Source organism: Musca vetustissima, unplaced genomic scaffold (assembly GCF_032173495.1).
Source record: "Musca vetustissima isolate MV318-11 ecotype Yass unplaced genomic scaffold, APGP_CSIRO_Mvet_v1 utg14365, whole genome shotgun sequence".
NCBI classification, from domain to species: domain Eukaryota; kingdom Metazoa; phylum Arthropoda; class Insecta; order Diptera; family Muscidae; genus Musca; species Musca vetustissima.
Window position 1 is genome coordinate 96,402 of NW_026880519.1, and position 72,089 is coordinate 168,490.

Here is a 72,089-nt window from a genome sequence, read left to right on the forward strand (position 1 = left end):
TCCATGCATCTCTAGCTCGGTTTGTTATCCACAAATCGGGGTTTTTCCTGTTGAGTGAATATTGCGATAGCAAATGATTTAGTCCTGGAAAAAAATATTTTCAAAAAATCTACATTATAGTCGTTGTAGCGTTTGTTATCCTTGAAAATTATTATATTTTCAAATACAAGTAAAAAAGTGTCAGTCCTCTTTGCAGACAAATATATACCCTCAGCTTTTGGTTTTCGGAGGTCTTTCGAATTACACAAAGGTTTTATTACCCGCTTTTTATAAGGTATATGTTTTTGTCAAAGGAATTTGGATTGAATGTTGGTCAATTCGTTGTTTCAATTAGCTTCAAATTAAATTTACCTCCCTCTTGGAAGGTATCAGAAGAAGAGGACCGGCGAATCCCACTTTCGGACATGATCTAGGCTTGGTAAAGATAATAGGTTGTACAATATATGGTTAAAATCGCACAATACTTTCGACTATTATTGGATTTGTAAGAATTGAAAATGTTAAACGGGACCCCTTCGGACTTGATGTAGGCATGGCAAAGGTAATAGGTTGTGCAAAGTTTGGTTCAAATCGGACATTCCATTCGCCTGATATTGGAGTGGACCGATATTCTGTATCATCGAACTTGAACTAAGTTTGGAAGAAATATTGTGTTGTGCAAAGTTTGGATGAAATCGGTTAATTCCATTCGAGAGTTATCGTGCGCACCAATCGGCCAGACAAACGAATGGACATTTGAAAATTGACTCCAAATTGTCTGAAACGGATTTGGTCCAAAGATCCAAAGGAGTCGAAAAAAACGATATTACGATGCGGCACAATTTGTAGTCATAAGGCTGGGAGTATAATAAGGTAAAAAATTATACCCTATAGTCCTTATAAAAATTATTTTTAAATACTTCACGTTCAATGTCCTAAAAAAATAAACTAGAATATCCTGAAAATTTAATTTTTTGAAAAATTTTATTTATAAAAATTCCTTAAAAATAAATTCATACTCCTTGAGAAAAAATATTACTACATAATTCACACTTAATAGTCCTTTACACATATTTATAAAAAATACTAACTGGATGATCACAACAATTTTTTTAAAAAAATCCGCCCTTAATAGTTCGTGAAAATAAATGACTGATGGTCCTTAAAAAATATTTTAAATCCGCGCTTGTTATATGTGAAAAAATATTTTCTAAAAAATCGAATCCTGTTTTGAACATTTTTTTTTTTTGTAGAAAATGTAAGGATATGCTGTTCTTTAATTCTCAATTCATCTATGACAAAATCGTATATTTCCATGCCTACATCTAACAAATAGATACCCAGCCCAGTAAATATGTAAATGTTTGTATTTCAAAAAATCGACATACTACAAAATTTAAAAGGAAACAAATGTAAAACATAAAAAAGTTTCCAAAAGATTCTTGGAATGTTTTTCTTTGCTTTCTCTCGTTTTGTGTGCATGTGGTGGAAACTTTTATAATGTGAAAGTGGAAACTTTTATAATGGATATTCAATAACTTTGGACTATGGCAAGCCATTACGAGTTTAGCAAATCGTATTAAGGATCAAAAAGTATTGCTGACTTGGGGTTATGTTACAAAATGCACACACACATACATACACTCCTACATACGTAAAGACGTATAAAAGGATAGAGTAAACCATACGTGTAACACAATTACATGCCAATTAATCGATTATATTTGGTTTACAAAAATAGAGGAAATTTAGTATAACAAGAGAGGAGGGAAGGTAAAAGAAAATTGCATAAAGGAAAAAATATTTGGGTGTAAAGGAAATAAAAAAACTTAAGTGAAGCGGTCGACATAATTATTTGACCATAGTAGTAACAAAACTTCAATAGAGATCTGTGAATAAGGATTATTAAAACTTCGTAATCAAATACAACTAAGCTTCAGATCTTATACATATATAAATAATACTCTTCAAGAATAATATATCTCAAATAATAAGTTCTTCCTTCAAAGGACCAATAACCCTGCCAACGCTGCTATCAGTAATAAGACAAATAACCGACAAAATTTCCAACATATGTTACATAAATTTGTCAGTTGAAATGTGTATACATATGTACACACACACAAATGTTCCTAGAAGTGTTTGTATATTAAAGGGTAATTTCATAAGTATTTTTGCTGATGATGATCAACAACAACAACAACAAAAAGTCAGTAACATATCGTATATAAATAGCATTGACATGATAATACATACGCACACATACACACACATATTATTAATAGAAAAATCTTTTTGCAAACATAGCTACAATTGTCATACAGATGACTGAATAGCATGTGGATATGTGACCATAACCATATATCTATGTTTGCAACAGCTTGTAAGGACATTTTACTTTATGTTAGCAATACGTGAAACTTAGCACAGCACACATACATACCCATTTACAAATAGCTCTGATAGACAGCGTGGTAAGACAATTGTATGTATGTACAGACATTTGTGAATAGAGTACCAAAGCTTAGGCAAACACCAAACAAACATACACACAGTCATATCAACAATATTTCCCAATCGACAAAAACAAGTCACAGGAAACATTAATAACTATGTACTATGTTTGTCAGTGTGTTCAATTGTGAAATTAAGGAAAAATTTGTGGTCATTAAATCGATAACTAAGTGAATGTAAGAAAAAAATCCAGACTGAACAGAGAATAAAAACAAACTTGCTGCGGTAATAGCGGAAACGGAAAACGGAAGTGGCTTTCAAATTTATTGACATTTATTCAACTCCATACAATTTCTCAATCTAACACATAACATAACCGAAGACCCCTCCTATCACTCCTCGCTCACACAGTAAAAAAACCGAAAACAATGTGCCAGCATGTACTCCTAGACTGGCCGTCGTCTCCTCCTCACATGACCCCACACAACAACAACTAAAACAGAGGACTTTACATTGTGACAAACAAAAAACAACAAAAACTAATAAATATGAATGGCAACAACAACAACATCACCCTTGCGGAATAAATGTGAGTGAGACATTGTGCATTGCATATTTGTGTCAGTAGGTCAGAAACCTGACAACCACAAAGGTTAACCACTCTCATTGTAGGAGCGAACAACTCAGAATCAGGTGCAAGTTTACAAAAACAGTTGTGGTTGCATTTTTAGCCTTGTCGGGTGAAACATTTCTTTTTTTGGTAGATATTTTCAAGGGCAACAAAGTTCATAAAATAAGATCTTTATTTTTTAAAACAGAGGTGAATTTTTGAAAATTTTCGAGGACTATCAATAACGTAAGGTGACCATACGTCCTCATTTTAGGGGGCAATCATCTACTTTGAATTACGGTCATCTATAAATTGTATGTCCTTTATACGAAAAGTACTAAACAGTACTAAATTTTGTACAATTTCAATTTGGAAAAACAGATGGAGCAGGAATCCTGAAATTTAAAATTAACATTACCGTCGATGTTTAGGATTGGGATATGTAGGTAGTTTTGGAATTTTCTTACATATGTGTACAAAAGGTACTAAATCGTACTATAATTGGTACAATTTTGATTTGGGTAAACCGAAAGATCAGGAACACTGAATTTTGGAAATAAGGTATGTAGTTTTGGAATATAAAAATCCGCGGATTTTTTCATATTTTTTAATGGCAAAAGGGTTTTCAAAAAAAAAAATATATATATATATATATATCAAGCACGGAATTTTTAATTTTTTTTTAGAATTTGGAAATATTTTTTATTTCAATAACATCAATCACGAATCCACAAAAAACTGCATTTGGAAGACTTTCATGGTATTTCCAATAGTGTTCAAATCAGCCTAATTTAATTTATTGATTTACAATGCTATACTTTTGACAACAATAATAAAATTGTCCCGAGAATAATCCAAATTGAATAAAACGATATTCAACGATATTTACACAATTCTATGCACACACACATGCATATAGACTAGAAGAAAAATATGGATATTATCACAAGACGATTGCAATACCATGTAATAGTACTCCCACATTATTTCCTTTTTATTTTATTTTTTCTTCTTCTTCTTTTAGTACACTCTTTCATGGTTGTTAGTTCTGGGTGGGCTAGACAATATCCAAAGCATACTCAGCAAGAAAACCCCTTACCAGTCGACAACAAACAGTTAGCGTTTTTTTCTTCGATGACTTGTTTTTGCTGGCATAGCATAACGTTTCATTGTCATTTACATGCAAGAGCACACAACAAAATACTGTAGGGTTTTGGTATCCGTTTTCTTTCACTACGGATAGGATATTTTTTTCGCAGTTTTATTATTCTTCCCTGTCTCGACTTGGTTTGCTTCTTAAAAGTGCACTGAATGCAGTGGAACAAAAGCTGCAGATAAATTTGAAATGGCTGGCTTGATGTTTTCTTTCCAATATATATATATATATATATATATATATTATTTAATAGTTTAAATATTATAGTCTATACTAACTATTTTAATGCAAGAATAATTATTTATATTAATTATGATTGCAAAAAATCCAACCAAATTGTTTATTGATCTATAAAATGTATCAAATTTCCAATCAATCCTATCCACAAACATCATTGTAGTTACTGTCATCGTAAAACACCCGCTAACTACTCTCCCCAGACCATTTTTCAAATCTACATTCAGTTGTATTAAGTTTTTCTTTTTTCCATTCACAGTCATGGAAGAAAAATGCAACAGACCAAAAACCGGATGTTGGCAAATGACCAAAATGTTCATATTATACTCATATATTATCGGGCACCCTCTACACACTGGCCGATAAATGGCAGCGACAATCCTTATTCGCATTATCATCGTCATCATCACCATTGCTGACGGCTTTCTATGCAATGTCCACAACAACAACTACGGCAAAAAAATGAAAAACTACAACAAATAAAGAATGGTATATGTATATCTAACTATATTAACTTGATTTTCTATACTAAATAAAATTGTCTATATGTATATACAAATATACTCACATACATACTACAATCTTAAGGGCATTTCTAGTTTTATGTTTATATAAAAAGAGGAATGGTAAAAACAAATGTGGGTGAGAGTCCGATATGAAATGAAACGATGGTTGTGGGTGTGCATTTCTTATAATGCATTTGGTTTGAGTATTTTTTTCTTGTTAATATTGAATTTAAATTTTTTACTGTGTAATAATGGGTGAATATAATATATTGCGCAAAAACTAGAAGTACTTTCAGAATATATACACTTTATGCTGTGTAGAAACCGCCATTTTGCGTAGAAACTAAAATGGATGCAGTCTGGAGGTCCACATCTGTTGAAAGATCTCGAGAAGTAATTTCAGAATAACGGATTTTCTCGATTTCCCTTGCAAGTCTCAATGACAGTGGGTTCCCTGCGTAGAAAACAGACATATCATTTGAAAGGTCTCGAGAAGTACTTTCAGAATATATACACCTTATGCCGAAAAAGAGACTTTCGCCTAACGGATTTTCTCGATTTCCCTTGCAAGCCTTAGTAACAGTGGGGACTCTGTGTATAAAACGCCATATTATATATGGGAGCTGTACCAAATTTCATCCAATACGAATCAAAATTGCGACCTGTACTTTGTTTACAATGTAACACGGACAGACAGACGGACGGACATGCATAAATCGACTTAAAAAGTGATTCTATGCATATTCTTCTTTTGCCTTATTATTTTTTTCACATATATATTTCTGTAAAATATGTAAACATTTTAGTCCAAATTGTTTAATTTTTTTGATGTCATATATTTTCGTTTCCAAAATCTGGTCGCCTTATATATACGATACTGAATTGGATCAAGTATTATTCATATTAGTATAATATTGGAAAAATTACATTTTTGTATATTATAATTTTAAATTTGTTTCTGTTCTCCAGTACGTACCTTACTATTGTCAAAAAAATCCGGATGTGAAATATAAATTTTAAATGTAATGTAAAAATAAATTAGCGCTTGTGTTGAAAATACTTCTTGACAAAAATTTATATAGGGTAAGTACCCAAATAGTCGGAACCTTAAGGATTTTCGCTTTTTAAACGTTTCACAATTCCAAGTGCATATTTTCCACTATATTGTATATAGGTGCATCTGTTTGGAATTTTTTTTACTCCCCGATGGAATAAAAATTAGTTTAATTTATTTGTAATAAAATTGAGTAAATTGATATTTATGTAAAATAGTGCTGTTTTGCCAATAGTCGGCTGTTTTTTCAATTGTCGACATGTCATGATCCAATAGTCGGCATGTCGCAATTTAGTTAAACAGTTAGTTATAAGTTATCGATTTTTCTGGTATTAGCATTAATAAATTATTATTATCTGACGTTTTTTATAAAATAATTGTATTTATTAAAATACAACAATTGTAAAACATGGTGATGACTTTGAGAACCTGATATCCAATTCTCGGCGTGTCTAAAATACACATTTCAGAGGTTAAAGGAATTTAAGATTAAAATCATGTTTTTTATTATGTAAAACCACTATTTAGAACAATTATTTGACATTTTTTCAAATTTGAGCCTAAACCTCAAAAATTTTTGCTCCTATGGACGGCATCGATAAATATATCATAATTACATATAGTTGTAATAGTACGTTTACATTTAACCGGATTTCGTTAACCCAGTGGGTTTCAATTGTCAATTCCTTTGCATATTCGTCAAATAAATCGTCAAAAAGTAGGTTAACCCGGTAAAAAGTTCTAATGTACAAGGAGTTTAAGTCATTTTAAATTCTAAAATGTTTTCCTGTATGTTCTTTACAACTACGGAAAAGATCATTATGAAAAATATATAATTTTAGTATAGTAACAAATCTTTTTTAAATCGACATGACCATGAATGTCTGTTGGGCAGAGATAGTTTAAAATATTGTTGAAAACCAGTTAATCAATTTTAATGAAAATATTTCCAAGTTAAAAACTCTTGGCTCATTTAAATTTCCTAAATTGAAGTCTCTACGAGAAAGCCCAATTTGTTACAAAAATAAACAAAGCTTAATTAATATCCCACAATGATATGCTAATAAGGTTATTCGTGTAAGTTCCTGGTGGTTCCTGAACTAATCCTATAACATCCACATTGAAAACTTATTCGGAAAAGACTATGTACCTATTTTTATGTAAATAATGAAGTCTATAATTTGAAGAGGAGGTTATACATAGCTTCAACAAAGTTAATTGCTCCTATTCATAAATTTCTTGTCCATATCCAGGAATGTCGTCGTTTCAGTTTGGAAATATTTTCAAATATATCCCTTGAGCAATAACAAGACGTTTTACTTTTAGATATATAGCGCTTGAGACGTTTAAAAAATATATGGTTAGTTGTGACTTCCATTTACCTTATTTTTAGCGGTATTGAATCCGCCGTTCTTTATCCGGTTTCACTACCTACTATAAAATGAGACATTTTAGAAATACAATTCCAATAAATATTTTATAAACATACCCTTCAGCAATTTCCATGTCTCGGAGGCTCAAACAAAAATTTGATTTTCGTTGCCGAACGTTGCCTTTATCGATTCTTAGCAAATGAATCAGAAACATAAATGGAACTGCCTTCCATATTTCTTATTGGATTGATAACACAAACTACGAAAGCAATGGTGCCCATTTGTAACGCCCCAGTTTGCTGGAGCCATGTATGTACCACATTATTTACCGCACTTCAATTTGTCTTATTTCTAGCAACAAAATAACACACGCGATTTACATCACGACTTTTCAATTTTAATTTAGAACACAAATCTATATTTTCTATGGAATTTTACTTTGTAATATGATTTTCTTTCTGTAAACAATTTTTTTCATGTCAACAATTACTTTTAGCGCCTAAAATGCAACACACAATGACAGAGTTGTATTTTGTAGAGCAGGTTTACATTCAATTAAGGTAGCTTTAGAATATTTGATTTAATTATTGATATTGGAATTACATGCAAAAGTAATAAATTTGTAAACTGAATTTAACTTTTCTTATTTAATATAAAACTTCGTATCATTTTTTATATAAAATATATCCTTTTTTGTTTGTTTCTTCTTGTTTTATCGACTTTTTAATACTTGTTCTCATTGTTGTTTAGTCTAAAGTACCTTTTCATCTATGGATGGTTGTCGTAACAGCTTTTATTGTACGTTACCCCAAACACTTGCCAAAAGTGCAATACTAAATCAAAAACGTTCCATTTAACCAAGAAAAAAGCAACAAAAAAATCAAGCTCCATCGAATTTAAAGTCAAATCAATTTCTAAATGAAGTTATTTTATAAAAAAACATTATAACATAAATATACAAAATAAATAATGAAAATATAAAGTCATTTAACAGTTTTTGTTTCGCAAATAGTGTTATTATGTTGCAAATTAAAAGTTTCTGTGAAATTTTGTGAATGCGCCAATTTTGGGGCCAAGTGAAAAAAAACTCAAATCGATGACGCCTTTTGGAGCAACAATGCAACGAAAAATCTAAAATCCATGGAGCTCTAAAATCAAAAATCATAGATTTTGATTTTAGAGCTCCAAATTTCTTTGAATTCCATTTCATTGCTATATTAAGGAAAAAAGAAATTTAGATAGTATTAATGCAAATAAAAATATAAATTGCGAGTGCTATTCTTGTGTTCCGAAAAAATGTTTTTTTTTGTCATAATTGAAATGCGCCATTTTGTTAAAAAAGAAGCTCCCTGGAAATTGGAGTCAAGTGAAAAATATAGTGTATTGTGTAAATAAAAATGGCCTTTTTGGTTTTTTTGCAAAAAAGCGAAATAAATAAAATTAAAATATATATATGTTTCTCTTGAATAAATAAAATTAAAATTTTTGTGTTGTTGTTTACCAATGGGGGAAGTTCGAAATAGTGAATTGGAAAAGCTGACCCCGTGTAAATCGAAAAATGTAATTGATCAAAGCATTAGCATAATATGAGGCAAAATTTGTTGAAAGAAAATTAAATTTCATTTATAAAAATTTAAAAATTATAATTTGTGTGATTTATTTTTATAATTAAGTGATTTTTAATTTGGAAAGATTATTTTTGAAATTATGATAATGCCGAAAGCCGATTATTTAATGGGTAAGTTATTTAACATGTTATTTTCAAATAATACAAAATACTCATACAATATTCGATTGATTTCAAACATTCAGGAAATTGATAAATAACACTGTGACACATTTTTTAAATTGAAACTCGTAAATGGTAGTAGAAAAACGGCTTTGAATTATTAGCTAAGGGTTTTGTATAAACCAGGGTTTTATTTTGTGGATTTTCAAATATTACGTACGAATATCTCGTTAACTACTTGAAATATTGATCTTCAGTCTTCAGCAATGTTTTACGCCTTAATAAGATCTACAAATTTTGTTTTGGTATAAGATCCAAAAAAAAAAAAACAAGAAAAAAATCTTACTCAAAATGGCACAACTGTGAAACTGTCCTGTGTTTAAAACTACCATTTAATTCGACCATCAATAAAAGACAGAAATATAGTCAAAAGAAAAACAAATATGTAATATTTAAAAATCCACCCAAAATCGAAAAAATTTAAGCCGGTTTTAAGCAAAACCCTTAGGTAATAATTCAAACACCAACTAGGGTTTTTCTTTTGGTGGTCCTTCTTTTGGTGGTTCTTTTGGTTAAGTGCCTTCGGAGTATGTATATTAAGAAATTATACATCTTAACTTCTCTGACGTATTAATTAAATTGAAACTAGTATAGTTTAGGGCCGGATCGCTTATCTTATCAAGTTAGGACTAGCCGAACTTATGTGCAAAAATTGTCTGCATATATTTTGCAGTTTTGCTGAACGGAATAAATCAGACTTCATGTGTAGAAAATTCAGATGAATACCTCTAATTGAGAAGCTGTTGAATTTTCATCTATTCCTTGTAAATTTGGTTGATAAATGTGTCAAAATTCCCCAAAATAAGAAATTTTGTATGTACCACTGAAACATGTTTCAATAGTGATAATTTTTGTTAGGAAGATTTTCTAGTCATTGAGAATTCAAAATATCACATTAGATCCAGTTCGGATGTTAAAATGCTTAAATCCCCAAAATATCGAAATATTGGAGATAGGTTTTTCCCAAAAAGAGAACCGGCATTGTTAATTTTTAGAAGAAAAACTTTTTACTTCGAGAGAACTCAAAATAACAGACAACGTGCCCAACATTCCCAAAATATCAAATATTAGGAGTACTGTAATATGGGGGTCCCATTTTCAATTCCAAATATCATATGAGTGGTAATCATGTATGTGCAATTTTTCAAAGCTCTACTTTAAAAACTGATAGCTCCATCGTGATTTAAACAGTCGATCGGACATAGACTTTTATTCTGATCAAGAATATATATACTTTATGTGGTCTCAATTAATACACACTGGCAAATTTAATACACACTGGGTCCGTATCTTAATTGAGGATTTAAATTTTTTGCGATTTTTAATTTTTCAAAAATGTGAACATTTATAAAAGATGGAGTGTAACGATAGCCACCACCTTTAGACTTAATATAGGTTTGATAAATGTATTATGAAATTATTATGTATTATGAAATTATTATGAAATTAACTATTTGCTCAGAATATTAACCACTTGCGGGATGTATTAAAAGTAGTGGTCCAGTAGTCTTCGTCGTCTTAAAATATTACCATGTGCAAAAATAGAACAAATCGCATATTTCATTTGCAGTATATGATGTTTTGCTAGTTTTCATATGCACCATTCCATAAGCAACGTGTATAAAGATAGCCCTTATTATATTCGCTCATTTCACCCAATATCGATTAAATATTTTTTCAATTTCTTATTTATTGAGTCGCCGTCGGATAGACGAACTCTTAGAGAGATATTTAACGTTGTCTATAATTTAATGTTTATCATCTGCTTATTTTCCAAACTAGTATGTTTTTGGCCAGTATATATTGACCGTATTAAAACGTGTCTATACAAATAAACAATTTCAATGAGGCCTCATCTCCGATGTTTCTATCGTCTCGTCTCCCTGATCACGAAAATATATGACATCCATGTTGGAAATCCATACTTCCCGAGATATGGATTTCTGAAGTTCCGAAACTCATGCTCATGGCTTTGTTTGTCATTGGTATGGCTGTAAAGCGTATAAAATCCGATATGAGCTTCTAAAAACGCAAATTATTCCATACTTTATTCCATGGACAAGTGGAAAAGGCATTTGGATTCGTGGACTACATTGTATTTCAAATTATATTCCCCAAAATAACAAATTTATCTACGCAAACAGATTTTAAAATTAATTTAAGTTTATATAAATCGTATGAACTTTCCCCATATAAAATATATTTGGTTGTGATCAAAACATTATTCGGTAAAAATTTCAAAAATAAATAAATGTCCATTGGCTTCACAACAAACTCATAAGGTAAAATTTCTTTAAGAATAATGTACAAATCACATGGTAAGAACATTGTATTTAATCCACATTCATATTTAATTATCTTTTCCAAAAGATTATAACCATTCTTGTTGCGAGATTTCTATACTTTTTTGATTTGAGCTCTGGCCCTGTTTTCCTTTTTGGTAAAAATAAATATCATAAAAAATGTTAGTGTTTAATATTATATCTCCATATATAGTCTCAGCACCTAAATACTTCCGTCACATATAATGCCAAGGATTAGGCCTTCTTATAGTGCGGGGATTAATAATGCCCTTTCCAACATAACGAATTGATTCAAGAATCGTAAACCCTGTATTTCGATTGTTGTAATAAACATTACATATTTTTCGACAAATCAATGTTGTTATTACAGTTCCTATAAAATATTCCATTATCCACATTCAAAACAAATCGTTGAAACACCGCTGCATGAGTATTCGCACAGTGCCTTAATTAAATACGAAAATAACCTTTAAGTTTCTGTATTAATAGAAAAAACACTTCATTTCAAATTTACATTTTCTTCACACTGTATTCTCCTCCTTTGATTCAAAAAGACAATAAACACCAGAGCACAGCCCATGTTCATGCTTCTTAAAATTTTGTCGAATCAATTTGTGTTCACATCTCTTTTAAACTTTTCACAATGAAAAGGCTTTTATTGATTTTTTATCTGATCTGGATGTTAAAAAATTATAATTTGAAAAAATTCAATGGAGGCAGCAAAGAAACTAAAACGTCACATTTATTGAGGCTTCCTTCTGAAAGAGCAACCTGAAAATAAAGAACAAAAACAACGTTAGAATTATCAATTCACATGGTTTGGGGAAGAAGTGGACAAGTGGAAACTTACCTTCTGTGAGCTTAGCGCGACCACCGGTTGGCTGGCACAAGATAGTAGCACATCCCGCACATACAACGACGCCTTGAGCGTGGCTGAAGACAGTTGTGATTCTGTAGCAGCCGGGGCACTTAACATCCATGAAGTAGGAGTTGGGGTGTTGCACCAAGCGCTTCAACTTGTGTTTACGCTTCTCTTGAGCGGGCAAAGGGTGTAACAAATCTTTGGCTAGCTGCAAAACAACAACAAATTGTTAACATTAGTCACCAAATCACCACATTGGAGAAATCATTTCCCAGCCTTAAAATATTGCCACCAACAGAAACAATAAAAAAAAATTGCAAAACGTTGTCCATGCCAAGTGGAGGGAGGTTATGTCTCAAAGTTGTTTATCACTTCCACTGGGAGTTTATTGTTTTCTCATAATTTTCGAAGGGCATTGCAAGTTTTTGTTGGATAATTTCACAACATTTTGAAACTTTATCCACTAATTATCACTTATCAAAGCCATGTTACAGGTATTTGATGACATTCACACATTAAAAAAAAAAGAATGCCATGTGTATGTTATTCCCTCTCTTTTACTCGTCGTCGCCTCACGCACCACGACCGACCACAAAGCAAACATGAATTTATCATTTTTTTGGCATTTTCCACAACACTTCACACAGTTTTCCATAGTTTTCGTGCAACACCATCATTTGCGAACAATTTTTGTACATTTTCCGGACAGTTTTGCAATTTTTTCGTTTATTTTAAGGCATTTTTCTGAAAATTTTCACCCACCGGCATGTTTATTCTTTCACAGCTAACACGGAAAAGGAAGTAGATTATGGGCGAGCGAAGTTAGATGTGGTTTATATGTATTGTAATTTCACCATGGTGAAACACTACTGCCATCTAGCAGTGGATAGCGTTTAGGGTTGTATTTGATTAGAATGACAGGGTAAATAAGAGAATGTCAGTTTGTTGGACATTTATTATGGACAGAAAATGACATGAAATCACATTATTCCAATAAATTAATATGTAAATTATGATGAATCTATTTTTATCTTTATTTCTGTGTATTATTTATGTGCAATTTGTTGTTATTTTAATGATTTCTTTGTGAATAATTTTAAAATTTCTCTGAGTCATCTTGTGACATAAATTGTGAAATTTTGTGAATGTTACCAGATTGCTGAAAGGAGTTGTGAATTTCATGACATTTGTTAATTTACTTACCACAAGATGTCAAAGTACAGTGTTTCATATATAATTTTACATTGCGGTTAAGTATTATGTCTGGTTACTTATTTTTCTAGGGATTCTAATAACAATATTTCTAATAATATAACTATATCTAATTAATACATAGTGCTGATCTGCTTATTCAGTATGTCGATTACAGTTATTACAAAGAAAATGCAAACTATAAGTATTTATTATCACTAACCCCCTATAAACGTTAAACCCTTATTTGAACGTTAATTCCTCTTTTATATATTTTATTTTATAGTATTATGTATTCAGGTCTTGAAGGCCTTATATTACAGAAATGAATAATAAATAAAAGTACGCCATATCAAAGAATAAAATGGCCAATTCATTTTTTAGAACAAAAATATAAAAAAAAATATGCAAATAGTACAGATATTTTTTATGAATAAAAATATATATATATTCATTTCATCTAAATTCGTGTTGGTGATCGGCCATATAGTCAAACAAGATCAAACCAGATAGTGCACCGCTTAAATATTGGTAATGAACCCATTATCAAGGTGACACTATTTTTTTCTCATTTGAAATATTTCTGTATGAGCAAGGGAAAAATCTTCATTCATTAATTGTTCCGAGATTAAATTATTATTTTTGTATAAAAAAATATTTAGTGTGTTTTTATTAATAATTCTTTATTGTTATATTATTAATTTATTTATTAATATTTATTAATAATTAATGGTTAGGTTGATCCAATTAACAGGTCATATAAGAGGCGAAAATTATCGGCCATTTTTGTAGAAAATCCCTGAAACTGTCAAATTTATTGTTTAAGTTTTCACACGATTAAGCTAAATTTTCGTCTCTAACACGACCTGCTAATTGGATCATGGAATTCATCAAACAAAAAAAGCAAAATAATTTTTTACTGGGAAATAATTTTTTACTGTCCGATCAATACTTTACGAGAAATCTATCAGTGCAGCCATCTGCCGAAAAAATAAAGGATTTCTTTTTTCCCCAACCTAATATAAACCCTTGGTCTATTAATAAGGTCATCCAGAGAGACTATCTGGAAATCAGATGATTTTCCAGTTTGCTGTCAAAATGCACTATTGTGTCATTAGACTTGAGAAAAAAACAGCGGTTTTCGCTTGCTGGGTGACCTAATTAATAGATTTTGATATAACCTAAAAGCGCATTTACGTAAAATACTAAAGGTTGCAACTGTTCTTAGTAAATGAGTCGCTCGGTGTACATAGATTAACTCAAATTTTTGAAAAATATTAAATTTAACTATAAAAGTTATTTGACTAATATAAATTATTGTCATTATGCATTCTACATTATATAGTTTAATTGCCATTATTAAAACAATTTTAAAAACAACATATATCATCGGATTTCTCATCGTTTCATTTTATGAAGTTAACCGATATGTGAGCGGCTAAAAATTTTGTCTTTTTCAGATGATTTATATTTTATAGAAAACCGAAAATACGTTTTTGGGGAAATAAAAAAATATGAATATTTAAATCCAATAAAAAATTGTAACATTTTTTTCTTTTTCTAAACAAGTGTGAGTGTGTGCGTGTGCTGACAGTCATTTGAAATGATTTCAAAGCCTGTGTAAATAAGAATAATTTATTTTCAGGATGTCGTAAATCCACATCATATAAAGTGCGCATGTAAATGCTCTATAATTAAATAATTATTCTATTCTCGTTTTTGCGTCATGCACTGTCTTATGGTGTTACTTTAAATACGTTTACAATACGCCTTTCACTAAACACCATATCACATTAGTTGGCCACACTAATAGCAAAAAGTATTGCCAAACTAAAAAAGTGAAAACATAATTTCAAATTGAAAAAAACGGCCAAACTGTCACAAAAGAATTCTATTTTTACATTGGCCTTTGGAAGAAACACAAGTCAAGCTCATTGAATAGTAAGAAAATTTTTTATATTTTTTAATTCCCATACCTAGAAATAAATTAAAAAACATTTTCCATACAAAGAAATGTATTCCATTAATGGTTGCCGAGAAAAAGATGCCTTGCAAATAAATATGGAAATCATTACCAAGGAGTTGAATGATTTGGTTATTGCCAATGAAAATGATTGTGGTGCTGAATATTTGCATTGTCATAGTTCGATTTCGCATAATATTGCTGGGGGCATCCAAAAATTAGTTGGTCCTCAATATGTTAAAAATTTGCATCAGACTCCATATGTAATGTCCCAGCAACATGTTCCACCAGTTGGAGATTATCATTTTGAGAGATCGTTTGGATCGCAATCAACTCAAACGAGAAATTTAATTCCAGCGGCAATTCCAAATGTTTCTAATACTTATCCGTATCAAAATTATGGGTATTTTTCAAAACATCTTAATGAATCACATGGAGCAACTGGCTATGTACCATCTGTACAGCAGCATTATCTGAGACCACAAATGAATGCTGGGAAAATAAGCTCACCCCCTTTGTTGTCCGTAGCGGCAACAGATAATGTGAATAACTCTCATAGCTCAGTTGGAGGATCATATAGAAAGTTTACCAAAACAAATTCCAGATTTAATTTAATGTCCAGAAATCAGGAATATGATTATAAAAATATTGTTATAGATCTAAGTGCATTGGGAATAAGCAAAGATGGGTAAGTGCAAAGAATATTCCTTCATGACATAATCTAATGACATACTTTCGGATTTACAGAAAAGAATCGAATCCGGTATTGCGGTTGTTTAGTCTATTTCGTGATTTACACATTGCACTAGCTGAGCAGCCACCAATAATCGAACCTTTGACTAATGAAAGTGTTTATGTACCAACATTTGCACCACTACCAAAAATTGCTCTACCCTGCACCATGAGTGTCCAATGTCAGGTGAAATATGCCACAACACAAATTGCAACATTCCTTTATGTTGTCAAACGTCTAATGGCTGTGAACATAGTGTATGAGCCCAATCTGAATGCAGAATGTGAATTGTATATCATCAAACTCCGTCAAATGTTGGCTCAATTTGAAATGTATAAATTTATCGAATTGAAACATAAACGCGGGCAATTTCTAAATGAAAATATACGGGGTAAGTACAATTGCAAATTAAAGCATTAGATTGGATTTTATTTTAACAAATTGGTGACGCAGTACCTTTACATGGGGTTTATGCGCAAAGTGCCAAAATACAAAAATAATAAAGAAATATTTTTGACATCAGTATGCAAAAAATTGTGTACTGATAGAATTTTTTAAAAACTTAAAATTAAAAAAAATACTCTTTCTAGTACACGCTGAGCACTTGGAAAAAGTAATGGAACAAATGAATCGTCAGGTACGAGAAGTAAATCTACGTGTTATGGCATGTGATTGGTATATTGCCAAAAAATATGGGCGACAAATGGGAATTACTCCCAAAACGACAACAACAGCAACAGAATCACCAGATATGACATATGCAAATCAAAGTGATATTGGCGTCATTAATGAAATATTAAAACTTTGTGATGAACCTACGAATTGCAATAATGAAACAGCTGATGGTTTAGATAATAAACCAAATGGCACAACTGGAGAACTAAAAACAGCTGTTGGTAATTGTTATACAGCTGCCAATGTTGGTGGTGCTGCTAGTGCTGAGTGTTTAACAAAGCTTGCCAATGGCACATCAGCACATGTTCGCCAACCGGTTTTTTACATTGGCTAAAAAGATTTTTTGTATATTATTTAAAACTTTTCTTTTTATATAAAATTTTATGTTATATATATATATTTTTTTTTTCTTAATTTTTATATACTAATTTTAGCTTGTAGTTTTGTTTTATATATTATTACAATTATTATTTACTTAATAATTTGTTTAGATTTAGATTATTTTTTATTATAATTTAAATTGTAAATATGTTTGCTCATTTTCTTCATTTATACTTTTAATTATTTGTATATATTATTTCAAATTATTTATACGAAATTATTTTTATATTTTTAATAATTAGTTTTAATTACTTTTTTCAATTTATTTTTAACAAATATTTTTTGTAATTATTTTAGTGGTCAAATTTTTTGTTCCACTTAATTATACTCCTTTTTTTTATTAAATTGTTGCATTTGTTTAAATTTTTTTTTATATAAACAATTCAAAATAATTTCATTTAGTTTAAAATTATTTTTAAGTGTTCTTATATATATAATTTGTATTTTAAAATTATTTTTATTATTCATCTTTAATTTTATATTTTAAATGTATGTAAGTCTTAAGTTTGTTATTTTTTTTGTTCATGTTTGATTTGAACAATGTTTGTATATTAATTGAACAAGCTGAAATTCCAATTTATAAAGGAATTTCAGAGTCAAACTCCATTTTGATAGCGGTTCTCCTTTATTCTTTTACAATAAAATAAGCCAACTTTTTCCCCCCTAAATCATTAAATTTGAAAAGCATAGCTTGTAATGTCAGTCTTTTTTACATATATTTTCAAAAACATTTCAACTGAATTTCACTTTTTTCTCTGAATTTCATAAGAAAATTAAATGGAATTATAACGATAAATTCGAAACTGAATGCAATACGTTTATATTTAAATAAGAATTAAATTCCCTAGATAGTCTTAATGTGTTTTTTTTTTAGTTTGGGGGGCTTGGACTGTTTGAATCCCACTTTTACTTTTACACAATGAATTATTAAAGCAATAACAAATATTGCTATGTTTTCTTATGGAATATTGTTAATTAAATTTTTAACAACGTTTCTTGCATCCTAAATCTATTCTAGTCTTTTGAAATAATAATTTTTTTTTAATGTTACCGACTGTTTTTTATTTATATTTAAATTTGAATTTGTTTATGTTTCTAAAAAAATAAAATTGAATTTAAATAAATATTTCGTTTTACTTCATATTTAAATTTTATAAATATTCTATGGACTTGCCACCACAACGAATTCAATATTAGTTTTTTACTGGCATTTGAAATATATATGTGTGCGTATGAATGTGAATAATTTCCATTGATATTACTTTGTATGATATATGGTGATATTTTTTGACTGTTTTTTACAATTATTACAAACTTTAATTCATTTATTAGGGGCCGTTTCCATATAAAATCCAATAGTACTTAATTGATATTAACTTCATTAGTTTCATTCCAATAATTATTATATTTTTTAAAGCTAATTTCACATTTTATTGAACTATCTGAATTGTTTGAAATATTATCGGCCTGAATTGAATTGCGGCAAATTCAATGAGTATTAGTTTTGCGACATTCCTTAGCTAATTAGATAAACATGGAAATATTTGTGAAATATTCCCATAGATTCCTTTGATAAACAATGGGAGTTTTCCATTAATTCATCCATAAACTATGGGGGTTTTCCATTAATTCATACCAAATTCTGCTTATGCAGAATCAGCAATTAATCAGACAATAACTTGCCTCATTTTACTTTGAGCGCCCTGGATTTTTTTAGGACAAATTTAATTATTATTTTATGTATATCAAGTTGTATTTATGTGAATTGTCTGCATGAATTTAAAATTATTTTTTTTTATTTTGGTTGAATTGATTATGGTTATAAATCTGTATTAATTTGTTATTGATTTGAAAGTTCTTGCCCTGAACTATGAATATAGTAAAATTTTCATTCTATTGACCTAACTGTTTAGTTTAGACGATGAGTAATATAAAGGTATTGATGGACCGACCTTGAGTTTGTAAATAATTGGAATGTAAAATGACTCTTGAAAGTCTGACCGTCTCATAGCAATAGTAATCTATAATACACTGTTTGCGCTCATTATATAAATGGATGTTATTAGAATATTCTAGAATATTGGATGAGATAGCATTGTTTAACTTCGCCATCATCGTGGGATATTAGGTGACCGATGATTTGGTCTATCTTTTCCGCAGCTTTGTTTTAAGTTTTTTGAATTATGTTGGATAAGTACTCGATAATATAAACATTCACTTCTTTAAGGTATTTTATTCCCCTGCTGAGATTTTGGATCACATATTAGACACACCGAGTGGGACAATGTAAATCTTCCATTATATAAATATATATTCACCCCCTATTCCGTATATCGTCGTCGACACATTGGCATTCCCTATGTCGTTATCGACATTTATCGATCACTATTTAATCAATACAATAACGCACTTTTAACTTTAAACATTAATTATTTCTCTTTAAACATTTATTGTGTGAAACATTTGCAACTTTTTTAAATACGATTTTGTTCGATTTTCATTGCAGAAAATATTCCTCGCTTGGATATTTACCAAAGACAGTTTCCAATCGGGATTTAACCAATGCATTGAACATTTTCGAAAATGCCGGCTTCAGTTCTTCGTAGATATCTTTCCAATTTTCATTTAAAAAACGATTCATTGTTTCGCCCAGAACTTTATCACCGTTAAATAGATTTTCTAAATGGTATTTTACATTTTCGGCTTCAAAAATCAATTTGGTGTGATGCAATTTGGCATAGATCTTGCCATTCTTTTCCACTGGCTTCAAATCGAAGGAATACTTGATGTAGACATTCCCTGGGCAAGATAACAATTAATAGAAATATTAATATGTGTAGTACAGTGTACATGTTATGTGATGACTACTTACTTGAAACTACTTTGGATGGACCTTCCCCAACAATGGGTAATATCAGTACATTACCACTAACCTTGTAATTGCCCACTTGTATTAGCTCGGGTATATTTGCATCAAATTCGATATGATCACCCGTTTTACTGGCAATTAAAACATATAATATGTATTACATATGAACGAAAGGTTTATTGTCATTGATAAATTCCATCAAATGCTGCAACCAATACTTACTTGATTGATAATATTTGCATTGCCTTCATGCCATAAAATGTTACATTTTTATAGGAAGTTTCAATTTTTATTGGGCTGTCGGGATTTGTCTTCAGCGAAAAGTCATTAGCCTTCAGCGGATCGAACTCTTGTAAACCAAGTTCGGGCAATCCCGAATAATGTTGCTCAACAAATGCCTGGGCAGTACTCCTTAGACATTCACTGTCCTCCTTGTGACATCTTTTAACGGAGGAAGCTATTTAAAATAAATAATAAATAGGATTTTATTTTATTTCATTTCAATTATATTTATAAAAAGACGTTTGATACTTACGAAATTCCGCAAAGCTGCTGAATATTACTGCAAATAAACAGAGAAATAATAGTTTCATTTTTCCGGCTGAACTGTTGATTTAGAAATGACAATTTCAAATAAATGAATTGTATTTTATATTCAATTCTCTGATTTGTAAATAGCCCTGTATTTCTAACGAGTATCATTGATTTATCAGCCCATGTGTAAAACTCGTTGTGTAGATTGGGTTGGGTGACAAAGTTTTGAGGGTGTAGTATAAATGCTGAGGATAGTAGTGATAGTATTTGATGTTGTATATACGAAAAATGAGGCACACCGCATCAAGTGCAACATATGAGCTTTAATTTTCAAATAGTGGTCAATATTTTGAAGTTGGTCGAGAAATTTAAAATATAAATTGATATCAAGGACAATAAAAACATAGTTCTAGTTCTTTTATATATCAGCATCCAATTCCATACACACAATAACTAAGAGCTTTGTTTGTGCATTGAAACACTTCAGTCAAGTACCCAGATTATCGTAGGGTTATCGTATAGTCGATGACTGACTAGAAACCTTACCGGTTTACAAGTATGTTATTGCTTTCTTATTATATAATTGGTGACACTATTTTATAGTAATTATACATTACAACTTGTGGAAAAAAAGATTTACGCATATATTATAGGATTGTAGATTTACTTTGTAAACTAACTGCACATGTGTATGATCTATTGAGAAGCCCTTCGGTAAGCGTATAGGAAAATTACGATTATGTGTATAATCTAGAATATTGTGAGAGAACAACAAAAGAGAAAAGTATGAACTTCTCAGTTAATTTTGAGCGTTGGGTTTATTCTACAGAGTGTGAACAAATGTTTTATAATGATTACTTTAATGAATATTAAAAATAAGAAGCAGGTCTATAATTGTTTATTCGTATGTAAGTGATTAAGGTCTGTATGTTCACAATGCGGTTACATAGGTCACTAGTAATTATGAATGCCATGATTTAACACTTTTTTTTAAAGTCATAGTTTTTAATGGAAAATATTGAAGTAGGGGAATATATAAGGCGATATAACTGATAGTCTTCCATATTGTAGACCGGAGTTGAAAATGGTTTCTCCTAGTTTTATTTTACTTTGTCATGGGATATTATTGGGCTACAAAATTAATATTGAACAATCGATGAGTTGGTCTGTATTTTCCACAGTAGGTGCTATCAACGTTTTCAAATCATTGCAGCGAGTAGTAGTCGTTAATGTTAGCATTGGCTTTGAATTCCATATAAGCCAATGTATATCACATAATATAAAACTTATAAAACTGAGAAATTTGATTACAACAACGCCCTTTTATTATTATTACATTAATCATTTATTGCAAGAAACATTTTGAAATTTTCTTTTAAATTTAATTTTTTTAGCTTTTTATTCCAAAAAATATTCCTCCGTTGGATATTTATCAAAGACCGCTTCAATTCTTGATTTAACCAAAGTATTAAACATTTTCGAAAATGTTGGTCTTATTTCTTCGTAGATATCTTTCCAATTTTCATTTAATAAATTGTTCATTGTTTCGCCTAGTACTTTATCACCATTAAATAGATTATCCAATTGATAGTTTACATTTTCCGCTTGATAATTGAATTTGGTGTGTTGCAATTTGGAATAGATCTTGCCATTCTTCTCCACAGGCTTCAAATCAAAGGAGTACTTGAAATAGACATTCTCTGTGTGGAGATAAAAGTTAAAAGAAATATACATATATGTGAAATCCAGATGTTAGGTGATGACTTACTTAAAACCACTTTAGATGGACCAGCCCCTGCAATGGGCAATATCAGTACATTACCACTGACCTTATAATTACCCAATTGTATTAGCTCTGGTATAATTGCATCATATTCAAAATGATCACCCGATTTACTGGCACTAAAATTGATGAAATAGTTTTCTTTATATTGATTTGTATAACATAAGCATAAGCATTTTTACATATCATTGTATATTGCAAAATGTAAATTTTTATTCATAGATTCCATAACAGTCATATGTACTCACTTCATTGTTAATAGTTGCATTGCCTTCAATCCGAAAAAAGTTACATTTGTATAGGAAAGTTCAATTTTTATTGGACTATCGGGATTGGTTTTTAATGAAAAGTCATTAGCATGCAAAGGATCAAATTCTTCTAAATTAAGTTCAGGCATTCCCGAATAATGTTGCTCAATAAACGCCTGGGCCGTTTTCTTCAGGCATTCACTGTCGGTCTTGTGACATTTCTGAATAGAGGAAGCTGTTTAGAAAATAAAAATATTTATTTTTCAAATTTTATTTTGAAATTTTGAATGATAAAAAAAAAATAAATCTCTGGAGGTTTTATTCGATCGATACTTACGAAATTCCGCAAAACTGCTGGATATTATTGCAAACAAACAGAGTATTAATAATTTCATGTTGTCTGCTGAACTGGTGTTTCAGATATGATAATTTCAAATCGATGATTTGAATTTTATATTAAATTATGAATTTAATTTTAATTATGGGTTATTTATAGTAACTAATTGTGGAAAAAAGTTGTACGCATATATTATAGGACTGTGGACTTTGTAAACTAACTGCACCTATATATGATTTATTGCAAAGCCACCTTACAAGCGTATCGGAAAATTACGATTATGCCCATAATCTAGAATATTGTGAGAGAACAATAGAGAAAAATATCGATTTCTCAAACAATTTTAAAGTGTGATTGCTCATTGGGATTGTTCTACAGAGTGTGAACAAATAGTGTTTATTAATAATTACTTTCAAGAAATTATAGATCCAGTGAGGCATTATGTAAAAGGTTTATAAACTTATGGGATAATTTAATTTAATTCAGTTCACTGTATAATTAATTAGAAAAGTGATTCGGTAGATATGGCGTTGGTTTGATGTGGAAATAAATACACAGATTTAAATAAAATTTTTTTATTGTTCATTTATTCGTAATATTTCTCATATTCTTGATATTGAAAGAATTTATTTGCATAGGCCTTTATAACTAAACTAACCGATTTCGCAAGGGCCGGTTGAATTTCACGGAATATCTCTTGCCAGTTGGCATTTAAGAAATCATTTGTGGTCGCCTGCAACGATTCATCACCATCGAATAAATTTTCAAATTGGAAATGTACATTTTCCGGATCTATTTGCAGTTTAACATGTTCCAAGGCAGCATAGATTTTACCATTGTTTTCGACTTTTTTGAAATCCCAAGAAAAGTTGAATTTTAAATTTTCTAATAAATAGAAACATAATTATTAATATATACAAAATTATAATAATAATTACTTACTGAATTTGATTTCAGCATTTCCGTTGCCCTTAATCGGCAATACCAGCACATTACCATCCAGCATGTATTTACCTTTAATGGCCAAGGAGGGAATGACTCCACTTATTACATTACGGCCACTCAGATCAGCTTTTAAACCTCTAAAAATAAATAAAGGAAGAAAACGACAACAATCTTTGTTATTTGGCAATTGGCTTGATTGATTGATGAGATGGAAAAACATCATATATTTCATCTGTAGGGATTTGATTGAATTTTGAAGATATTTCGTATAGACTAATGGATGGAAATGTAAACGATTTTATTCAGTAACTAACTGGGCTATAGGCGTGGGACTTAAAAAATATGTTTCCCAGGCCAACTGGACTATAAACGTGGGGTTTCAAAGAACATAACCCTGAATGTTCTCACCCCGACTGGCCTATATTTTTTAAATAAATATTTTTCACCGACTGCCTCTACTATAAGCATAGGACTTTCAAAGAATATTCTTCAGCCGTGTAACTAGGCTGTAATGTCTTCATTTAATATTATTACCGATTATCTTGGTCTAAACGTTTGAAACGTTGGATAATCAATTACATGTGTGGACGCCAGTCGTAGGTGAAGTTCCGGAGTAAGAATTCCAGGGAGTTCCCCAGGGTATTTCACGGAGCGCTTCGTTACATATGGAGATCATTGTACGATCTTGGCGTCGGCTCCTATTGTTGAAGACATATGTGTGAGGTTTAATGCCTTAAAATATCCACCAAGAAGTCGTCGTTCATCACATGGACTGAGGAGTTGAGAATGTCTTTGAATGTGCAAGTCGAGGGGCACACAATTCCGACAACCAACTAAGTCAAAATACTCGGGGTCACATTCGACAGCATGTTCAAACCGTCCACGCAAATAACAGCTATCTGCGATAGGTTGAAAATCCTCAAATCGCTTGTCGGCAGCTCTTGGGGCGCAGATAAGAAAATCTTGTCGGTACCAGTGTGGTCTACGAATACTAGTGTTACGCAATGGAGAAGTATTCAGACCTGTCAAAACGCCGCCTTGAGAACTGAGGCTGCCTTCTGCCTGATTAATTGCCCTGCCAAATATCTCCGACTTACTCTTGAAGTGGAAGTAGCTGCATTTCTTAACTTGGAGACAGAACCTGACACAATCAAATAGGGAAAATGACACTCATATAAAGTGCTACAACAACAACCATAAGAATAATTTTCGCCAATTAACTGCAGAATAATCGTATAGGTCTCAAAGAATATGTTTTTCCTACTAACTAGGATTTACAGGTGTTTTCAAGAATCATGTTTCGTTGATTTACAACCGTTTTCTTTTCATTTTGTTCGCCAATTAAATGGGCCATAAGGAAGGGGTCTTTTTTAATAACATTTGCGTCCGATTTTTAAGCAATATTATCCAACGATTAACTGAGACATAAGCTTCCTTATTTCAAGCAATATGCTTACTTACTGAAATTTCTCAAATTTGATTCCCTTGAAACCTTCCAGGCTAACATCTTTAAGCTTGATGTCAACATTGACGGGACTTGAGGGATTTCTTGGAACATTTAACGTTTTAACATGGAATGGATCGATTGGTAAAAAATTGACAGCTGGCAAGCCACTACCATAATTTTGTATAATATAGTCAGCAGCTTTTATAAAACATGGTTCATCCTCATTTTTGCATTTTGGAAAGTTGGGAGCTTGACCATGGGAAAAAAATAAAAAAAAACTTTTTATAATTTCCAATTCATTTTTCAAAAATATTTGAATACTTACGATAATCTCCGTAGACAAAATTAACTATAAGAATCCCAATGAAAATACAAAACTTCATGGCTATCAGTTCCACCTTCTTCCGATTTTGATGATATGACGTTTGTTCAAATTTTGCAGTTGCATGCTTAATTTATATACCTAATTTTAATTATTTAATTCATTTTTTTGCTGGAAAACATGATTCTAAAATGTCTACAAGTTTTAAATATAATTATTTTTTGTGATTTTGGGAAACAGGTTTCACGAAATTTTTTGTTTTGTTTTTAAAATGTTTTGTTTATTAGGTTAAGTGTAGAAAAGATTGAGTGCATAAATGCTTCTGTTTTTGGATTTAATTATTATTAATCTAATTATTCCATTTAAACCTGTATTATATTAATTGTAATTTGTTTTTTTAATATGCACTTCCGATTCCAAAGTGGTAGGACATGTAAAAATTTATGTATAAAAATAATTTTATGGCAAACACGTGAATACTAATTCCTCAATAATAAATAACATCAAGGATCTTTTGACTCTGCATCTAGTAAATTATTTAAAATTTTTACTATATCAAATAATACAAAATCCCCCAAGGTCAATGAACAGTATTAAAAACTATTATCAAACTACCTGTTTTTACCTAAAAGTACTTATAGGATATGGGGAACAACATGGTGTCTACTTTTTAGAGTTATTACTGATTCAATCGAATAAATACATCGTACTCTGTTTATTGTAATCATCATAATTTTTTTTTACATGATTTTTTTTTCTGTCAATCATTTTTTTCTTCTGCTGATTGTTTGATAAATTGTTTGTTCTCTATTAACGTTGGTTTTTTGTTGTTTTTCCACAATTAATTAACCGATTAATTGTTTCTTAAATTGTTGTAGATTAGTCTTAGTCAGGGATGGTCCGTATGACGAATTTTTAGGTTTTCGACTGTCAAAAAGGTGTAAACGTCGAAAACGTCATATACCTGTATAAAATGTAGTAAATGTAGAAAACGTAATTTATTCGAATATTATTACCATATACCGTTATTTTCAAAACTACATATTAGTTTTACATATATCTGTCTGTTCCTTACTAGAATTAATACAAAATTCTAAACTTTTTTTAGAAAATTTTTTTGAAATTTTATATGGATTTCAGTAAAGCATACGTAATTTCCAAATTCACTAATGGAAATAGGTATTTTGTCAAAAACCTAATGGTTTTGGGTGGGTTTCCGACGTTTCTGACGTATGTAATATACGTCGAAAATGTATGTCATTTACGTCACTATTTCTGACGGACCATCTATGGTCTTAGTGAATGAATTGTTAATACATAAATCAAATAAGAATAGTCTAGTCACAATTGATCTTCGGTCAAGCGCAATAAATAGTAATACTTATGTTATAAAATAGGAATCAATTTGTTTCTGTTATTAAGAGATATACATTCTATAAAAAACCTGCAACTCATTTCCAATTTTCATGAAAATATATCATTCTTACTTTCATGTTATGATCATAAATTGCATATTTCATATTTGAGTCTAGTACATTGAATCAATGTGGAAAAACTGAGTCATCCATACATAATATACAGGAAAGTTACCGATACCCCCTTCGATAGCATTGCACTTAAAAAAGAGGTCGACAAGAGATGAGACGATTTTAAAAAATATGAAAAATCTATCTTGGAATTTGTTGCGTCGATTGAAGTTGAATTTAGGATTGATTAACATGTTCCATAACATTATAAATTTGTTTCAACTCTTTTGAAATCCCAAGAAACATTCTAAAAATATAATTTTTGTATAGAAAATTATAATAATTATTACTCACTTGGTTAGATCTCAGCATTTCAATTACCCTTTACCTATTGTGACCTGATTTTTTCCCGTAAACATAGAACAATTTTCTGTATTCGGGAGGTACAGTAAATTTAAAGGATTATATATGAAATATTGGTCCACTTTTTAGTATACACTGAAATTAATATTTTCATAATTCCATTCATAGTTATTTTTCCATATTTTACATGTACCTCGCATCGAATACAAGAGAAAATCATATAATCATGAGAAAGTCACTATTTTTTTCAAAAAAGTAAACATTTCATTATTATCACAACTATTTTCCTACTTCTCTCTACTTTACCACTATTTGCGTTAATTTTCCCTCTCCCTATCTCTTTTTTTTTTGACAAAAACAAATGTATTCCTCCCAAGAAAAAAAAAACAAAAACCAAAAAAGCACAACCACCATTCACTGGTCTGCTGTGTTTTGTATCGTTCTCCGTCACTCTCCTTACTTCGTGTTTTTGTTATGTCTACGTTCGGCAAAATTTATCTGGTGCAAGGGCAGCAGTTAAAGACAGAAAGGATCTCTCGAAGTCCTTCAATACCGAACGAAGATTCAAACAAGGTGACAGTTTGTCTGAATGATCTTTGATCTTTTTTTTTAACATCCTACTGGTAAAGTCATACGAGATGCAAATGTGAACAGCAATTGTACCCTGTACACCAAACAACACATGTTACTCGCCTACGCCGACGACATCGATATAATAGGTCGAACATAGTGAGCGGTAACAGCCACCTTTGAACGAATTGAGAAGGAGTCTGTCAAAGTTGGACTGACAGTAAATGGAGAGAAGACCAAGCTGATCGTCCAGAAGGCTCGAACCAACTGTGGAAACTACAACTTCGAGGTAGTGAACCTTTAAAATCCGGAGAAGAATAGTGTTGGCCACCAGATGCTTCAAAAACTAGGCCACCTATCACCAGACCAAACGCACACTCTACAAGACGCTGATACTATGGATGCGAAGCATGGGTACTTGCGCAAGCAGATGAGGCAGCTCTTGGAGTATTTGAGAGAAAAATTCTCCGAAATATCTTGGGGGCCGATCTGCATCGACGGTGAATATCGTCGACGAATGAACCATGAGTTGTACCATCTATTCTCTGACATCGACATAGTCTGACGTATCGAACTGCAGCGACTACGTTGGCTATGTCATCTTGTGGATGAATGGATGGATGAGGATGCCCCAGCACAAAAGGCGTATAAAAGCGAGTCAAGTGATGGTTCACGCAGAAGGCAAGGCCACGAATTCGATGGAAATACTAAGTGGAAGACAACACTTCGGAACATGGTCTTTCAAATTGGAAGAGCTACGCCTCGAAATCTTTTTTAAGCTCGGCTTATTGAACAAATGTTCTGTCACAAGCCAGCTAAGTAAGCCAAGTAACTTATATTGCGTATTGTATCAGTTCAAATACCGTATTATATATTTATATTGTTTTAAGAAACGCCTAAAAATATGCAATGCATTAATATGCACAGATAATTATTTTACTCACAGATGGCTCTACACAGCCGCCCAATAATGCGAATATCAAACAATCGAAATAGGGTAAATATGTATTGAATATTTCGAATATTTCTCACATATAGAATACCAATATGTATCTTAACTAGGTATGGAAGGTATTATAAGATCTATATACTAAGAGCAATATAATAGAATCTGTCCAATCATAATTTTAATCCAAACACTCCACGTTAGTAGTATGGCGAAAACAAGAATAAGACTTTTATTTGGAAAAATGCGTCTATTTTGGTGGAGGTATATATAAAGGAGTACCTTTTGAGTCCTGATTTTATGTAACTAGAAATATTTACGAATACACCCCTTAGAATTTTAACGATATTATATAATTGTAATCAACTTTTCAGAGTAGTCCGCCGGTTTGTATTCTTTCGATTTTTATAACAATATTTTCGGTAATGAAAAATTATCTTTACTATTCTATATATGTATATTAAAATGAAAAAAATAACGTATTATAGCACCATTTTTATTGTTACTTTTATACTTTTTATTTATTTTAATTATAATATAATATTTCTATTATTTACATAAAATAATCAGCATATGAATACTTTTTGAAAAATGTATTCATCAATGACTTGACAATCAAACTAATAGATTTGGATAAATCCACTTGTATTTCACGATACAATTCCTTCCAATTGGCATTGATAAATTCATTTGTGGTGTCAGTCAAAGCTTTGTCTCCATCGAACAACGAATCGAAATGGAAGTCCACATGTTCGGGTTCTACCTCCAATTTAACACGTTCCAAGGCGGCGTAGGTTAGACCATTTCTTTGTAGAGATTTTAAATCGAAGGCATATTTAAATTTTATATTTTCTAAAGGGAATAAATGATTTTAATTTTAAATACAAAGTACTATATATATTTGTGTACTTACTGCATGTAAATCTCAAAGTACCATTACCCTTAACGGGTAGTATCATAACATTGCCATCAATAATGTAATGACCCTTGAAAGCCAAATCATCAATTGTTCCACTCAGAGAATTACGACCACTAAGATCAGATTTAAAACCCCTGAAGAGAAAATTAATTAATTTAAATATAAATTGAAGGAAAAAAATTTAGACTTACTGAACATGAGCCAACTTCATTGTCTTTAATCCCTCCAATTCCAAATCACTTAGATCAACTTCCACACTGACAGGACTCTTGGGATTTCTTTTCAATTTCATTGTTTTTATATGCAAAGGATCAAATTGTATTAAATCGAGTTCTGCCAAACCGCCATAATATTTTTGTATCACATCATTCGTGGCCTTGATAATGCATATTTCATCGGCATTTTTACATTTTGGAAAATTGGGAGCTAATAAAAATTTGTTTATTAAAAAAATTAAATATTTGAAGTAATATGAACTTACGAAACTGTGTCTGTACCACCACCAAAATTGTTAGCAAACCAAATACTGGGAAATAATTCATTTTAACGTCAATGATTAGGACTTGACAACACTAAAGCTGAAATTCAACTACAGCTTTTTTTGTAAAATTCCAAATTTTATATAAATTTCAATATTTTTATTCCACTCCTTACTTAAATTCTGTAATAATATCACATTCTCATATACCAGATTATTAAAATTCGAATACAACGAATAATAACTATCTTGTAAATATTACGAGCCCAACAACAAAATGTCAGTTTTAGCGTTCTACTTTGAAATGCATCATCAGTTCGAATTGTGTCATAAGTCATATTTCAACACGAGCCCATTCAAATTAATTTAATTTTAATTACCTGCATGTAGTTCGCTTGTATTCATGTAAAATTATTCGGTTTGTAGAACATAAGCCGGCAGATTTCGTCAGAATGTTTGTTTATTTATACGTGATACAGGAAAACAATCTCATAAATGTCATTGCCATTTAAATTTTATTAGTGAAGTGTGTTCCATTAATCCAGCTGATAGCACATTAGAATATCTAACGAAAGGGTTATCTGTAGATGAATCATGATATCGGAAGATAATATAAATACATAGATAAAGAAATAAATTTCTGTTTTGACAACATTTTTATCGATAGGACTTCTACGTAATGAATATATTTTTCAGATAAAAATACAATTTTATTAAATATTGTATCGGCAAGCAATTGCAATAAAGACTTATATACTGCTCAATATATAATCCCCGGAAGAGATTACAAGTGTCCTGGTAAAAAGAACTGACTTCGTTAAGAAACTCGGTTAGTGAGTAATTATACTGACTGAGTTTCAAATTGTGGCTCCATCATTTCTCTAATTCAGAATTTTTAAGTTGGGGGGAAATTCGCAATTGGCCAGTTTCATTTCATATACGTAGGTAGTCAAACGTTACATAAATTTATATTGTAATAGTACGCTATAATGAGGGTTAATTTGAAGAAGCTATCCCTCGTTTTTATCACTTCATTTCTCGATTCAAAAACATTAAGGACTTTTTCCTGATGTTCTAACACTTGTAATTTTTCTTCAGAGTTCAAACAGAATTGTGTCCAAGAGTCGCAAAGAAGTCAGTCAATAAGATACTAATTTATTTATCATATATTTTTCTTAAAAAAAATTATTATATATTTTACGTTTTGAATAGAGAGTGCCATTGAAATTCCCAGCGCCTTAATTTGATTCTGGATAATTTTGGTATAGAATATAGTCAAATAAATAAAGAATAACTTACAAAACGTTTACATTCCGTCAACCCAGTGGTTGAAAAATATGCCAAAAAACCCCTCAGGAAGTAGGTTAACCTGGTTCTAATGTAAATGCCGTTTTATATAAGAAATTCACACTTTTTCCGTTTCAATTCTAAACCAGTATTTTTAAACAAAATACTTTATTTATAACAACAATTTAACAGAATACTTGTGCGTATGCATAATACATTTTCAAAAGAATCACATCTAAATGTCACATGGTTCCAAGAAGTGATCACAATATGGATGTTTCTCATAGAAGGCATTAATCATTTGTTTCACCAGCAAACTCAGGGATTTTGTAAAGCTAGGTATTAACTCGTTTGTAATCTCCTTGGAATTAGTGTTGATAAATCCATTCATATTATCACCCAACGCCTTATCGCCATTGAACAGGTTATCGAAATGGAAATGAGTCTCTCCTGGATATAATTCCATTTTGACATGTTCCAGTGTGCCATAGGTTTTGCCATTCTTTACGACAGGTTTGAAATCAAATGCATATTTGATTTTAACATTTTCTGCAATGAAATTGAAATTAGTTATAGATTATTTGAATATCATTTTGAATTTATAGCAGCTGAACTTACTTATTTTAATTTCACTTTGTCCATTACCAACCACGGGCAGTAATAAAACACGTCCTTCCAATTGATAATGACCCTTAATTATTACTTCGGGTACGGTAGCCTCGAAATTGTTACGTCCCTTCATGTCGGCCCTTAGTCCACTGTGATTTTATATTTTCATAATTAATTTCAATTTCGTGTAATTTTTATAGAAATAATTAACTTACTCAAATGCAGTGACATGCATATTTTTCAATCCATATACCTCGATATCGTTAAATTTGAAACCAACATTAACTGGACTTGAGGGATTCTTTTCCAATTCGAAAACTTTAACACGCAATGGATCGAATGGTATTAGATTTACATCCCTGTTACCGGTATGATATTTATGAACAACTTCATTGGCCGTCTTTACCAGACAGGCACTGTCGCCATTTTTACATTTTGGGAAATCGGAGGCTGAAAGTAGAAAATAGAATTTAATTAATATATTTTTTTAGAATACAGGATTTAGAAAAGTTGTGATCACGGTTTATTGGAAAATGTACATTTTCTGAATATAATTTTAATTTAATTTGTTTTATAGGTGCTAACATTCTAATATTGCAATACATTTTTTAGGGATTCGGAAACTGATCACAGAATATCCAATAATTGTATTTCCTTGATTCTCAAATGTATTTATTTAATATATTAACTTTTACTTACGATAATCGGCCCGTACCACGACCGCTGCGAACCAAACACTGCAAATAATTGCAATTGCAAAATAATTCATCTTTACTGTAGGATTTGTGCTGGCCAAAATCGAAGACTTCACTTAACTGTAACAATGTGAAGGCGACGATTTGTTTTTATACCTAACTGATATTATTTTTGAATATTTGAAACGTCATAGTATCTGCAAATTGTGAAAACGAGTTAAATCAATTGACATCAGCAAATGCATACGCATTGGCATTGATTTTTTTATTCCCGAGAATATAACCCTACATTCGATTAATGCGACCTCATTGGTTTATTATTTTATTTGAAATTTTGTTTTTTTTTTAATCTGATATTTAATAATATTTTTGTTTTCGTCGCGTTGGGCGCCACATTTACATTAACATTTATTATACATAATTTATAGTAATGAGCATCCCAGGATAAACAAGAAGACAATTAAGGCCCTCACGTTTGTCCGAGTTCAAAATTATAGCCGGTAAATTAAAAAAAAACCATCACCTATTATCGACTTCAAAAGATTTTGTCGAAAGCTATATACATTTAAATGGTAATTGTACGCTATAATAAGGGTTAATTATTTAATTGCTACGACGCCTCCAAATGATTATTTTCGAGTTCCGTGCATAAAAGAAGCTTTCCCTCGTTGTTGCCACATCAACTTGCGATTCTGAAAAGTGAATATGGGCAATTTGGTTCACTTAATGGTCTTTCTCGTTTGTTCGAAAATGGCGTATCTGAGACGGTTAGTAATTAGTACTTACGCGCAATAATGGACATATATTTATGTTAGGCAATTAAATATTTTATGATCTACACTGTGGAAATTATGTTCATATATGAGGTACCACAAAAAAACGTAAGTCTTGAGAATCAGGAAAGAAAACTAAAAATTAGCGCCCAACGTGACAAAAACGTAAACCTCAAAAATATCAAATGAGATTGCGAATTTGCGTCTTATGGAGCAAATATTTCTCCCTCGAGCCGTCTGAGTATTGAATAATTCTTCAATTTATAGAATATTTATCGATGAATGTCGATAAATAATCCCACATTGTAGGGTGACCATTCGAAGAGTATCAATAACTTGCTAATTAGGTCGATTTACTCAAATTTTAATGAACGTATAATTGGTATTTTAATGTTTCAATTTAGAACTAGACACTGCAATAAAAATTAAACAATTACAGTGGAACCAGAATGAGTGAAAATTATTCTTTCATCTCAATTTTGGGTCACAATTTTCGCATCGAGTAGATTTTTGAGTTATTGTGGCACTTGTTTCCATTGTAATTCATTACGATTTTTTATGATTGGGAAATATTATATTAATCGAATAATGAACTAGATCCCTTACTCCTTCGAATTGTCTTTTGAACTGCATTTTATTTTTAAATAAAATATATATATATATATATATATGTCGTGAGTATTTAAGACAAATAAATAATGAAAAACTTTGATTGGAATTGGAGGGGCAAAAAGTAGCAAAACACCGACATTATAGTGAATTTATTAAAATATATTAGGAATACTAACACACAAAATTTAGATTTTCATTCATAATTTTTAGTTTGTTTTCGATGTTAAAAACAAACATCTTCCAGTTTGACAACAAATGTGACAAGTAGCCCATCAGGGTAAAATTTTATTTCAGACAATAGATAAATAAAATATAACCAGATACTAATTATATTCAGGTCTGACTATAGATTTGTTATAATTTCTTTATTAACATTTTTCAAATTTATTAAAACAACAGTTAATTTGCAATTTATTGCGTATCCATGGACAGAAAAAAAACACAAATTCAGCACTGGTTTGAATTTGTTTGAGGAGAATTTTGTTGATTGGGAATCATAACCTAAAAGAATCGATTCAGAAAAAGAAAAACAATTAAGACAATGTAACGAACAGCGGTCTCAAAATATTCCTAAGAATCATTCACTACAGAATTTATAACAAATATCAGTAAACTTTAGAGCCAACGTAATTTGTATTAAAAGAAGGTATGAATCATGAAGAAAAATGTCATACAGAGTGCAAGTTATCATAATTGATTTAGGGAAAATCATCTGTCATTGAAAAGAAATCTCCCAATCCCATTGAGTAAAGTTGTTTATTTTTCGACCGAAAATGTATATTTTAGAAACCAATGCCATAACTGCAGCATTTTTAAAAACATATACCATTTTTCCCTTTCAATCTCAATAACAAATCGCGTCATGAACACATGAGGGTAATACATACTATGAATGTTAGGAGAGCGCGTCACAAAGAGGAAAATTGCAACACTAAACAAGCAAGGACCATAACCACTGTACAAATTCAAAGGATACATAGTTACTAGGCGACGATAGATGGCAGGCCCATCACCAAGGGCACGCTTCAGCACATCAATCATCTTCTTAACTGGCATAAAAACAATGAAATGATTTACGAAATTAACACAAGGATTAGCCAAGTAAGATGCCAATGCTTTGCCCATAGTCATACGTATATTGGAAATTATTAAGACTCAAAATGCATATCTTTTTTTATTATAGAAACATTTCTGTACCACAAACAATCCCCGTTTCAATATTGAAATATAATTTAATTTAAGCTTAATTATAGCAAGGTGTTAGAAATTACAATAAACAAACAGAAAAAGAAACGGGATTTGTAATTATAGGATTATTTATCAGGTTATCATTACTTGCAAATATCTAGATATACAGAAGAAATGAAATGCTATTACCACCAAACTTGTCTACTGACGCAGTAAATTATATATTTTATTCTAAAAGGTGTTTGGTGAGAATTTAATTGAACTGATAAATTATATTACACATTTTTTATTTGAAATAAAAAAAATAAATTGAATTAATTTATAAATTTTTTTAAAACGTGGGGCAATGTATTTAAAAATATTTTTTTTTTTTTTTGCAATATCCGTGGAATTGTAATATGTCTGGTTGAAAGATCAAATTATTATATAAAAATGGAAACTTGTAGAAAGAACGTGGAAAAATGTATTTTCCATAGGGAATATAGATACACATATTGAACCTTAATGTATTGGTCTATGGTTGTATATTGCAAGTAGAGTTGTGTCGTTCCGGAATGAACTATTTCAAAGGAACTATTCCGAACGAGGAACGATCGGAACTGTTTCCGAATATTTCGTTCACCTAGTTCTATTTGCTCCAGTCGTTCCTTCTTGCTCTCTTCCACCTAGTTCCTTTTGTCCCTCGTTCCTCTTTACACTCGTTCACCTAGTCATTTTTGCTCCTGTTGTTTATTTCGTTCCACCAACTCATATATGTGAATCAGTTAATGTTATATTAGTTATCTCTTTCTTTTATTGATGAATGAAATATAGTAATAATTTAAGTTTGTACATAATTCAAGCAAAAAAAGAAAAAGAGGTATGAACTACTGTCGTGTACCAGTGAACGATTGAACTAAAAAGAACTTTGGAACGACTTAATTCCTTTTGCTGAGCGGACTGAAAAAGATCGAACCGTTCAAAGAACTAGAACTAGATAGTTAATTTATACATTTAGTAGAATATTCTGGAGCGACAGTGTTCCACTGCAGGACCATAAACACAAAATATTTGTTTACCTTATTTTCATAAATAATATTGTTATTTACACAATAATAAATTGACAAGAATGGGTTTATATATTTTTTAAAAAAGAATTAAGAATATGGTAATAAAGGAACGAGTTCAGAAAAGGGAACTATTGGAACTAGTTCTTATCGTTCCTTTATCCTAATAGTTCCGTTGAACTAATTCGTTCTGGATCTACCCAACTCTCGATATCTTAAAACTATATAAGGCGGAATTCATTAAACCTTACGTCGAATTTAGTGAAAATTATTTTCTTTGAAAATTATTGTTCTTAAACATTTATTTAATTTTATACCAAGTTAAAAAAAAACAACATTTTTTATTCTGCAAAGAATTTCTCATATGGAAATTTGCTAAAAACATCATTGATAACATCAGCATAAATTTTACTAAACCCATCGGCCAGTGATGCTTTTACCTCCTGATAAAGATCCTTCCAGTTTTCATTTAGAAATAAATTCATATTATCCCCCAGGGTTTTATCACCATTAAATAGATTCTCAACAATATAAACGATTTGGGATGGTTCAGCATCCAATTGCATATCCTTTATGGTCATATATGTTTCACCATCCTTCTCCAGAGGGGTGCCGACAAAATCCATTTGGAAGGTGACATCAACTGCAAAGGAGAAGAGAAAAAAGTGGAATAAAAGGGACGCATATTTTTTCTAATTTTTTTTATTTACCCATGGTTATATTACTTTGTCCCTTACCCTTAATGGGTAATATCAAAATTTTACCATCTATGGAATAGTCGCCGACTAAACTTAAATAATCGACTTTGAAAATCAATTGATTCTTTTTGGTCATATCTTTATCGAATCCTCTAAAAGGAAAAGAAAATCGCACAAATATTAAATCCTGATCTAAAAATTTTTAACCGATTTTCGGACGAAATTCGCTCAAAAATTTAATAGTTTTTCAGATAGAAAAATTATCCTTGTTGTTTTATTTCTAGTGCTTATTTCTTTTAAATTACTGAAGATTCGTAACCACAAAATTTTTTATTCTGCCAATAAATTTGTTTAAATTAATTTTTATGCCACTAAGAGTGCAAAACCCTAGATTAAAATAAACCTAGAATCTTTTGTTGCATTCATCTTTTTTTTTTAATATGTAGGGGTATTTAGTCATAAAATCTTACTTGACTTTTACGACCTTTGCAGTTTTCCAGCCATGTACGGAATTATTGGTTAATATTAAATCGACATTCACTGGACTATCTTCACCCTGCTGAATGCGAACGGTCCCCAAAAGTAATGGATCAATTTGTTTTAAACTCATGGATTCATCACCTGTAATTAGAGAAACGATGTTATCTTCGATGATCATTCGCAATCAGTTCCACAAATAAAAACATGAGTTTTTTTATAAATACTCGTATATATGTATCCTGAAAATGCAAAATAAATCTCTCGAATGATTGTCACCCTGGCGAAGAACAATGAGTTCATAATGCGATTTTGCCTCTTTTTGGATAATGTTCCGTTCTGCTGAGTTCAAAATCTCTTTCTAAAGCACGTGATAGCCCCTTAACTCTTGTTTATTTTCCATGGAAGTCCTGGAGTTATAAAATTGACTTCAGAAGTATTTGTTATTTCACTTACCGTCATATTTTTCACTCATTAGATATTCGATAACTTTACCGATACATTCGGTGTCACCAAACCTACAGGGTTGGGGTTCGTTAGCTGAAAATAAATTAATTATTTCTTTATTAATTTTCGAGTTTTTGAAACACCCAGCATTTTTGGTAATAATTTTCTTTTAACTCCTAGAAGTAGGCAACAGTTTTTTGTTTTAGACATAGTTATATTCCATACAACTGACAACTGATAATATAAAACAACTGATATCTCTACTTTATTATGATTTGTTTACATTAAATGTTTTAAAGATATTTTACTCTCAAAGAGCCAGAAATTCGTGTCTAGTTTTACTTGACAAAATAGCAAGAAATGTCATTGGTCGGTTCGTGTACTCAAAAACCGGAAAAAATCTAATGTATAAATGATAAATCGAAAAGTATTTTGAGAAATAGACGAATTTGCAGGCTCTGGAACATATCAATTATTATTTAACTGTAGATATGTAATCTGATGAAATGGGATTTTTTTTTATCCATTTTTATACTTGTCTCTCTTTTTTACACTTACGAAATTCCCCAAGGATTCCGACAATTAAAATACTTAAAACACAAATATCACAATATATTTTAGCCATTTTCTTGAGCTTGGTTATTATTATAGTATCCGAATATAAATTAGACTAACTTTGTATTTAGTTGATCCTATTTATATAGCTGCAAATTAAATTGTGACCCTGCATGTTTCCAATTGATAGGTGTCAAATTTTAAATAAAACGTTTACATGGAAAACGATTTCGTGTAAATTGAACAGACACGAACACAAATATTTAATTCGATGGGGTGAGGTCTTCCTCTATTGATTGAAGATATTTCAGAGGTATTTTACAGATAAAAAAAATATGGTGATCTAGATTATTGGTCTGCTGTAGCCTGTACTAGGTGATGGGGCTGTCATCTATCGGAGTAAACTATAGTGAGGTCTCCCTCTATTGATTGAAGGTATTACAGAGGTATTCTACAGATAAAACACTTTTAATAATGTAGATTATTGGTCTGCTGTAGCCTGTCATATGTGATGGGTCTGCCATCTAATGTTGCCTAGAGACAACGACTCCTTAAATTGTGAACAGTGGTTGGGGTCCTCGTTTATTTATTTAGTGTTGCCATTTTCAAGTATGTGACGTTATTTCCTGTCATTCTCATGGCCTTATGTGTTGACTTTGGCTATTATAATGTCAGGGAGACTTGTATGCATTCCATACGGGAGGGGAGATACGCCTCTTTTTACAATTATATGAATGAATTATTTTCTTTCTAAGCTGGTGTTCGAACTCTGGACCCATCAGTTTATAGTCTGGCACAGAGGTGTTTCGTGGCATGAACCTATCAATTTGATATTTTGTGAAATCTTCCGGATAATTTTCTAGATATGGAATCCTTCTAGATGTTCTATTGAATGAGAAAATTTTTTTTTTGCTTTCCATCCAGAGTTCTGCTATACGTAGAAGATCTGATAGAAATCATCATTAGACATTATTTAAATCGATTTCAATTAACAATTATTCAATTTTGACATAAGTAAAATATATCCTGCAGATATAAAATACTTGCCAGCGATCTTAAAGGAATTAAGGTCAACCAGAGGTCTTGAATATGTAGAAAATATTTTTAGGTCTTTTGGAAAGTACAAATTTTATTCCTTAAAATTAAAATTTTCTAGAATTATCTAAGTCTTTCAGGTCTTCTGCAGCTATAGTCCCTCATATATGTGTATTATATTCATGATAAATACAATTATTCAATAGTTATGCTTGATACCTCTCTTGGAGGCCATTTTGCTTTACTTTATTTTTATTTATTTAATTTATTTTTCAAATATACACAAGTAATAATCTCACATATTTTTAATTTGTATCACTAAAATATTTTTCATAGGGATATTTTGCAAACATTTTATTGACAATTTTCCCCGCAAACTGACTGACACCGTGTGTCAATGGACGTTTAAGTTCCGGATAAATTTCCTGCCAATTTTCCGTTAAGAATTTGTTCATATTATCACTTAATTCCTTGTTGTTGTAGAGATTTTCAAAGAAAAATAAAATATTTTCGGGTTCCACATCTATGTAGAATTTTTGTACTTTCATATAGGTGGCTCCATCTTTTTCGTATGGTACACCAGTCCAGCCAATGCGGAATTTCGGTTTCACTAAACAGACAAAAAAATGTTAAGAAATATTTCAAACAGTTGGTGGAACTTACCCATTGTAAAGTTAACATTACCCGATCCTTGTATGGGTAAAATCAATACTTTGCCACTAATGTTATAGTGTCCGGACATTGTAAGGTAATCAGAAGTGCCAGAAATTTCATGAATACCAGCAATTTCCTTGCCAAATCCCCTTTTTAAAGTAAAAGATTTGTAAAATTTAGAAATGTTCTTTGTTTTTAAATTAGTTTAAGACTTACTTAATTTTCTCAAATCTTAAAGTTTTTACACCCCTAATATCAGCATTTGTTAGCACACATTTAATATTTACTGGACTGTCTTCGCCTCGGCTCACGACCAATTTGTCAATCGGTAATGGATCAATAGATGTCAAATCGTAATTCTTGTCACCTATGATGATGATAATTTTGCAGAATAAAATATTACAAATTTTAATAGGAGAAGCAGGGAAAATATCAGAAAAAGAATATTCAAATTCCTAAACTTACCACTATGTTTTTCAGTAACAAAATAATTAAATAATTTTCCAATACACTCCGTTTCACCATATTTGCATGGTTTAGGGTCATCAGCTGAAAATAATTAAGAGGAGGAAATTTTATTTTATAGCCTGTTTTAAATTGTTAGGGATTTCTTGCGGATTTAATAAGCCTAATAAATGGCATTATTCTGCATAATCGCTAGTGAAAAATCTCACTAGTGAACTGGGGACTGTTCACTTTCCTTCAGTTGGAATAATTCACTTTTATATTGGGGAATTTTTTTCATTTTCGGACCGGACGTGATAATGTGAAATGTTTTTTTTTTAATAAATCGAAAGTGGAGGGGGAGAAAATTCACGGGGAATTGATATTTAATAAAATTGGAAATATTTGCTTCTTTCCCAGGAATTATTTTTGGTAAATGCAGACTCTGTATATATATAGAGTTGTCTCTAGATATTTTAAAATTTACCTTTTAAACTGAATTTTTTTATTTACAAAGATATATATTTTAAAAATTATTTTTTTTTATTTTTAGCTACAAAAAACGTGTAACCAAATCCGCCAATCTATAAATCGGAAATCATTTCAAATATGGTATGTGACAGATACTTTGTTATTACAATTAATTGATTAATTATTTTAATTATAGCTACAGTAGTAGCTAGTAACAATTGCTATTTTAATTGTTTTAAATATCAGTAATTAGTTTAGTCGTAAAGGCAACAAATAATTGTTTGCATTGATACTGATAAAGTGTAAAGTTAAATATCTAGTTTGTAATAGTTTGAGCTATTCGAAACAAGGGCATATTAACGGTAATCAATATATGAGGTGTTTTAAAAAACAAACAAATCTATAATTAAATGTAAACACATATTTTATAAAAATAACTGATATTATATAATATCCTTCGAACAATATATTTATCGTTTTATCACGGAAAATAATTGTATTCAATGGTCATTAACCCCGGATGACGTTGTCAATGTCATTGAATTTGAAAAAAAAAATATTACTAACAAGGACCAACATTGATAATTTCTGCTAAGAGACGTATTAATGAAAATATATTGCAGAAATTATATTGCAAAATAAAGAATTTGTAAAATAAATGAAGATGCTAGATAGGCTAAATCGTTTATTTTTTTCTGTTTTATTAGGTTGGTGATTGTGTAAAAGTTTAAAGTATGCTCCATTCGCTTCAAAACACTTCTCCCAACGAGATTTTAAAGCGTAGATGCCTGTCTTAAAAACATTTTTGTCTTTAGAATTAATAAACTTTGATATCGTCTTCATTTTCATAGTGTTTGCCTCTTTAAAATCACTCTAAATGCTTGAAAAAAAAAACATGAAAATCTGTCGGCGAGAGATCCGGTGAATATGGTGGATGCTGCAAAATTTCACATTCCAGTTCGTTCAGTTTCGCAATTGTTTTGTGCGATGTATGCGGCCGAGCTTTGTTATGGAGCAGTACCGGTCCATGCCGATTTTGCAATGAAAAATCGCCAGTCCGAAATTTTGCTAACCAACGCTGCACTTTCCGATCGTTAACCGTATTCTCCCCAAACGCTTGGTTTACGTTGAGTGTAGCTTTTGCAGCATTATTACCAAGTTTGTACTCATATAAGAAAATGACGCGAATGTCGGCAGAATTCATATCGGCAATAAACTCAAAAGAAATAACAAAAGGGAAGACCTTCGGGAAAACCTATTTTGATGAAATGAGTATCTGACAATGGACAATACGCCAAAGACAAAAGTATAAAGAAAACAGGGTGAAAAATGTCCGCATGTAAAGAGAATCCGACATTTCATACGCATCATCCGAATATATTATATTTTTCCGATTACCACCCAGAATTCATCGTCTTACGTTGCTCAAGCCGAAAAAATCTTCACATTGCCAGTTTTGTCAGGCGACCATTGGCTTTTGGACTAAGCGTATTGTGAATTGCCATATGTTATGCTTACTTTCGTTAAATCTATTTTGGGAATTGTAAAACTGATCGATGTAACCTAAAAACCTAACTTCACTTGATATCCAGCAGTGAAACGGTGAGCATTATTTTCCATCTCTACTCTTCTCTTTTCTATATATTTTATTTTTTATGAGAAATAATATTGCAACAATAATACAGACCCTCAGCCACATGGCTGAGTCGATTTATCAATGTCCGTCCGTATGTCTAATGCTCGAAGGGAATAAACGATTTTATTCAAACTTTGCACATCACATCATTTCTTCCAAACTTAGCTCAAGTTCGAAGATGGGGAATATCGGTCTACTCCTTCTGGTACCTCCCACACAAAATGGTTAAAATTGTGCCAAGTAAAATTGTAAATAGTAAAATTGTTCGGCTTTCTTTTTAAAACACAACACATGTTCGTACGTCGAAATTTGTTTTCCTAACTGGCGACCAGCCTCATATAGTGTTGTATGTAGTAACTTTCGTATTTGTTGTCAGTACTCAGTCTCAGTCTGAAGATGTGAGATATAGGTTCAGGTTATAAGCCTTTCCCCATTCTCGGGTTTAAAAATTTAAATTTAACACTGTTTTTCTTAGAGCTATTTGCTGTACCCACTGTACCTCGAAAACGAATAACCCGATCACCACAAGGACATAAGGATCTATCTTGCCTTTAAGCGAAATTGAATTTAAAAAGTGAACTTTCAAATCCGTAATGAATCAAATTTTATAAAAAAATTGTGATTTTTATCAGGAAAACACTGTTTTTTTTTTGTATTCTGCTGTAAAATGTCGTGTTATTCGTAGCACTTCCTTTTGGGAATATATTCATAGATTTCAATAAAAGTTTGTTATTCAAGTTCATTACGACTTTTTCATGGTAGTTTCTATTTTTAATATAGACAAAATTCATTTGAATATATCGAAGATTTTTTTCATTATATGTTTTAAACACCCGATTTCTAACACAATAAACTTTAATAATATTTTAATATGACTACATTTTTACAACAGGATGTTCATACATTTTATATTTTTCTTTAATTTTTTGTTCTAAAATATCGTTAATTTTGTGAATATTATCCTTATTGTTGCATTTCACTTACGAAAATCACACTTTACACCACAAATAACAATCACTGCCACTAGCAATGTTAAGAGCTTAATTGCCATTTTCTTTGCGTCGTTGTTGATTAAACCTTCGTTCCAAATAGAATTGAGTATCTTTGTAAACTATAACGCCATGGCTTAGAACTCGGTCTTTTTATATCATATCGAATGAATCATTTTCGAAATGGTTTACATTCTTAGAACAGGCATAAACATTGGTAATCGAATACTAAGTTTTGTTGGACTTTATGAAGTGAAAAAATTTCCTCATTGAAAACTATAATTAATATTGGAATTTGTTTTTTAATAAAACAAACTATATGGCCTTATATTATTCTATTATAAAGAATTGTTTAACCCTTGATAATTGCTACAAAAAATAAAAATCTTCGATAAAAAACATTGTTGGAAAGTATGTAGGCATTGCAGTGGAAATTCTAAATTAATATTTTATTTTTATAAATTTGTTTTGAAAAAAACATCCTTCTGTTTCTTTTTTTAAAATGTCCTTAGTTTGATAGATTTTTCAAAAAAACACATATTGCCCTTTTCCTATTTTTCCTATAAAACCGAGTATTTAATATTCGGTTTATCGTCCGACCTAATTTCTAATCTTCTTTATCGCAATTCTGGTTTATCTTGTAAATAATAGCTATTTGTAATAATTAGAGGAATTTATTTTAATGAATATAATTTCTCAATTATCATTGCTACTGTTGCATTTTTTTCACTCAATTCGAATAATTACAATAATCTTGGAAGAAATTGTTGTTTACAAAATATTTACTTGTTACATAGACTCCATGTAAATTATATACTGTCTTAGTTATTAGCATCTGTCAGAATTAAGTAATCTGAGGTTTCTGGATATAAGCTTCATTTTGGACTAGTATAAATGACATATTCTGAAATAAGTCTATATATATATATACCCTATTGAAGGTCTTCCGAAAGATCCTCAACAATTGGATAGATCGTCTTTATGATAGATTCATTACGTTCAGATAGTCTTTAATATATAAGAAATCTTCAGTGTCCGCCTACTATGGGGAAACTTCGACAGGTTTTTTATTAATGGGAGACATTCAGAGGGTCGTCGATGAATAATTTACCTTCAGAATGTATTACATAGAAGGAGATCGTCAGAAGGTATTTCTATCTTGATAAAGTCTCCTATCTACCTTCAAAAGCTAGTCTATCTTTCAGAAAGTCTTAATGCTGTAGATGACTTATCTATAGGATAGTGCTTTCAAAGGACATTATAGTCTATGAACACTCTACCCAGCTCGTCGATTAAAATGTCTTTCAGGTGGTCTATAAAGACTTCTTATGGCTAACCTATAAATGATTACTCCAGCTCATGTATACAAATTCATCCAAGCCTATAAATAACCCCATTTCCCTCATATATAAAGACTCTCTCCAGCAGCTATATAACCACTCTCTTCAGATATTCTATTAAAACTCCCTTCATCTACACCTTTTTTCAAATGTTATTCAAAATATTTCAATTGCAATCCGAGAATTTCATTTGTATTTCAAAAACTCAATTTGCACATCATAACATTTCAGTTGTAATTGGAGAATGTAATTGGTAATTCATAACATTTCATTTGTAAATCATTTGAACTTCAAATAAATGTATTTACAATTCGAATAATCCGACTTGAGATTCATGATATTTTACTTGTAATTCATAATATTTCAGTTGTAATTCGTAACATTTAAAATGCATACATATTCTTTGTATGTTACTAATAATATTTTTCGAAGTTAAAATAAAATGTTATGAAATACATAACAAATGAAATGTTATGTATTTCAAATCAAATGTTATGAATTTCAAATGGAGTTTTATTAATTTCCAAAGGAATTTTATGATAGTGGAGAACCTCCGCCGGTTTTCAATATGAAGAACACTATCAAAAAGTTCTCATCTTATAGCAATCATACAGAAAATCATATGTAACTAACAGACAGGGTGCGCAAAAATTCGCACGCCAATAACACTGTGCTACAAAATAACAAAAAATTTTTTTTCAGGGGTTCTAATGTACCAATTCTGTTTAGTTGGAGTCTCTGGATCACGAAAATACCTTTGGTTTTTCTGGGTCACTTCGAAAATTAATTTTATAACGGTAAATATAGAGAAAAACGAGGTTTCATGGATTTTCCATTTGAAACTTGAATAACTTATTTACTTTATAACGGATTTATATTATTATTTTTTTCTTTCGAAGAGTACAATTTTTCCTTTCAAACAAGATATATATTTGGTAAATCGGTTGAGTATTGGCTGAGTTACAGCGGTTAAAATGTGAAAAAATACGCCTAAAATGACAAAATTTATTTTTCTTCGGACTGTACGAAATTATGATATCAAACCATATAAGTTTTATTATATTACGGGGAAGAAAATTAAATTAGCTTTCGAAAATGATAAAAATCAAAAAAATCGGTTAAAAAATGGATGACTTATGCACATTTTTGTATTGATTCTATGCATATTCTCTAAAGGAAATATGGGTCTGTATCGTTTCCTGTTACAAACCGTTATGTTTGTAGCAGGCAAAAGGAAACGAGATAGACCCATAGTTCCTTTAGAGAATATGCATAGAATCAATACAAAAATGTGCATAAGTCATCCATTTTTTAACCGATTTTTTTGATATCATAATTTCATCGTACAGTCCGAAGAAAAATAAATTTTGTCATTTTAGGCGTATTTTTTCACATTTTAACCGCTGTAACTCAGCCAATACTCAACCGATTTACCAAATATATATCTTGTTTGAAAGGAAAAATTGTACTCTTCGAAAGAAAAAAATAATAATATAAATCCGTTATAAAGTAAATAAGTTATTCAAGTTTCAAATGGAAAATCCATGAAACCACGTTTTTCTCTATATTTACCGTTATAAAATTAATTTTCGAAGTGACCCAGAAAAACCAAAGGTATTTTCGTGGTCCAGGGACTCCAACTAAACAGAATTGGTACATTAGAACCCCTGAAAAATTTTCGTGTCGCACAGTGTAATTAAAATAACGCTCTTTCACGCTCGAGCAATCGCCAAACGAATATTCGCACACACATTACAAGTGAGTGAGAGCTCACAACAACGATCGTTCGTTGCGCTCACGAACGACAACGAATATTCGCTAATGTTCGCTCACCAACGGCAACGAATGCTCTTTAGCAACGAATGCTCGCGAATAAAAAAAATCATTTGAAAAAATGAGAGATTGCAAATGCTTGTTCATTCATTGTAACTTTATCATTCGATATGAATCTGTGTGAAAAACTCCCCATCTATTCATTACGATATAAAAAAAAACACCTCTGTCTCACATAAAATTTATTCATCATCATGTGCTACAATATATATATATATATATGTTAATATTTATTCTGTAAACAATTTCTCATATGGATATTTATCGAAAACATTTTGAATATAATTTCGGGCTATCACGCCCAAACCACGAGTCAATGAACCGCTTATTTCACCATAAATTTCTTTCCAATTGTCGGTTAAAAATTTATTCATATTATCACTGAGCGCCTTGTCGTTGAAAAGATTGTCCAAAGCAAATTTAACCGACTTTGGTTGAGCTTCAATTGCGAAGTTTTCCAGCTTCATATAGGTCTCACCGTTTTTAACATTGGGAGCACCCATCCAACTGATTTTGACGACAGGTTCAACTAGGAAAACAAAATATAAACTATATAAGAAAAATAAATACATTTATTTTTTTTTTTCAGATACATACTCATGGTTATTTTACTTTTACCCGAACCACTTATGGGTAATATTAAAATTTTACCCGAAATTTTATAGTCACCGGCCAGTGCTATTGTATCCGCTTTAAATGTAATTTCATGTTTGGTTTTTAAATCTTTGCCAAAGCCTCTGCAATGAAAATTTAAATGTATATATTTTTATATATATTTTAAGCCTTTACTTACGTGATTTTGGAAATTTTTGTAGTTTTTAGACCAATGCCAACATTGTTGGTAAACAATAAATCAATGTTGACCGGACTATCACTGCCCTGCTTGATGTGCAATTTTTTGATTGGTATGGGATCGAGTATACCCAAATTAAGGCTATCATCGCCTGAGGGGCAATAGAAACGAGATGAAATAAATAAATTATCCTTTCATCGTGACTTTTTGTTACAACATACCTGCATATTTTTCATGTGAAATAAATTCGATAACTTTTCCTATACACTTTTCATCGCCATATTTACAAGGTTTTGGATTATCAGCTGAAATGTTAAAAAAGTATTTTTATAGAAGTGGAAAAAATGAAAATCTAAAATAAAACTTAATCGACGATAATATTTTCGATCAATTTATTGTAAATGGAGATTTTTTTACAATGTCTATAGTTCCTTTCCCCAAAAAAATTTAATCATTCATGTCTTTTTATACTGTCTGCCTTATGGCTAAAGGGCTTTATATAAAATAATGTTGCTTTCGACTTTCCTATAAAGACTGCTATGGGGAAACTATCGAGTTCTGGTGGACTTCCAGACTGTCCAGCTGATATCGATAGATTCCCCTTAGCTAATTCATAGAGTCCCTCCACCATGACTCCATTCCGCTGGTCTTTAAACATAGCCTATTCAGTTCGTCTATTATGATCCGCTTCATTACGTTTGTGTTAGCAAACATATTTTTATATCAACTCCATTAAATTAATCATGAGGTTCGAATCGAATTCCCATGTTTCTCCCAAAATCGATTTTGTTCACATTAAGATTTCGTTTTTTTTTCACTTACGAAAACCACCAATTGCCACCCCGCACAATGACACTATGCTGGAACATAAAAATAGAATATTTGCAAAATTCCGAATAAACATTTTATTTTGCTGCTGTTGTAATTGCTGTTTTTGTTGTTTTAATGCCGTAATTACAAACCGAACTAAACGAAAGTTGTTAGTAAACTATTCGACCAACCATTTGTAGACGAAGATTTTAATAGATTTCTCCTTTTATTTTGTTTTTTTTTATTGTTAAATTGAATTTACAGCTAAGTTTATTTCTATTTGTATTTTTTTTAATCCAAGTACGTCGACAATTCGCAATGCTGGTTGTAGCGTTGGTTTCCTGTTCAAATGAATAACTTACAGATTTCTATTACAGAGAACGATGACTTCCGATTAAATGAACAAATAATAAAATTTATACACCAGGGTATAATAATATTATTAATATTTTATTTTATTGTGTTTGTTAGAACAATGTATGAAAACAGTTAAATATTAAATACAGGGAATTTTTATTATGGGCCAAGGGTTTATTATTTATTAGCCTACACTATATATTATATGCACTAAAGGTGGTTGTAATGCTATGCATATTTTCTATTAAAAAGAAAATATTTTTCAATGAAAGGTGCTAATGGATTTTCTGACTTAAAAAATATATACTTTTCCTGGAAGAACCACATTTTCTGATGTGTGAAATTATAATTGCATTAACAATTGACACTTCCAGTATCTTGATTTCTTGATTGTCTTTTCTATGACATTGAAATATCACTTGCCCAAGAATGCCGTGTGTGACAAGAGCCATTATTAAATAATTTCAAATGCATTAGAATTCAAGCTAATCGCAAAGATTTGTAATTTGTTTATCATAATCTACACACTTGACAGGTAATTGACAGATTTCCTTGTAATGGGATTAAATAAATCAGATATATAGGTAGGTATAGTAAATCACTATCACTTGATAAATATAAAAACAAGTGTATACAATTATGTAATAACTATATTACGAGTACAACCATAGAATCAACTTGTGGGATTTTGGTCCTATTTATTTTTCCCACTTAATCTATAAAAAATTAAATAGGAAAAAACGGATTCCCTCTGATCGTGCATAAACACTTAGTGATGCTCAGGGATGTATCCAAGAATACAATGAATTCATTTCGGCATACAGCAGTAGCCGGCGCACCGAATTGAAACCCTGTGTACGTGATCCTGTTAATCTACAAATACTTGCTGAAGTTCGCATATAAAGACTCTCTATGAAAACATGCTTATTAAGGCGCCCTCTACCTCTATCTCCACATCTTATATAAAAACGTAATCCAGCTCTTCTAAAAACTTCCTCCGCATCGTTTTTTTTTTTTTAGAAGAGCTGGATAGGCTCTTCTATAAGAAAATTCAACTTCTTTCTTAAAGACTCGTTGACATTCAATTCGCCTAATATTGAATTTATATATATTGAAAATTGACCATTCGTGGGGGAGGTACTAGAAAGCGTGGGCCAATGGTTTTTGAATAGTTTGATTCAAATTGTACAGTCTATTCGACTGATTTTGGATTTATAAATATTGAAAATTTGGACCGTTTGTGGGGGAGTTGTTGGAGGCTTGGTAAAGAATTTGGATTTGTAAATACTGAACATTTTGACCCTTTGTGGGGGAGGTACCAGAAGGAGCGGACCAATGGGTCCCATCTTCGGACTTGAGGTAGACTTGGTAAAGGTAATAGGTTCTACAAAGTTTGTTCAAATCTGATCGTATGATATTACAAAATAAAAATTCAAAAAAAAAAAAAAAAATGGTGATCATTTTGTGGGGGAGATATCAAAAGGAGTTCGATGATGGACCATATCGGTCCAGGTCCATCATCGAACTTGAACTAAGTTTGGAAGAAATATTACGACGTGCAAAGTTTGGACGAAATCGGTTACTCTCTTCGAGAGTTATCGTGCGCACTAACCGGCCAGACAGACGGAAGGACATTTGTAATTGACTCCAAATTGTCTGAAACGGATTTGGTCCAAAGAATCATGTGGTCTAAAACCGATACTTCGATGATGCACATTTTTGTCATATCATTAGCCATAAGGCTGACAAATTTTCTGAAACGGATTTGGTCCAAAGGAACATATGGTCTAAAACCGATATTTCGATGAGGCTCATTTTTGCCGTATCATTAGCTATACGGCTGAGGGTGTACAAAATCTATCGACTCCAAATTATCTAAAACGGATTTGATCCAAAGAAACATGGGGTCTAAAACCGATATTTCGATGAGACACATTTTTGTCGTATCATTAGCCATAAGGCTGAGGGTATAAAAAATCGTTCGACAAATTGTCTGAAACGGATTTGGTCCAAAGAAACGCGGGGTTAAAACCGATATTTCGATGAGACACATTTTTGTTGTATCATTAGGCTGAGGGTATACAAAATCTTTCGACTCGCCCAAAAGAAACGGACTTTCATAGGTCGTATAAAAACTCATCTAGACCCCTCCAGTTTTTCTATAAATTTATAAAGGCTTCCTCCATTCGCCTATATACTCTAACTCTACTTGGTGTAAAAATACTTCCACCAGCTCGCCTGCAAATGCTTCCTCCAGCTCATCTATGAAATCTACCTTCAGCTGTTCTATGAAGTCTCCATCAAGCTGGTATGAAAAGTATCCCTCCTGCTCTTCTATAAAGACTCCCGTCAGCTCGCATATAAAGACTTTTGCAGCTCGTTTCTATACACTCCATTCTGCTTGTCTATAAATACCCCTTTCAGCTTGTCCATAAAAATTTATCAAGTTAAGACATAAGAAAGTACTCCTGGACGAGATAAATATAGTCTTATTTATCTCGTCCAGGAGTACTTTCTTATGTCGGGTTTATTATTTTTAGGTCGTCTATAAATCTATCTCGTCTATCCTCCAGATATCCAATAAAGAATACCTACACCTTGTTTGTAGACTCCCTACAGATCTCCTACAAAGACGCAATGTAAAGATCGCCTTCATTTTGTCTATACATATTCCCATCAGCTCTTTCTTATTTTTTCAATGTGAAATACAGTTTTTTTTAATTTTTTTTTCACTTATAGAATACTTAATATTTATTAACTAAACAAAATAATATCACATTTTTCTATGTTTCTATTCGACCAAATACATATCATATGGATATTTGGTAAAAACATGACCAATGACTGTTTGGAAAACCTTGCCAAAGGCCGATGTAATGGAACCTCTCAATTCGCGATAAATATCTTCCCAATTTTCATTCAGGAACAAATTCATGTTATCTCCCAGGGTTTTGTCACCATTGAATAAATTATCGATTTTGAAATGTATGCCCTTTGGGTCCAAGTCCATGCGGAATTTTTCAACTTTCAAATAGGTTTTGCCATCTTTTTCCATGGGCACACCGACAAATTGCATTTTGAGAGTGACGTTGACTAAAAGTGAAATGAAAAAGATTAAATTAAATTAATGACATAAATTAAGAGCTGTATTTTTTTACATACTCAACTTAATGCTATTGGTACCAGTTCCAGTAATGGGCAATACCAAAATACGACCATCTACTTTGTAGTTGCCGGCCAATTCAATTTCAGGTGCCATTAGATGGATTTCATGTTTTCCAGCCAGGTCCTTGCCAAAGCCCCTAAAATTAAAAATATTACAAAATACATTTAAGTTCTTCTTTCGTTTTTTCCTCCACCAATACTCACTTAACTTTCACCACTTTGGCATTTTTCAAGCCGGTCAATTTATTGTTGATAAATTGCAAATCGATATTGACAGGACTTTCGGCTCCTTGTTTAATGCTGATTTCCTTAATGACCAAAGGATCAATGGCAATGAGATTTATGGATCCATCGCCCTGGTTTTTTTCATGTAGGAAATATTCCAAACCTTTGGCAATGCAATCGGTGTCGCCATATTTACAAGGTTTCGGATCATCAGCTGTAATTAGAAAAATTAAAAATATTTGAGAATTATTTGGAAAAACTAATATTCATTTTTGTGATTGATACCAAATACATTGGCTTCATATTGAAACTTTGTTTAATTCAGGAAGATGCCATTAACGTAAATCATCATTCCGATTATTAGTAGTTTGCCAATTAAAGAAAAGAAAAATAGTAAAAAGCCAGTTTAAATTACAATTTATATGACTCAATAAAATCCACTTCCAGTTTTGTAACAGGAAACAAATATTGTTTTTTTTATTGTTGTTGCAATCTATTGCGGAGACCTTTCTCCTAGATCTATAATCTTGTCTGTACTTGATTATAATCTTTGAAAAACAAAAACGACATGTAAAGTTGTTAAGTGTTCAGGGTTTAGCTAAGTGTAAACTTTGATCAAATTAATGTGTAATACTAGTAATATGTTTTTTTTATATTATAATTAAAATGCTGTAATCGTTAAAAAGTTATAGATGAGTTCGTACAGTATATCTTGTCCAATCAAATGTACATGAGTGGAGAAATTATTCAGTGTGTTTATAAGTCCGTATATATGAGTCCCTACAGTTCGTTGATATAAATCCGCTCCAGCACACCTAAGAAGACATCCGTCAGACCGTTTATAAACCCTCCCTTCGTCTAATCTACAGAATTTCCTCTCAAAAAAGGCTCAAAATACTCCTATCGGCTTTTTTTTAATACTCTTTTCAGCTTGACCTTCACTTCCTCTGGCTGTTCATAAAGACTCCAAGAATTCAACTCCCTGACTTTAACTCACCTAGCTCGTCTAAAAATACTCCGTTTATAAAGATTCCTGTCAGCTGGTCTACAAAGACTCCATTCAACTCGTCTACAAAGACTCCCTTCAACACTTCTATAAATACTCCGTTAAGCTCGTATAAGCTCTCTCCTGCAGCTCGTCTAAAAATAACTCCCTGCAGCTCGTCTAAAAATAATCCCTTCAGCTCGTATGAAAATAATTCTTCAATCTTCTATAATGATTTCTTGCAACTCGTCTATAATTACTCCTTTAACTCGACTTTAAAGACTGGCCTCAGTTCGTCGATAAAGACTCCATCTATTAAGACTCTCTTCAGTTCCTCTATAAAGACACTCTTCAGTTCCTCTATAAAGACTCTCTTCAGCTCGTCTGTAAAGGCTCCCTTCAGCTCATCTAAAAACTCTCTCTTTAGCTCGTCTATAAAGACTCCCTTCAGTTCGTCTATAAAGACTCTCTTCAGCACTTCTAAAAAAAATTCCCTTCAGCTCATCTATAAAGAATCCCTAACGCTCGTCAATATAGACTCCCTTAAGCTCAAATAAAATACAACCTTCAGCACGTCTATACGAACTACCATCAGCTCGTCTATAAAAACTACCTTCAGCTCGTCTTCGGCTTGTCTTTGAATACTTCCTTCAATTAGTCTACAAAAACTTTCTTCAAGAAGTCAATAGAGACTCGTCTATTTAAATTCACTTTAGAAAACTTAGTTTTTTCGTATATTTTTTATTATAAAACTTCTTTTGCATCTTTTTTTCTAATTCCCTCAGATATAGTTCACCGAATTTTAAGGATAATTTCCGTCATTTTATTCACATCAATTGTATTTCGAGTCACACTATTATTCATCAAAGAACAATAAATATATGGCAATTTCCGCTTGACTAGATTATTTTTATTTATTTCACTTCCGAAACTTACGAAATTTGGCATTCACACATAGGCAGATGGCAAGTGTCACCAACAGACTCAACTTCGTGCGGACCATTTTAGTTTGTTTTGATTATTTTTCTATTTAGTTTTTGTTTTAATGAAATCGAAAGCGTTCGACTTTTTTGAGAACACTAATCCAAACGACTGCTAATTGGCAACAAAAATCTTGGCTTTTTATACTAGAATAGAATTGTAAACTGGATTTGGCTAAGATGTGTCTTCAATGTTGGCCGAAAATGCTGAGATGATTGAGTGTTGTTGTTCTAGACGCGTGAGAGATAGAGATACATATTTGCTCTTGGTATAATAGACAGGTGCGGCACGTTTAGGTACCAAATTGGATGCAATAAAAATGATTTATTTTTCGCTTTAAAAAATATATATTTAATTATTTTGCAATAAAATGTTTCTAATAAAAATTGGAATTGATTTTTGTTCATATTCTTAAATAGTTTGGGCAATAAATAGCTGCAATAACGATTTAATTAAAACGCACATTTTATGTGTCAGCACGAGTAGTAGACCTCTTGCTAATCAGGTTTTTTTTTTAGCCCATATTTTGAGATGAGCTATTGAAAATAAATTATCATATCCAGTTCTATTTAGTTTTACATTTCGAAAAATACAAAAATATAATAGTTCTGAATGATTTTGCAAAATTAAAATGTTCTACATTTTGGAACATATGTTTTATATTTTATTAGAATATATAGTAGAACTATACATTAGATTATTTGTTCTCACTTTTATTCTTAATTAATTTTTAGTATCATCTAGAAGTTGTGTATCCATATTATTATTTGTATTAATGTTCGCAGTCGGCATTATCCCAACGATGCATTAATTAATTGTGACAAACTTTTAATTATGAACATGTTCAAACAAGTTATAGACCACAACTCTGATCATTTATTTCCATAACTTTAATAATTGTTTAGGTAATATATATTTGTTTATGTATCCAAAAATATAATCGATTAAATATATATATATTCAGGCTTCATATTGAGAAAAAAAGAGATTTGCTAGACACTCTTAATTGTATTTTTAATTATATAATAACCAGTAAGTGTGTCTATGTTCAGATTTAAGGTAGATTTGGTACAAAAATGGTGATATGCAATTAATGCATCAAATCGGATAATCCATTTGCTTCATATTAAATGTAAAATATCAACCCTTTAAGGGGAAGTACCAAATACCAGAACGATGAATACAATCTTTAGACTTGACTTTGGTAAATGTAGTAAAATGCGAAAAGTTTGGATTAAAACGGATACTTATTTCGATTTATATTAGATATATACTTCTTAAAAATGTTGACACTTGATGAGATTGGTACCGATAAGCGTCATCTACTAGTGGATATTTAAAACATGAGGTTCGGCAACGTTCGTTTTAAATTTTAATCTCCGTTCGAATATTATGAAGAAGTGGACCGATATTCCCCATTATTTTCAATTTATTTGAGTTTGGAAAAGTTATTGTGATCTACAAACATTAGATGAAATTTGTTACTACCTTCAACAGTCGTCGCGGTCAGTTTGTGTGGATGGTGCGCGTGCAATCTCTCGAAAGTTGTAATCGAATGTTTGTATATCATAATCCTTCACAAATGATGTTATTAGTTTTGTTTATGGCGGTACCGTGGTATATAAAATCGTTCACTACCTCGAAGTTTTATTTCTCAAGATCCACATTTGGTCCGAATCTACTGGACGTCTTGCGCGTTGATATCATCAGCTTGGTCTTCTCGCCATTTACTACCAGTCCCAGTCGCATTTTCATCTCGTATGATCTTTTCCAGCAGGATGTTAAACGGTTACACGACAAACTGTCACCTTGTCTGAATCCTCGTTCGGTATTGAAGGGCTCTGAAAGGTCCTTTCCGACTTTAACTGCTGACCTTGTGCCAGCTAAAGTTATCCTGTGTATTAATTTTAAACACCTCTGAGCGGATTGGACTGTCGAATTGGCTTTGTAGTCGACGGTGGAATGTGTCCATGTATTTTTCGTGTGTCTTTTCGAGGATTAGGCGAAGTGTGACCTCATGTGGCTAGGTGGTTACCATCCATACCGTCATCTCTTATTGGTTCTGAGGTATCTTAGCAAAATGCTCCTTCCATATCCTCAACACGCCGTCTGTATATGTCACCAGGTGTCCTTCTTCATCTCTACAGAAGCCTTCGGTTTGATATTTTACTCGTTGGTAAAATTTCCGGGCTTCATTGTCACTTCTATACATTTCGATTTGCTCACGCTCACCTTTTTCTTGTTCTTTCTTTTGAAAATACGTTTCTTCTCTCTCCTTTTTCCTGGTAATTCTCTCTTGCATTGCGTGTTGATGCTGTTTGCAGGGTTGCAATATACTCTTCGTTTTTCAACTCAGTAGCATTACGACACTCCTGATCGTACCAAGGGTTTCTTGATGGTGATTTTTGGTACCAATGTGTTGCTTTTGCTGGAGTTTGTAGAGAGTGGGCAATTGTGATTCTATACTATTATCGGGACAAGAAATGCTTTCTTCAAGCAGTTGGGTAAGTTGAACGGAATAGGCCTCTGCTACCTGTTGTGTTTGCAGTATTTCGACGTCGAGTTTCCCAGTTGTGTTAGATCGCATCTTGGCTGCGAACATTGGCAGCCACAAGGTAATGATCCGAATCGATATTCGCTACTCGTACCGATCGAACGTCTAAAACACTGGATGAATGTTTTCCGTCTATCACAACATGGTCAATTTGATTTCTCGTTGCTTGATCAGGAAAAATCCAGATGGCCTTGTGTATATCGAGATTCTTGAATCTGGTGCTGGTTAACATGTTTTTTGTTGCCCCGAAATCATTCAAACTCATACAAAAACCAATCAGAGCCGCCACATAGTTCGACCCTGTCTAATATCTGAACATGAATAACTTATTATAAAGAAAATCTAAAAATGGCCAATTGAGCATTTTACTAATATTTTCCTAATAGTTTTCGCATTATATATTTGACAAACCATTGTAATAAGTTTAACTGAAAGTGCCAAAATTTGTGTATTAGTTTTGGATATTTTTTAAATATTTGAAGTGGTATTCAAAAATTTTTCTTGCGCTTTCTGCTAATGATCACATACTATTTGGAACTAATAATATAACTAGTTCCATGTTAGTTGTTGACACTTTCAACATTACGATCTATTAGATGTAAACAAAAAATGATATGTGTGGTTGTACGTATATCATTCGCATAAAGCTAATAAAACTATAAAGTTAATTTTTTTAGTTAAGTACGTAATACCAGTAGTTAGTTGCTACTCCTCGTACTAATGACTGTCATGGCGAGTGAGGTAGTAGCAGTTTTTTGCCTTTAGTTTAGTTTGTGTGACAGCACGTGTGAATGTTTATGTTTTAGTTTAATGTAATAAAACATAATGTATTATTTAATGTGCGATTATAAAACAAACCAAAAAAGAGGCGATTAATTTTATCAATAAACATTCTGATAACTGAACTTGAACTTCAAATTTAAACTTTTAATGATCAGATAAATATTAAGTATTGTGATTGTGAAAAAATATATATATTAATTATACCATGATTTATTTATTATTAAACATAAACATTTATTATTAAAAATATTATATTATCATAAAATATTTAAATTTAAAAAGAAATTGGCATAAATAAAAATATAATATTTTATTATTCCTATTTTAAAATTAATTTCTTCCGGTATAGAATATTTGTTTTTAAATATTCCAAATAAATATAATACAATATATTGACACACATTGTATCGAAATATTTAATTTGTTATAATAAAAACATGAAACTGGTTTTATTTATTTAAGGGAACCCCACGCATTCTCGATTTTAATTTTTCAAGATTTTCAATGGGCTGGTAAATTAATACCAATGCTTGTTAAGGTTTGTAACTTTGCACATATATATTTGAAGATTTAAAAGAGAAGAAAAATAATTTACAAAAAAAAGTTGTTATTGTTTTTTGTAATTAAAGAAAAGTCCTTATTTTTGATGGCGGGCATGATAACTCCTCACTGGATCATCGGAATCCGAAAATTCCAACGGTGTTAGAAAAGTAATTCCAACGGTGTTGTTTAACAAAATGGTGGACATTTGAAAAAATATTTTTGGAAAATCGCCGATTTTTTTCCCAAAAACCAAGTTAAAAAATAAGGAAGATCTTCACCGATTGGCTTTATCCTAGTTCATACGAGAGCTATACACTCCCAGAGAAACGTTGCAAAATTTGGAACCATTCGCAAAAAAATGTTTAGAGAAAAACGCGTTTAAAGTTTGAGAAGCCCTTCAGCCGTCACTTGATGCTGACACAATAAATCGGATATATCTTCATGAGTTCTTGAGATTTTCACTTGAAATTTTGTAGAGACATTCTTTAATCAGTGTAGATTCGAATTATATCAACAAAAATTTTGACCCTGAGAATGGGGGGGTCCCCTTAATGGCGTGGTATTTTGATAAATATTTAATTAAGCATTTAATGAATTTTTATAAGTATTACACATTCCTTAAGATAACTCAATTTGGGAGTAAAGAAATTCCCCTTCCCTGGGAACAATTTTTCATATTTTTTCGTTTTATATATTATCGACAAATCTGTAGCCAAAGGTATATTCTAATTTCTATATAAAAATCAATTCTAATAATTCGCTTGTAAATATTCCTCATAAATATCGGCTTTAGATAACAAATCCGATGCAGGCAATTAGAAGCCGATTTCGAATTGTCCTCTTGAGGGGAAAAATAGATTTCATCCAAATTTAAACATCGTAGTTTAGCTGACAAATAAATTTATAACAAGAGTCTCTAATTTGACCTTAACTTTGCACTAAAAAGGCATAACAAAAAATCATAAAATTTTTATTATTTATATTGTCCATAGGGTCAACTTTTTTGTTGATTGATTAAGTCCAAGTGTTTGAAAATATGTTAATCGTATATGCATCGTTTAATCCAAACTTTTCACATATTTATATCTGTATTTTGTAATACATCTACCTTGCTCCTACTCCATGAGGATTAGATACTGCATCATGAAGAATAGATAATTTGTATATTCGACCCAGTGTATGAGAATTAAAGCTTTAAGCTATGTTTTAATTTCAAAATAACAGCCTAAAAGTATGCTAATCTAAGCCAAGTTTAATGTCATAATTAGGGATGCTATTAAACTAGAGTTCATATCTATACTAATAAAATAGTAAAGTGATTGACTGACTGATCATCATCATCAACGCCCAGACGAAACAGCTGAAGCTAGAATTTTGTATTTGGCGAAGAGGTAGAGCTAGAATTCTTAAATTTGAAATAAGGGTCACTGATGGAATGTAGAATTTATACAGAAAAGTGTTTTTTTCTTTTGTTTTGAAAATTCGAAATATAATTATCCAAAAAGTACTAAAATAGACTAAATTTGGTATCATTTCGGAGCATGTGAATGGATAGGATTAAAAACTTGAAATTTCGTATGCGAATTAAGGTTGAGAAGTAGCGTCGATATAAAGAGGTGATTTTGGCAGGGTGGACCCACGTATACGAAAAGTACTAAATTTGGTACAAATTTGAATTTTGAGGAAACAAATGGAATTAGCATCGTAGTGTAGCAACATGTAGGCAGTTTTATAACTTTATATTTGTATGTACGAAAAGTACTAAATGGTGCTATATTTGGTACATTTTGGATATGGGGTGAACCAATGGAGCTCGAATCCTAAAATTTGGAGTTAAGTCACTGTTGGGGTGTAGGATTGGAATATGGATGAAGATTTGGACATTTGTACTAACGTGTACTAAATGGATTTGGCTGAACCGATAGAGTTTTGACACTGAAATTTGGTAATAAGGTTATTTTTGGAGTGTAGGATTGAGGTATAGATGCAGTTTTGGAAGTTCATACTTATTAATACTAAATTGTACTAATTTTGGTACAATTTGGATTTTGGGCGAACCAATGGAGCTCAGATCATGAAATTTGGAGTTAGAGCCACTGTTGGAGTGTAAGATGGAAATGTATACTAATATGTATTAAATGGTACCAAATGTGGATTTGGGTGAACCTATAGAGCTGGAATCTTTAAATTTATAATTGGGATCACTGTAGGGGTGTAGAATTGGGCTATGAAGGCAGTTTTGGAATTTCGTACTAAATTTGGTACAATTTAAATATTGCGTGAAATATTGAATCGTATAATTTGGAGGTAGGCTATCTGTTGGGGTGTAGGATTGGGATATGGATGAAGATTTGGAAATTTGTACTAACGTGTACTGAATGGTACCAAATGTGGATTTGGGTGAACCGACAGAGTAGGAACACTGACATTTGGAAATAAGGTTACTGTTGGAGTGTAGGATTAGGGTATGGATGTAGTTTTGGAAATTCTTTCACTTATGAGTACTATATTTAGTACTAAATTTGGTACAATTTGAATTTTGTGTGAACTTATCTGGAACGAGGGTGTAAGATTGGGGTCTGTAGGAAGTTTTGGAAATTTGTACTAATAAGTACTAAATGATACCTAATGTGGATTTGAGTGAAATTTGAAGTTAGGATCACTGTTGGGGTGTAGAATGGTGGGGATATGTAGAAAGTTTGGGAAATTGTTATTAAACTTGTTACAATTATATCGAAATATTGGTTTTAGACCACATATTTATTTGGACCAAATCCCTTTCGGAAAATTTGGAGTTGACAAATGGACAAAATTGTGCAAAAACAAATAATTTTATAGTATTTTTCGAATCCGATGTATCCGAATTGAATCAAACTTTGTACAACCTATTTTCTTTACCATGCCTAAGTCAAGTCTCCTTCCAGCTTACATTAAAGCCTCGTAGCTAATAGGGTCGCATACACCAAAAGTGTGTCTCATGCAATTTACGCACCGTAATATTTCCTATAAACTCATATACCGTTCGAAGTTGGATAATATCGTCCACTCCTTCTGGTTCCTTTCCCATGATAATGTCGAATAGAAATCGATTATTTAAACTCGAAATAATCGAGTTTAAATAATCGATGGGTTCAAAATGATGATAATTTTTTAATTTATTTTCGAAAATAATATTTTCTCCTATTATTTTTCTTTTTCTATTTTGAAGGGTAGGGTATCTGGTCTGGTCGTTGTGCCCTGTTGTAATACCTTTAGACTAGTTTTTTTGTTCATAGTTTTCAACCAGATGCTAATAATGTGCATATATTTTATGTGTATGTGTGCGTGTAAATTTGTTTATATTTTGATCATTTCTTTCGTTGATTGATTATTCAAACTACGAACCGTGCATAATAAACAGAAAACAACAACAACAAACGGCGAACCAAAACAAGACCCTAATGCCGGTTTTGCTAGCGAATCGGTTAGACGGAAAAGAAATGCCCAGTAAAAAATTGGATCATCCAACGATTAATCGTAGGACGCTCCTTTTCGAGCAATGGAGTACTCCTTAAATCTCCGACTCTCTTGCATTTTATACTCTTTTTTAACATTGCATGTCCTAGGAGGCGAGCACTCCTTTTGAGCTCCCATTGGATGACAGACGGAGTACTCGTTTTCATCTCGGAAAGGAGGACAAAGGGAGTAATCTTTGTTATCTCCTGAAAGAGCATAGACGGAGTACTCGTTTTGATCTCGGAAAGGAGAATCAAGGGAGTAATCTTTGTTATCTCCTGAAAGAGTAAAAGAAAGTAAAGAAGTAAAAGAAAAGAGTAAAATAAAGAATATATATTTTATCATTTATTTTTAACGAAAAAAAAACAAATAATTCATTTTTGTACTATAATTTCTTATAATTAAAAAAACATATTAAATACTTTATTTATTTAGATTTTAGGCTGTAGGTTTGCCGGTAAAATGTTGCCTTACATTTGCGAAAGGCCAACTTAAAAGATTTTTCAAATTCAGGATAAGTTTTTTAGGTGTCTCTAGTGATTCTGCAAAAATAAAGGAAAAATAAACATCATGTACATATTATTTAAAACACGTTATAAAATCAAGCTATTACCGAAATAAAAAAAGTTAAACAACCGATATTTGTTTATGGCTGTCTTATTTTTAGCTCCATCCCAATTTACCCGAAGCAAAATATTGTCACCAATCATTGCATGTAACGCCTTTTCTATTTTGTCTTTGCCAAATTTTAGTTTCATATATGATATCTGAAAATAATTAAAGATAAATATAATTAGCTTTTAGTACCAAATTCACTTAAATTATGCATTAAAAACTCTGGCTTACCACTTCTGATTCATTATTTTACCAATTGATTTTTTTAATTACACTTTTTTAATTTTTTTAATTACACTTTATTTACACTTACAACACGTGTTTCACTTCAGACGGACACAAGAAAACTGAGCAAATGGACGGACAACCATAAAGAAATAATCGAACATGACGAAAGCAACAGTTAAACAACAGTTACATCAAACAAAAAAAAACATGCCAAAAATGCTTTGATGCATCCCTTATTGATCCATTTGGAGCATAAGGCGAGACATCAATTTTTTTCCAACTTCGTGGAATTTTTTGGCAAAACAAAATTCATACATTGCTCGCTTATTACTCCAAATGGATGAAGAAATCATTACTCCTCTATTGCTCGGTTGAGGATTACTCCAAATATTTTTTACTGGGTGTTTTGAACAGAAAAAAAAAATAATGTGAGCTTGTGTGAAAATTTGAATATTTCAAATATTGGAATTCAATTAACGACTAGAGCATAAAAAACGACGCACTCACTGACATCACTATGGTGAGCTAATTGATATGTTCGAATTGTCGCAAACGTTTGTAACTCACTGGTGGCGGGTTGGGAATACCGTATGAGAGAATATACATTTAAACAATTGAAATTTAAAATATATATATATATACATATGCTTCTTATTAAATTTATTATATAAATATTTATATAGAATATGCGAATATTTTATCAAATAAATATGTATTTTTATTACTCAAAAAAATTAGTTAAGTAAATATTTTTGTTTAATTTAAAGTTTAAATACTTATTGTCAGAATGTTTTCATTTTGACTAGATATTTTGAATATTTTTAGTATAATTAAAGATTTTTGAAAATAAAATTTTGCACATAGTTGTGGACATAAGGAATTGGGAGGTATATCCAGGGTAGCAAATTGTGTTTTTAGATTTCATTATTTTTTATAAAAATACCAAAATAAACGTTTCCAATGATCAATTTTATGTACATTTCTTTATGTGAATATTTTCAAACGTGAAAACAATTTATCCCCAAAATAAACGTAATTAATTTTTGGAGCCTATTTTTAGTACACACTTACTTCCTGGAATCATTGAAAGGACATTTTGAAATCCAATACTTTTTCATGTTATTTTTTGACGGCATATGACATGTCCAAGCCCCAGCACAGCCATCAATTTGTCATTAATTCACTTTTTGGTGGCAACAGCAAACAAACGCTCTGATTTCGTATTCAAATCAATAGTCAATTTAGTTTCGTTTATTTTTTATTGAATTTTGGTTGTTTTATTTATTTAATTTTTTGTGTGAATTATTTAAACATGAATGAAGAATGTATGGTTGTGGGTAGGTATGGTTTTATATGAACTATTTATAAATGAACATAAAATTTCCGCATTTCTTTGGCGCGTTCTTCGGCTATTAAAAAATATAAAAAATCCGGAAATTCATTTTTGTTTGCAAACCAAAGAGTTCGGATACAAATTCAAAACAATATGATTGATTCAATGAGTAAGTGTGAATTTTGAATGGAATTTTAAAACCTAACGACGACAATAACCACAGAAAAAAAAACAAATGTAAATTTTTGTCCTTATCTAAATAGGCGTACAGAATGGGTGGAATGTTGACATTACAACTAAATAACTTAAAAACTATGGTCTTCCCCCAGGCTTATAGAATTTAAACTTCCAGAAAATCTTCATAGGCAAATTCTTTGAACATGGTATCCAAAATACTCCTCATAATACTGGAGATGGTGTTTTGCACAGCAGTTTGCAATTCCAACCAAACTTCATTCCAGTTTTCATTCAAGAATTGATTCATGTGGGCACCCAAGGCTTGATCGCCATTGAAAAGATTAGTCAACTTAATGGTCATTCTAAAGGGAATAGATAAGAAATTAATTAAATTAAAAATAATATAAATAAAAATATTTTACAAAACAAAACTAATTTTATATCCTCCTTACCTTTGTGGTTCAAGCAACACCTTCAACTTGTCCACAGCCAAATAAGTTTTACCATTCTTGGGGTGCAACGAAGGCTTGAACTTTGCAGAGAACATGATTTTCTCAAAACCAATATCGGCATCACCATCACCTTGAATGGGCAAAATCAAAATACGTCCATCGGCTGTGTATTTGCTGCGAATCGACATTTTGCCCAGATCACCATGTAATTCAAATTTGCTTGTAGCAGGATCGGATGTAAAGCCACTGTAAGAGAAATGTATAAAAATGAATTAGACGATTTTTTTGGAAAAAAAAAATGGAAGACTTTCTAGGAAGAATAAATTTTTAAAAAAGTTAGTCTGCAGAAGGAATATGTATTAGCTATTGGCTGAGGGCATATATGCAGGACAGGGCACGAGTACTAATAATTCAAATATGAATATGGAAAATTTTAAGGAAGGAATGTCTATTGACAATTATTGCAGATTACTTCTTTGAAGAGGGTGTTAAGGCTCTTTTTTCAATATTTACAATTAATTCCGTGATAAAATATTCTTTTTGTTAGAAAATATTTTTTCCTGGAGGGAAATGCGGTTAAAACAGAATCGGACAGAAATCTGATTTTGGGCCTATAATAAAAACTGGGTGAGGCTAGGACCATTAAAACACCGAATATCGATTGGATCTGTTATGAAGAAGAAACAAATACACATAAACGTTATCTCATATATATGAAACCAAGGTAATATGGACGTATATATTATTTTTTCAAAAAGGGGTTTTACCACTGAGAACCCCGAAATACGCAGTAAATTCTGTAGGAATATGGAACCAGGATGTTCATTATATATCCGACATATTATATTCCGTCCTGTCGATATAGCCCCATTATTTGTATACCCTTCACGATAAGGTATAAACAATTCTAATTCTGTCATTTTGTATGTAATACCTGGAAATTAACCCTAAGACCACATAATTAATGTATATTCTTTGTCGGAATAAAATTGTATTTCGATTTAACTATATCCTTTTTTCTGTTGAAATCCAGACAGAGCTCGCAATATTTAAGATAGAGCTGTCAAATTTTTCGTATACCTTGTTACTACTCCAAGATGGTTTGTTATTGCAAAATGGGTTATATCGGTCCAGGTTTTGTCTGTAATTTTATATTTTGAAATTTCATCGGCCTACCAAAATTTTTTAATATTGGCCATGATTCTGATAGTCCCAATATTTGGCATTTTAGTCAGGTTTTCAACCGAAGTGGCTTCGATTGGATATTTTGGGTTCTCACTGGATGACAAATCTCCGCCCATGTAACGCTTTACTGTTCTGTTCTGTTTTTTTTAAATATTTAATAAACGATTTTCAACATGACCGCAATTGACCATGACATAGCTCACTAGAAGAGTCCCAATTTATTTTATTTATTTCGAATGTCATCTCATAGCCAATAAAATGTTGTCTTTACATAAATTTGCCTAAAAATAATTTCCAACTAAGGGTTAGAAATATTCCGCTTCATTATAACCTCAGCCTTATGGCTTAGACACTTGGTTTAGACCCAAAGTTTTATTGGACCAAATACGTTTCAGACAATTTGGAGTCGATTTGTAACTCATTTCATCCAAACTTTGCACATCCTAATATTTCTTCCAAACTTATTTTAAGTTTGAAGATGGAGAATATCAGTCCCCTACTTCTGATACCTCCCACACAAAATGGCCAACATTTTGCTTAAAATTTATTTTGCAATATCATGCGACAGACTATCCGATTTGAACCATACTTTGAACGACCTATTTTCTTTCCCTAGCCTACATCTACATCACATCACCGATTTTAACCAAGATGTAACATGGAATCCCTCGTCCCCTCCTTCTGTTTCCACACAAAGGGTCAATATTTAATAAACTTGTAATTTTAATGTGAAGCGAATTGAATAACCGATTTGATCAAGATTAAATCCGAAACCTCTTTATAAAAACATATACCTCATATAGAGCGAATAATAAAACCTGCGTGTAATTTCGATGACCTCCGAAAACCATAGCTTCGGTTGATGGTGTACTGACCTATTTAACACACTCCTTATATTATTTCCTATATTAAGGTACCCACAATGCCATAATCGGTCATAGGCTTTCAATTTAACTGATTAATACTTCTAAGCTTGACCTCAATCTATATTTTTCATGACGTTATATTAACTCCAACGCTAACTTTCGACAGAAATCCCATGTAGTTTTTCTAGTGAAAAATATTGTGTCCAAACACGTTTCTAACAATTTGTTCTAGAATATTGAATTAATGATGTCACTAAAAATCTTTAAATTTTTCATCTATTATGCAGTGTTACGCATGGCTAAATTATTCAATTTCAAATTCTACGAAAAATTGGCACACACACAGAGACACCCAATTTGTAACAGCCCAGATATTAAATACTTGCTTGGTTTTGCATTCCAAGCCAAAGTCAACATCTCCTCCTGCCACTACTAATTATTGTATTATTGGCGGTAAATAGATTTGTTTTTTTTCTTTGCTTTTCAACTTACACAGCACGATCGAATTTCACTCCCGACAGACCCATCACATCGACATCGCGAAGTGTCAACTTTAATGCTAACGAACCACTGCGGCCATCTGATAATTCAACCCTTTTCAAATGGAATGGCTCGACAACGGGAAAGAATGCGGCCGGTAAACCTTTGCGGGCATAAATCTTCAACAATTCATTTGAGGTGCGGACAATGCAATCGGTATCGGAGGCATGGCAACGTTTGACTTCGGGAGCTTTAAAGGAGAACCAAAAAAACAGACACACACAGCAACATTTTAGCACAGGCACAGACAAATTCAGAAAACCTCCCGCAAAGTCAAATTGAATTTGACACTGGACATTGGATACTTACGAAATGGGGCGGCTTTATTAAAGGGAATCCAAACAGCCATTAGGCATAAAACTGAGATAAGTGAACGCATTTTTGTTGGGTTTTTTAATTTCTTAACGTAGGTTCTTTGAATGCAACCAGAATTCACAAGCAGTAACGTAACACTAACAACGTTATTTTTTTGCAATTTTATTTTTGTGGTTTGAAATAATTTTGTCTGATTTATTGGTTCACTACAACAAGCACCAATTTAATTTTTTTCCGAAAAATGTTTTATTTTTAAACACTCTGGGGAATACTACGTTAATTCTTTTTTCAAAATGGAATTTTAATTTTTCATTCTTTGCGAAATTTAGGATTTTTTTATACGTCTTGTTCCGCCAGTAATTTGTTGTTACCTCCCTTGTATTTCCTTGGTGGGAGGTTTGTGATTTTTTTTTTTTTGCAAAATGTCTGAACCAATGTCAATGTTAAACTGAATTAAATTTTTAGAACTTCACTGGCATTTATAAGGCCTTCATTGTTGTCCATCCACACACCCCCTTCCCTGCTCCGGTTATTTGTTCTGTTCAGTTCGGTTTTTTGTTTCTTTACATACGGCCGTTGATCGAATGCGGCCAATAAAACTGACCAATCTAGCCCGCCCCCTCTCCTGGCCAAGTAATTTTCTACTTGTCTAGAATAAAACGTTCTTTATTTTTTTTGGCTAAAACTAGCAAGCAGCAGCAACAACAACAACAGTACAAAATAATAATAAGCAACGACGTAGTCGTCGGCATCACCACTGCCAGCCACCAAGCAGCAGCGGCAGCTATGACGACAACGCATCATCCATCTCGTATGCGTCGTTAACATACTGGATTGGCAAAACTTCCACCAATTCATTTTGGACAGTTCTCTCCAATCTTGAAATCGCCAATATTTTATATTCATATTTTTTGTTGCTTTTCTTTTTTTCGTTTTTGCTTAAATTAATTATTATGACTTTTTTATTATTCCAAGCCCTTATTTTGTCTAGCCGAAGTTGGTATTGTTCGTTTTGCAAGGTGTTGGTAACACAAAATAAATGTCTAACTTCTGATCTTGAAGACGAAGTTGAAAGATTTTTTTATTTAGGTACTAGAGTAGGCGAGTTCCTAAACAAATTAATTCATAGGATCTGTTCCGATAAAGGGACGATATTCCCATAATATTTTCATTAGTTCTTCTTCATTTTTCAGACGCTTCCACATTGTTAAAAATATTTTATGGAAATAAAGTAGATAAATAATAAAAACAATATTTTGTGTTTATCGTCCAGCAGTTGAATTCTGTGTAGAGTTGTGCCGTTCCGAACGAACAAGTTCAAAGGAACTATGTCCGGATCCGAGTTGTGTTCGACAGTTTTGACCGAATGAACTATCGTATACCACTGAAAGAGTGAATTAAATGAACTAAAGGAACGACCTAGTTCCTTTAATTCGGAGCGAACCGAAAAATATCGGACCGCTCATGAACTAGATTGTCCAACTCTAATTCTGTGGCATCTGAATATTCTTAACTACTTAACAAATTAATTAAAACCAACATTTTTTTCATGTTTGCTCAATTTATTTAATTTTTCTTTCCATAAAATTCAAAATTCGAAGCCTAGCGTCTAGCGGCCATATTCCGACTTTATATAGACTATAATAAAATAAGTCAGCTCCTAAACCTTCATAGACTAGATCTCCCATAGTCCATGAAGGTTTCGGAGCTTACGGTTTCAGTATGCAAGATTAAATTATATGAGACGAACATTGTTATTTCATACAAAAACATATATCTACTCTAGTTGTTCAATGGTTCTACGTCAATTCTTCTAGAACAAATTTTACCAATCAATTTGGCAGTTTTTTTTTAGTTCCGAAGCTCAGGAAATTTTTTAAATATTATCTGTATCGGCCAACCTTTAGAAAGTTGGTATAGTTATCACTTCCTCATTATCTTGTGGCAATGTTTCCTTTATAAAACGAAGTATGTGGGCCCAATTCAATGTTGTATGTTGAATGAACCATCAATTCCACATTTGGCCGATTCACGTTTATGCCGATATGTGATACATTCCATGGTGTATAATCTTCGTCTCTCCTATTCCACCTCACTCTTCCGGTCGGTAGGGAGAATATGAGAATTGGTTAAAAATCGAATCAAATTACATCGCGTTTCAGATAATTAAACCATGTAACCATACATGGTTTGTGCCTATGCTACATACAGCACCGCCATCAGTTGGTAATTATCTGAAACTCGATGTAATTTGATCCGATTTGTAACCAACTCTCATAATCTCCCTATTCAGGTGCAAACAATAAAGTTGGACAATTTCGTCACTGAAACGATTCCATATTTTTCAGTTTGCACTACAAAAGGAACTTGGACATTAATTAAGTTTATTTTAGTTCAATAGTTCTTTGGTACACGTCAGTTAATTTGGAGAATGAGCATTTTTGCTCATTCTTTAAATGAATTAAAGCAAAAATTAACGATCACAAATACCGATCGTTCCTTTTGCGAAATAGTTAATTTGAACTAGTTTGTTCCGGAACAACCCAAATTTAGCAAATAAAATTGTGATATAAAAATTGTGGCTAAAAATGACAGGCTTTCGTACAAATCAATCGAAAAATTATCTTAGGAAAATGTAGAAAATGTCAAGTCACTATGTGTTGTGTTGTTACACATGACCGTACGTCAAATTGTACTGAGTACATGTATGCTAAATAATTGCAAAATGTCAGATGGAATCATTCAAACCTTAGCCTCGGTAGTTCGGGTCGTTATGGATCCAAAGGATACCATGTAGTACCTCACTTTGGCCCACAAAACAATTCAAGGTATGTATATTTTCCTATATGTTGTATGGGTAGTAAGATTCTATATAACCTCCCTGCCAATAATTGATCTCTCAGATTTTTTGTATAGTCTGCCCACTCTAGGCTTTATGATGTCACATTTCCAACACTGTTTTGGTATAACCCATATATAGCATTACCTGTGGGCTTTTAGCTATATATCTATACTACGAATTTTCATAGAACAACATATCGTTGTACATATAGCGATCTACAAATTCGCCATTAGCCAACATTATTTCGAACAATGCGTCCGTCGCCACTCTATCTACGTTAAAAATTGTAGAACATTTTGTTTGGTACGAGTGAGTATACGCAAAAAAAGTTAATAACAGACAACTGAGAAATACCTGTCTGCGATTCGTTGGTGTAGTCAAAAATAACGAATAATAATAACAATAACAACAAACGAAATCTTTGTTCGATCTTTCATCCATTAGCTTGGCTTTTATGTTTGTAGGTATGGGTGTATGGGGATTTGTTGTTCTTGTTATTATTGTTATAGGCGATAAAAATGTTTATAGCAGCAACTATACATACGAAGATATGCATATGGATGATTGGATCGATGGATGGTCGGATATATCGATGTATGGATGGGTGGTTGGTTGCTTTGTCCATTCGTATAAATGTTATTCTAGACGTTTACCGGAGAATACCTTTGAGACCAACGTCATCATTTGGTCAAAAAAATCAGAATTCATGATCATGATTATCCCCAACATAATGATCATGATTATCATAATGATATTAATGAACACTTTCATACATACAAATTAGCAAAAAAAGAAAAGAAAAAAACGTGAAATGAGTTTTATAAACAGGTCCACGAATGTGAAATTTGAAATATCAACAAACTGTTAACGTCTAGCAATTATTGACTACCAGCAACACTATCTCTAGGCTGGTAGGTATCATAGAAATTCATTAGGGTTCAAAGGTTTACCAATCGTATATCATATCGGAAATTAGTGTGGTTTTGTTTGGTTGGGGATTCTTTGAATCACATACTGGAAATATTTTTTTGAATGCTATTAAAATGTTGTCGCTTGAGGTATTCAACAGAGGCACATACTTATATTAATCCTAGTTAAAGGTATTGGTGATCAATGCTTTTCGTAACATTTTCTAACCATAATGTCGGTTTCCCAACCTACCGACTAAGGCATCAATAAAAATATCAAGTCTGACACATGAAAGACCCTATTAGGATTAAATCCTTATAATTTTCAGTTAAATCAAACCTGTGAAGTGAAAGAAATATCGGATTTTTACCAACCGTACATAAACTTGTAGGTTCAATTTTTCTTGGCAAATCATTCAAAATAGTAACATTGACGCCTTGTCCCCAGAATTTCAGTTCATCCAGACGTTCCACTTCGTAAACTTTCCGAGGATGGAGACTATGTGTCGTGTAACCCGGCGCCATTTGGTATTTCCATTGGAATGTTTTGCATTTTTTAACATAAACTTACTCATTACGGTTTTGCGTACGATCATCTGCATCGATGAAGACCCATTCTATAGCACTAATGAATTCACCCGGCCACGATTGCTCG

General features: G+C 31.6%; 6 protein-coding genes and 1 pseudogene across 6 annotated transcripts; all 7 read right to left on the minus strand.

Annotated features, from left to right (window-relative positions):
- Positions 1-12,072: 12,072 nt before the first annotated feature.
- Positions 12,073-13,179, minus strand: LOC133326186 (small ribosomal subunit protein eS27). Its single transcript, XM_061534862.1, has 3 exons — positions 13,086-13,179; positions 12,312-12,531; positions 12,073-12,232 (listed from the first exon to the last, which is right to left on the minus strand). Exons 1-3 carry the CDS (start codon positions 13,089-13,091, stop codon positions 12,204-12,206), a joined length of 255 nt encoding a protein of 84 aa, XP_061390846.1. The 5' UTR covers positions 13,092-13,179; the 3' UTR covers positions 12,073-12,203.
- A 6,584-nt stretch (positions 13,180-19,763) lies between these two features.
- LOC133326190 (protein takeout-like) lies at positions 19,764-20,728 on the minus strand. The gene is made up of 4 exons (XM_061534869.1): positions 20,671-20,728; positions 20,358-20,592; positions 20,139-20,266; positions 19,764-20,065 (listed from the first exon to the last, which is right to left on the minus strand). Exons 1-4 carry the CDS (start codon positions 20,726-20,728, stop codon positions 19,764-19,766), a joined length of 723 nt encoding a protein of 240 aa, XP_061390853.1.
- Positions 20,729-22,067: 1,339 nt separating this feature from the next.
- Positions 22,068-30,636, minus strand: LOC133326191 (protein takeout-like; annotated as a pseudogene).
- A 1,379-nt stretch (positions 30,637-32,015) lies between these two features.
- On the minus strand, positions 32,016-35,594 carry LOC133326192 (protein takeout-like). Its single transcript, XM_061534870.1, has 4 exons — positions 35,357-35,594; positions 32,605-32,839; positions 32,399-32,538; positions 32,016-32,329 (listed from the first exon to the last, which is right to left on the minus strand). The coding sequence occupies exons 1-4, from the start codon at positions 35,592-35,594 to the stop codon at positions 32,016-32,018; spliced, it is 927 nt and encodes a 308-aa protein (XP_061390854.1).
- Positions 35,595-37,044: 1,450 nt separating this feature from the next.
- On the minus strand, positions 37,045-48,706 carry LOC133326193 (uncharacterized). The gene is made up of 13 exons (XM_061534871.1): positions 48,547-48,706; positions 48,297-48,380; positions 48,076-48,226; positions 47,880-48,019; positions 47,590-47,811; positions 41,035-41,118; positions 40,786-40,936; positions 40,579-40,718; positions 40,298-40,525; positions 38,335-38,418; positions 37,872-38,022; positions 37,414-37,553; positions 37,045-37,346 (listed from the first exon to the last, which is right to left on the minus strand). The coding sequence occupies exons 1-13, from the start codon at positions 48,704-48,706 to the stop codon at positions 37,045-37,047; spliced, it is 2,037 nt and encodes a 678-aa protein (XP_061390855.1).
- A 3,327-nt stretch (positions 48,707-52,033) lies between these two features.
- Positions 52,034-54,620, minus strand: LOC133326194 (protein takeout-like). The gene is made up of 4 exons (XM_061534872.1): positions 54,554-54,620; positions 52,612-52,846; positions 52,405-52,544; positions 52,034-52,335 (listed from the first exon to the last, which is right to left on the minus strand). The coding sequence occupies exons 1-4, from the start codon at positions 54,618-54,620 to the stop codon at positions 52,034-52,036; spliced, it is 744 nt and encodes a 247-aa protein (XP_061390856.1).
- Positions 54,621-64,489: 9,869 nt separating this feature from the next.
- Positions 64,490-67,763, minus strand: LOC133326196 (protein takeout-like). Its single transcript, XM_061534873.1, has 4 exons — positions 67,679-67,763; positions 67,322-67,559; positions 64,779-65,024; positions 64,490-64,688 (listed from the first exon to the last, which is right to left on the minus strand). The coding sequence occupies exons 1-4, from the start codon at positions 67,746-67,748 to the stop codon at positions 64,490-64,492; spliced, it is 753 nt and encodes a 250-aa protein (XP_061390857.1). The 5' UTR covers positions 67,749-67,763.
- Between the last annotated feature and the right edge of the window lie 4,326 nt (positions 67,764-72,089).

Bases quoted from the DNA above. Each gene is read 5' to 3' on its own strand.
- LOC133326186 (XM_061534862.1), bottom strand. The intron at 12,233-12,311 runs GTAAGTTTCCAC...CTTTATTTTCAG, and splicing joins TCGCGCTAAGCTCACAGAAG to GTTGCTCTTTCAGAAGGAAG.
- LOC133326190 (XM_061534869.1), bottom strand. From the start codon at position 20,728: ATGAAACTATTATTTCTCTGTTTATTTGCAGTAATATTCAGCAGCTTT. The intron at 20,593-20,670 runs GTAAGTATCAAA...TATTTTAAATAG, and splicing joins CAGCAGCTTTGCGGAATTTC to CTTCCTCCGTTAAAAGATGT. The intron at 20,267-20,357 runs GTAAGTATTGGT...TTTAATTGCCAG, and splicing joins ATGCAAATATTATCAATCAA to TAAAACGGGTGATCATATCG.
- LOC133326192 (XM_061534870.1), bottom strand. From the start codon at position 35,594: ATGGGCAAAGCATTGGCATCTTACTTGGCTAATCCTTGTGTTAATTTC. The intron at 32,840-35,356 runs GTATGTATTACC...TTCTACTTTCAG, and splicing joins GCGCTCTCCTAACATTCATA to CCTCCGATTTCCCAAAATGT. The intron at 32,539-32,604 runs GTAAGTTAATTA...ATAAAATCACAG, and splicing joins ATGCATGTCACTGCATTTGA to TGGACTAAGGGCCGACATGA.
- LOC133326193 (XM_061534871.1), bottom strand. From the start codon at position 48,706: ATGGTGGAGGGACTCTATGAATTAGCTAAGGGGAATCTATCGATATCA. The intron at 38,419-40,297 runs GTCAGTTTGCGG...ATTTATTTTCAG, and splicing joins TCCATTGACACACGGTGTCA to CTAACGAACCCCAACCCTGT. The intron at 37,554-37,871 runs GTAAGATTTTAT...TTTTCCTTTTAG, and splicing joins GCAAAGGTCGTAAAAGTCAA to AGGATTCGATAAAGATATGA.
- LOC133326194 (XM_061534872.1), bottom strand. From the start codon at position 54,620: ATGGTCCGCACGAAGTTGAGTCTGTTGGTGACACTTGCCATCTGCCTA. The intron at 52,545-52,611 runs GTGAGTATTGGT...TTTTAATTTTAG, and splicing joins GCCAAAGTGGTGAAAGTTAA to GGGCTTTGGCAAGGACCTGG. The intron at 52,336-52,404 runs GTATGTAAAAAA...TTTCACTTTTAG, and splicing joins TACCAATAGCATTAAGTTGA to TCAACGTCACTCTCAAAATG.
- LOC133326196 (XM_061534873.1), bottom strand. From the start codon at position 67,748: ATGCGTTCACTTATCTCAGTTTTATGCCTAATGGCTGTTTGGATTCCC. The intron at 67,560-67,678 runs GTAAGTATCCAA...TCTCCTTTAAAG, and splicing joins TAATAAAGCCGCCCCATTTC to CTCCCGAAGTCAAACGTTGC. The intron at 64,689-64,778 runs GTAAGGAGGATA...TATTCCCTTTAG, and splicing joins GTGTTGCTTGAACCACAAAG to AATGACCATTAAGTTGACTA.